The 68,812-nt window shown below is 43.4% G+C and overlaps 8 protein-coding genes and 2 long non-coding RNA genes across 22 annotated transcripts; 5 read left to right on the forward strand and 5 right to left on the reverse strand.

The window, feature by feature from the left end:
• The first annotated feature begins 6,322 nt into the window (after nt 1-6,322).
• LOC127764089 (uncharacterized) lies at nt 6,323-11,070 on the forward strand. 4 transcript variants are annotated; one of them, XM_052288917.1, is made up of 9 exons: nt 6,323-6,613; nt 7,092-8,298; nt 8,422-8,540; nt 8,652-8,776; nt 8,918-9,017; nt 9,107-9,184; nt 10,238-10,321; nt 10,497-10,582; nt 10,674-11,070. In XM_052288917.1, the coding sequence occupies exons 2-9, from the start codon at nt 7,152-7,154 to the stop codon at nt 10,789-10,791; spliced, it is 1,857 nt and encodes a 618-aa protein (XP_052144877.1). In that variant the 5' UTR covers nt 6,323-6,613; nt 7,092-7,151; the 3' UTR covers nt 10,792-11,070. The 4 variants fall into 4 exon arrangements, with proteins under 4 accessions (XP_052144877.1, XP_052144874.1, XP_052144876.1 ...); XM_052288914.1 differs by having other exon boundaries at nt 7,095-8,298; XM_052288916.1 differs by having other exon boundaries at nt 6,323-6,607.
• A 61-nt stretch (nt 11,071-11,131) lies between these two features.
• On the reverse strand, nt 11,132-11,935 carry LOC127764090 (uncharacterized). Its single transcript, XM_052288918.1, has one exon. The coding sequence runs from the start codon at nt 11,617-11,619 to the stop codon at nt 11,311-11,313; it is 309 nt and encodes a 102-aa protein (XP_052144878.1). The 5' UTR covers nt 11,620-11,935; the 3' UTR covers nt 11,132-11,310.
• Nucleotides 11,936-14,080: 2,145 nt separating this feature from the next.
• Nucleotides 14,081-17,497, forward strand: LOC127761910 (subtilisin-like protease 1). The gene has a single exon (XM_052286243.1). It carries the CDS (start codon nt 14,462-14,464, stop codon nt 16,835-16,837), a length of 2,376 nt encoding a protein of 791 aa, XP_052142203.1. The 5' UTR covers nt 14,081-14,461; the 3' UTR covers nt 16,838-17,497.
• Nucleotides 17,498-18,810: 1,313 nt separating this feature from the next.
• On the forward strand, nt 18,811-24,046 carry LOC127764575 (U-box domain-containing protein 33-like). Of its 2 annotated transcripts, none has more exons than XM_052289467.1 (9): nt 18,811-19,430; nt 20,165-20,286; nt 20,441-20,562; nt 20,962-21,066; nt 21,189-21,618; nt 21,717-21,857; nt 21,938-22,633; nt 22,722-23,501; nt 23,822-24,046. In XM_052289467.1, the coding sequence occupies exons 1-9, from the start codon at nt 19,157-19,159 to the stop codon at nt 24,044-24,046; spliced, it is 2,895 nt and encodes a 964-aa protein (XP_052145427.1). In that variant the 5' UTR covers nt 18,811-19,156. The 2 variants fall into 2 exon arrangements, with proteins under 2 accessions (XP_052145427.1, XP_052145428.1); XM_052289468.1 differs by having other exon boundaries at nt 18,813-19,430; nt 23,825-24,046.
• Nucleotides 19,327-21,392, reverse strand: LOC127764580 (uncharacterized). 2 transcript variants are annotated; one of them, XR_008015923.1, is made up of 3 exons: nt 21,174-21,392; nt 20,005-21,052; nt 19,327-19,465 (listed from the first exon to the last, which is right to left on the reverse strand). It is a non-coding gene; the product is annotated as an uncharacterized LOC127764580 (long non-coding RNA). The 2 variants fall into 2 exon arrangements; XR_008015922.1 differs by lacking the exon at nt 19,327-19,465 and having other exon boundaries at nt 19,472-20,152; nt 20,939-21,052.
• Nucleotides 23,418-31,686, reverse strand: LOC127764579 (uncharacterized). Of its 8 annotated transcripts, none has more exons than XR_008015914.1 (6): nt 31,599-31,686; nt 31,108-31,424; nt 30,679-30,947; nt 24,203-26,933; nt 23,930-24,124; nt 23,418-23,530 (listed from the first exon to the last, which is right to left on the reverse strand). It is a non-coding gene; the product is annotated as an uncharacterized LOC127764579 (long non-coding RNA). The 8 variants fall into 8 exon arrangements; XR_008015918.1 differs by having other exon boundaries at nt 24,203-26,650; nt 26,894-26,933; nt 31,108-31,662; XR_008015921.1 differs by having other exon boundaries at nt 24,203-25,491; nt 25,725-26,933; nt 31,108-31,662.
• LOC127764578 (U-box domain-containing protein 33-like) lies at nt 25,061-31,989 on the forward strand. Its single transcript, XM_052289470.1, has 15 exons — nt 25,061-25,257; nt 25,377-25,524; nt 25,660-25,803; nt 26,560-26,664; nt 27,525-27,570; nt 27,862-28,028; nt 28,112-28,264; nt 28,428-28,724; nt 28,828-28,995; nt 29,073-29,138; nt 29,226-29,702; nt 29,806-30,543; nt 30,710-30,798; nt 31,006-31,109; nt 31,679-31,989. Exons 1-15 carry the CDS (start codon nt 25,061-25,063, stop codon nt 31,987-31,989), a joined length of 3,210 nt encoding a protein of 1,069 aa, XP_052145430.1.
• A 9,002-nt stretch (nt 31,990-40,991) lies between these two features.
• On the forward strand, nt 40,992-43,902 carry LOC127762476 (aquaporin PIP1-1). Its single transcript, XM_052287002.1, has 4 exons — nt 40,992-41,400; nt 42,392-42,687; nt 43,047-43,187; nt 43,604-43,902. Exons 1-4 carry the CDS (start codon nt 41,064-41,066, stop codon nt 43,697-43,699), a joined length of 870 nt encoding a protein of 289 aa, XP_052142962.1. The 5' UTR covers nt 40,992-41,063; the 3' UTR covers nt 43,700-43,902.
• A 1,500-nt stretch (nt 43,903-45,402) lies between these two features.
• On the reverse strand, nt 45,403-58,534 carry LOC127762475 (mitogen-activated protein kinase kinase kinase YODA-like). Its single transcript, XM_052287001.1, has 13 exons — nt 58,199-58,534; nt 56,430-57,169; nt 55,592-56,332; nt 55,085-55,172; nt 54,943-55,005; nt 50,570-50,730; nt 50,388-50,463; nt 49,815-49,874; nt 49,588-49,695; nt 48,070-48,303; nt 47,711-47,802; nt 46,377-47,046; nt 45,403-45,844 (listed from the first exon to the last, which is right to left on the reverse strand). The coding sequence occupies exons 2-12, from the start codon at nt 56,972-56,974 to the stop codon at nt 46,530-46,532; spliced, it is 2,685 nt and encodes an 894-aa protein (XP_052142961.1). The 5' UTR covers nt 56,975-57,169; nt 58,199-58,534; the 3' UTR covers nt 45,403-45,844; nt 46,377-46,529.
• Nucleotides 58,535-59,827: 1,293 nt separating this feature from the next.
• LOC127761128 (cytochrome P450 86A2-like) lies at nt 59,828-61,759 on the reverse strand. Its single transcript, XM_052285356.1, has one exon. It carries the CDS (start codon nt 61,616-61,618, stop codon nt 60,020-60,022), a length of 1,599 nt encoding a protein of 532 aa, XP_052141316.1. The 5' UTR covers nt 61,619-61,759; the 3' UTR covers nt 59,828-60,019.
• Between the last annotated feature and the right edge of the window lie 7,053 nt (nt 61,760-68,812).

Consider the following 68,812-nt stretch of genomic DNA (forward strand, 5'->3'; position numbering starts at 1 on the left):
TGTGAAGGGGGAGATTGTTGAATAGTCCCACATTGGTTGTGGAAGGACAAAGGATCTAAGATATAAGTGGGGGAGCCCCTCACCTCAATGGCTAGCTTTTGGGGTGGGAAAGACCCTTTACGATCCTACACTAGCTAGGAGCCTTGGGGACGGATACGCGATTTCTAGAGGCGAGCTTCTTCCCCCGTCCGAACTCACGAAAGGAGGGTCTCACGATCTCCCGCTAGAGAGGATCATTCCTCAACAATATCCATATTGAATATATCCAAACATTTTATTAATTTAAAAGTAATTTATTACATGTTAGAAAGTATCAGGAAGTATCCATTACATCTTGTACCTATGATTAATTCTCATTAGTTATTCCATCAATGTTATTTACAACCCATCAAAGGTTTTATCTTCTTTTCTCATTCTACATTAAAATAAAAATGAAAGGAAAAAAACAATCGGTGATTAAACAGAATTATATATAGTTACTTCTGAACCATGCAAATGTTACTTTCAATTAACATTGAAGTTACTTTTAAAAATTGTTAAACTTACATGTGCTGATCTGTGCTGATTAAATTTAATTTCTAGATGGAGTCATATTTTTATCCCTACAACGAATTTACTTCTAATGTCGTGATAAAGTTACTTCCGTTTTATTTTAAGTTACTTTTCTAATATATGTAAATTACTTTTAGACTTTATTGAATTTACTTTTATATGTCTAAGAAGTAATTTAGTCAAATCTAAAAGTAATTTATGCATATGATAAAAGTAAATTTCATATGTAATAAAAGTAATTTACAAATATAAATATTTTTTCATCGTAATATAATCATGTAAGATCTTATTCTGAAGATTTAATTGCAACGAGCACAATGGTGTAATCGGATTATAGATCGGATAAGTAATTTGAGAGAAAACTTTATAAGAAAGGGAAAAAAATGCATGTGTAATGAAAAAAGGCATGCATGTGTCACACGGTTGTGTAGGTGTCGCGCGTTAAGACTGTCACGAGAGGCCTCGCTAGATAGATTATATGTTTAAAATAGAAGTATTCCTAGTTATACATCTAAACGTTTACAATCAGAAATGCTTAGCAGATAGTAAAATTGCTTCCGTTCTCTTATAGTAATGAAAACGGTCATAAAACTTCTCAACCATTTTCATAACCATATTTTTCTCAAAACCCAAAAATAAAAACAGTATTGAGAATATGAAAAACCAGAAACTGAACTATATCACGTAGGTATCAATCAGAAACTGGTAATAATATCGGAAACATTGAATTGTAAAACCACATATTTAGCTTTGCATATAACTATCTCTACTACTTTAAAAAATAAAAATAAGAGGTGCTTCTATCGTTCGTCAAAAAGACCGGGCAAAAAAAATAGAGTGAAAAAAAAACCAAATTTAACCGATCCAAAAAAAAACGGGTGAAAAAAACGTGCGAAAAAAAGAAAAGAATCCGATAAAAAAGGGGGCGAAAAAAACCAGACGGAAAAAACCAAATTTGTTTGAAAAAAATAAAATCTGTCAGATCAAAAAAGGGGTGAAAAAAAAGAAAAGAAAAACGAATCCAACTCCGTCAACGCGGTAAAAAAACCGAGCAAAAAAAATGATAAAAAAACCACGCGAAAAACAAACCGTGCGAAAAAAAACCAAATCTGTCCGATCCAGAAAAAAAAGGAGCGAAAAAAATGAAAAGAAAAACAAATCCAACTCCGTCAACGCGGTAAAAAAAGGACAAAAAAAAATCTCTATCTCTACTTATCTCTACTATTATAAAAATTGAAGATGTTTTTGCCAGTATTTTGATACGTCATTCGTGTTTGAATTGGTTTTAATTTTATTTTCAGTTTTAATCTCTATATCTTTATCTCTACTTAAAAGGAATAAGAAATTTCCAAAGTCGGTAAAAAAGAAAAAGAAGTCCGACTAAAAAGGTAAAAGAAAAGTCCAACTAAAAAAATGATAAAAAAGCTTCTATCGTTGTAAGAAAGAAAATCGTCCGACTCAAGGAAAAAAAAGTCTCGCCAGTAAGAAAAAAAAGTCCGTTTGTGTTTTTTTACCGGCGACTTTTTTTTTCACGCGAAAGAGTTTTTTTCCTGCGCACGCGTTATTGTTTTTTTTGTCCGGTTTTTTAAATCACACCGCGCCTCGCGCTTTTGGTTTTTTCTACAATTTTTTTCACCGGTTTTTTGTCCCATACGATTTTGGTTTTTCTCATCTGGTTTTTTTAATCCGATCTATTCGCGGCATGTCTACCGAGTTGAACACTGGCGATGCGCTAGCGCCATATCGATCGTGCGTTTTCACTTCAATTTGATTGCAAAAAAAAAATCGATTCCTACTCGTCCCTCATCATTTTCTCTATAATTTTCCTTGCTTTATTTTGTCGGATTTAATCTAACGGTTGCCGATGATGACAGCGATCTTCCCTGATTATTTTTATCCCGAGTTTTATGCTCTAATTTTGGGTAAAACGGAAAGAGGTGAGTGGCCGGATAAAAAACCCTCAACCAATTTTGGGTGATCGAGAAAGATTCGTCTGGATTTTATGGGTCGAAGGAAGCAGGCCAAACGAAGGAGGTAGCGGACCGACCTAGGGCTAAAAAGTAAAAGCGGCTTCACTCGTGGCTGGGTCGAAACAAGCAGCCTAAATAGAGGGAGGTAGCGGACTGGCCTAGTGCTGAAAAGTAAGGAATGCTTTCGGCCCAAAACCCAAGAAATATTTTCATTAACTTTTTTTCATTATAATATATAGCGATCCCAATGTTAGGATTTTCATTAACTTTTTTAATTATAATGTATAGCGATCCCAATATTTCAATTTATTGCTCAGCTCTTAATATAACATTGAAAAATCGTATTTACCCGTTGCAATGCACGGGCATTTTTTCTAATATATATACTTAAAAAGTAAAGAAATTTCCGTCGTCCGTGCAGAGAAAAGAAAATTACGCGCGAGTAAAAAAATGCGTGCAAAAATATTTTCTGTCCGATTCCAAAATAAAAAAAATTCCGAGCGAAAAAAGAGTTTCCATCTTCCTACAAAAGGAAAAAATAGTGCGAAAAAAAAGTTTCTATCTGAAGGGAAACACGCGCGAATAAATACCTAATTAAAAAATAAATATCTATATCTAAAAAACCTTCTATTGTAAAAAAAAAAAAAGACCGACTCCCGTATAGAAAAAAAAGTCCGACTCCTGAAAAAGAAGATTTCTCGTCCGTAATAGAAAAAAGGAAAAAAACATCCGACTCAAAATCCGTAAAAAGAAAAGGAGGATAAAACGTCCCGGCCAAACCTAAAGTCGCCTCTTGTTGTCCGTATATATCTCTTTAACTCTAATCTAATCTATCGATCTAATCTAACTTTTTTAAAAAGAGAAGTTTCCATCATCCGTTAAAAAGGAAAAAAATGCGCAAGAAAAAAATAGTTTCCAAAAAAATGCGCAGGAAAAAAAACAAGAAAAAATGCTATTAAAAACTATCAGAAAGAAATACACCATTTCTAAAAAATGTTTCAAAAAACCACACAAGACAAAAAACACCATTTATAGAAAAAAAAAGCCGCTATGAAAAAACTAACCGATGAAACACTGTTTATAAAAAAAACAGATCAAAAAACAAACGGACTCAACGCGTGAAAAAACCGCTGTTTCAAAAAAAGTTCAAGAAAACCGTCCAACTTAACGCGAGAAAAAAAACCATCATTTCCAAAAAAATAAGTTAGAGGAAACCATCCAACTCAACGCGAGAAAAAAACCGCCGTTTATAAAAAGTATCGCTCTGAGAAACCGTCCGACTCAAAGCGAGATAAAATTGATAGACGCTTGGGTCGGATAAGATCCATCGATTTTTTTTCCATCTCCTACACATCATTTGTTTCCTCAACTAATCTCCTGTATTGGAGACCCTGCACTTTTGTATGCAATTATCATTATCAGACTTTTTTTAAGTACAACTAATATTCTTAATAACATATTATATAGAAATAGTATTAAAAATAAACATATTTTTAATTGTTATTTAGAGAAGAGTGCACGGTGACTATTTTGTGTAGACTTTATCGTTAGTGTAGGATTTGATTAACCTATTATTGGTTGCAAGAATAAGATTGAAAGAATATTTTAGATTATATGTATATTGTTATATGAATAATCTAATTATTTTAGTTAAAGCAAGCATTGGTAAAAAGATTGCCATCATCGAGTTTGGGTCATTACATAAAGATGCTCTAATTTTCTAATTGTGTTAGCTACAACGATCCATAGAAACATTATCATTGATATGGGTATGCTTGAAAAATGTCTATTGTCATTGAATTATTTTTTTTACCCGTTGCAACGTACGGGCATTTTTGCTAGTACTATTTTAAAATAGATGAAGTAGGTACCTGTTCCCGGTAATACACGAGTGACGGAACACCATGACTCACTTCTACATAGATCTAGAAGAGGTCTTTTTTTTCAATATGGAACTAGAGCAGTGGGCAGCTCCTAATTTGGGTGGAGATTAACTCCAGGATGTAACACCAAATGCGCTGCATTTTCTGAAGAAACCGAAAAACAGGCATTGACTAAGAGTCTATTGCTTAACGTTTTGGAGTTTCTTGAAATGCAGAGCTGAAACTCCTCTTCAAGTTAATTGCTTTGATTAGAGTGGGTGATTAATAGCTCAATGTGCCACATGTAGTGGTAACTCTCGTGCGTGTGCAGCTTATATATGCTGCCTTCTTGCATTCTGTTACGTTCTGTTCTCTGACCCCTTCGATATGGAGACGAAATATAGTATCTTGGAGCTTCTGTTGGTCAGTGCCGAGGGCCTGAAACATGCTCATCACTTAGGTCTATATTCTTCACCCTATCTTGTTTCAGAAACTCTAATGCTCATGACCTCCGATTTTGCTCATTGGCATGGAATGTTTGCAGGAACGCAAAGACACTACGTGAACATTCAGTTCGGGGACCAAATTTTCACGAGCAAGATCACACAAGGTATACATTCCTGTATATACAACAATAGTCAATTGTCATTGCTATCGATAGGGAAAACCTTGCTTTGACATCTGCAAGAAATGCCACTTGCAAGCTTTGTTCAGGTAAAGGTAAAAAGGTTTGGTGGAACGAGAAGTTCAGATTCCCGTTGTCATCGGATGAATGCAAAGAGCTTGCAAAGGTCACACTGAAGATCATGGAGAGGGATAAGTTCTCTGAAGACAGTCTAGTTGGGGAGACAAAGTAGGAGATTGTCTGAGATAAAGCCGAAATATTTTAACTGAAATTAATCGTGGTTACTGAGACTCTCAACATTTGCATCTTGATGCTGTGCGTGCAGGGTTCATGTCGGCGACATCATCAGCGAGGGCATCGAGAGGGAGTTCTTGCAGATGAAGCCTGCTCCCTACAACGTCGTGCTGGAGGACGGTAGGTACAAGGGAGAGCTCAAGCTTGGCCTCAAGTTCCTCCCCAATGTAAGCACGCACAGAGGTCGCTCACATCGCATCAATGACAATGCGTCTGAAGCTCTCGATCGTGCCAGTATACGTAGTATCTTCGTAGGCATTTGTCTTGACCTGGATGCGAATCGCAACTGTGTATGTAGGTAAGCTTGGAGAGCCTGGAGCAGTGCACCGTGCCGCCGCGGAGGCAGACGAGCGTCCCGTACAGGCCTTTTCTGAACATCACGCTGCCGGACATCCCATGGAGGAGGTTATTCTTCTTCTGCACACGCTCCAATGCCAAAGGAAGCAGGAAGACGAAGAACAGTTGATCCGTTGCCATGGTCGTCGCAAAGCCCTTCCATTTTTTCTTGAAATTTCTCCGTATACCCTTTGGAGCTAGCTAGTGGTGTGAACTGTGAAGTGTCTATGACTTGCGAGCTTTGAGGTGCCGATATGTTTAGAATTTAGATCAAGTGGGGGTTTTAAATTTTGTAAATGGAAATTTCTTAAAATATTCCGTTAAGATCAGATTTGTGATTTTTTAAGTAATTTCTCCGTATACCCTTTGGAGCTAGCTAGTGGTGTGAACTGTGAACTGCCTATGACTTGCGAGCTTTGAGGTGTCGATATGTTTAGAATTTAGATCAAGTGGGGGTTTTAAATTTTGTAAATGGAAAATTCTTAAAATATTCCGTTAAGATCAGATTTGTGATTTTTTAGTAAAAAGAAAAAGAAAAGAAAAAACATTAATAAAAAAAGAAAGAAAATAAAGATGCCCTGCTCCGTCGGCCCGTCCTTGCTTTGGACTTGTTTGGACCGTTCGCTTTGAATCGAACGGTGCATACGCGCTGGGAATAAAAAAAAACAGAGCAGCCCACGCCCACGACCCCGCTTCCTCTCCCCTTTTCTCCTTTCGGTGCCCGAGTGCCGCCGGGCTCGCCGCGGGGCGGCACGCTCGAAACAGGTGGCGGCGGAGATGGAGATGGGCCTCGAACTCCAACCAGCTGCAGCGCCGTAGTCTCCTCCACTCGCGAGAAGGCAGAGGGGGAGGGGAATCGGCGGAGACCATCGCAGAGTTATTCTCCTCCCTCCTCTTGGAAGGCTGTGAAATCCTCCCTGGCGCTGCTAAGCCTCCGAGCTCCCTCCGAGCTTCCGAGCCATCTCAAGGTGAGGGTAAGTTTTTTACCCAAAACTCGCAAGCTACACTCCCGTAGTTGTATCCAATCGGTGAGGCGCTGTTAGGAAGTTTACTATAGCACGTGTAGCTTACGAGTTAGTCGAGTCTGACTTGCGCATGTAGGTTGTTCGACGAAATGTCTCTTAGAATGGAGTTGTTTAGATTTGGGGCTAGTCAGATTCAATGCCAATTGTAGAAATGGTTTGATAGTTTCTACTAGTTTTGGTGGTAGATTGCAGCTTTTGGCTGAGAAAATAACTAGTACTTTCTTCAAGTGAGTGCTGCAATACAATAGATTTTTTTTTGGTGCTGTTCTTATCAATCCACCCTAAGTGTTTTTGCTGCTGTTCTTATCAACCCACCCCAAGGTCTTTGCTAGTGAGATGATTCTATTTTTATTGAGAAAAAAATAAATTCTGGTACTATACAAGAACTTCAGTGTGCTAAATTTGCTCTATCATTTCTTGCCTCTAGCAGATCTCAGTCAGTTGATTACTAGCTTTCCTTTATGACCTTGCTGCTAGCTTGTAAAAAATGAGCTCAAAATGTGGAGCTCCAAAAGTTAGAAAACCAACAATCAATTACCACCGGCTTCCATTAGATGGTCATCAGTTTGATCTGGATGCATTTCTTACTAAGGATCGTAATGCCAATAACCAATCGAAGCCAAGTACTCAGTCAGGAAGCAAATCTATAGATAGAAGATTAACCACTCCACAGTTAGTATCAGCATTGACTGGGATCTGGAATCTTGTCGGCCAGCCAGAATCTTCCGGCACAGCTCAAATATCCGAGAGCCATGAAATTCTGCATAAAGATGAACCTGTGTGCTTCAGCAAAGAGCAAAAGGAACAGGCATTGATGTCTTGCTGTGCTGAAAACTCAACTGGTCTGAGCTCTCAAAACTTTTTATCAACGCCAAAATCAATCTTTGAAGATCTTAGTTTGGTGAAGAAAATGTTAATGCTCACATCATGTAGCAGCATGGCTGGTGGCTCTTCTACATGGAGACATGTGCATGTTGGGAGTGCCTATTATTTAAAGTATCAGAATATATATCCCATGCAAACCAGAATGATGCACACCTATGCTGTTTCTGGCAGTACGGAATTTAAGAAGGATCAAAGCTTTAGAAGGGACGATAACCATTCCAGCCAAACAAGAAACATGCCAACTGAGCTATGTACTAGCTCCAGTGAGGAGGCTCGCATTTACGGAAGTTCTCTGCATGGTACTAAATCCAATCTAGAGATTATTCCAGAATATTGTAGTTCTTCATCTTGTTCGTCTCAGCAAATGGTGACTTGTGAAGAGACAAGGATAATGCCAGCAGACCAAATTTCGAGTAACACATGCACACTTACTGAGAACTCAGTGTGCATATCTTGTCCGGTGGGTGATGCTGTGGTTATTAATTCAGAACACACAGATCAAAATGTTGATGGTCTTATGTCTCAGGAGCACTCTGTAGACAAGTATTCACCACAGTTGGAATCATCTGTTCAACATCGATTTTATGGTGCTGTTAATCTGAACAGGCATGCTGTGGCAGGAGCATTAGCTGGCACAGTAGTCAGTGTTTCTCTGCATCCAATTGATACAGTGAAGACCATTATTCAGGTTAACAGTTCTCGACGAAGTTCATTCTACCACACGTTAAGGCGCGCCCTTGTTGAGAGAGGTAGTGTATTTGGATGAATTTTACGCACATCAACAGAGATACTGGCAACTTTGATAGATTTGATTTATTTCCACTTTCTCTTGAATTGCTAGACCTTTTAAATGCTTGACAAATCCTATACAGGAGTTTTAGGACTTTATGGAGGGCTTGCTAGCAAAATTGCTTGTTCTGCACCAATTTCAGCAATCTATACCTTAACTTATGAAATAGTCAAGGGGTCTCTTCTGCCTATTTTGCCAAAGGTGACAATATGTTCATTCATTCATTTGAATTTTTTGGCTCATGTCTATCCAGTTTTTTGTTTACCACAGATTGTAATTTTGTACTATGTTGTTACAATGCCATTTCTTCAGGAGTATCATTCAATTGCTCATTGCACTGCTGGTGGTTGTTCTAGCATTGCAACTTCCTTTGTTTTTACACCCAGTGAATGCATAAAACAGCAGATGCAAGTGGGTTCACAGTATCAGAATTGCTGGTACACAATCTCTTGCCTCATTCTTATAATTCATTGCCACTGCTACGTGCCTTGTTTCTCTATTAAAAAAACACCTCGATTTCAATAGAAACATGACACTACATTTTTCTTCATCCCCTTATACAAGTTTCATGACTTCAGGGATGCTTTATTAGGATGTCTTCGAAAGGGTGGCATTACTTCACTATATGCTGGATGGGGTGCTGTTCTTTGCAGAAATATCCCGCATTCCGTAATTAAGGTATTTCAAAAGTTTAGTACCTAATTTACTTTCAGATTTGTTAATTGTGTTTACAGAATACTGGAAGGCCTTGTTTTTCTATTTTACAGTTTTACACCTACGAGAGCCTGAAGCAGTTCATGTTGAAATCAGCTCCTGCTAATGCCAATCTTGATTCTGGGCAGACAGTTAGTACCCTGAGCTATAACTCGTTAAACCGTCTTTGTGTCTTTGTTATCATTAGTCAGGACTGAAGTTAAACTCATTGGCATTCTCACTACTAAATTCAGTTTTTTTCTCTAATGTTTTCGTGCGTAACACAGAATTTAAATTATTTTACATTATGTTTAGATCATAGTGTAGTATCAGATTTTGTTTCATCAGTAAGGATGTAACTAAACTACACCTATTGTTAGTATATTTAGCATGTTTGATGATGCCATGTTACCAGTTCTTGTATTTGAACAAACATTTGCCCAGAATTCTAGTCGGTAGCATATGTATACTTCAATATATGTTTGTATGCTAGTGCTGAAAGTGGGTAGATGAAAGCCTGATTGGTATGACTGTAGATTGTACTGTAAGGTATGCACTGTAATAGAAGCAAAGTCTCGTGACTTATTAAACAAAGTCTATTTGCAGTTATATTATGCACATAGGCTGTGTTCTTTTGTTGGGAACTCCTTTCCTATGCACAGAAAACAAAGCACGGATTAATGTATGATTAATTAAGTACTCCCTCCTTCCCAAATTGATCATCATATATGTTTATGCACCAAGACCAAGGATAATTTAAATCACATCATCAAGACACCATGTACACATTCTCTCATAATGCATGCATCGATTAAAACACAATACCAATTACACCTTAGCATGCACACATTCTCCCGTGCTGCATCAATCGTATTCTGATGAAATTCGTGTCCATGCCATATGATGGTCAATTTGAAAAATTTTGAATTTCATTATATGGTGATCAATTTGGGAAGGAGGGAGTATTAGCTAGTGTTTTTTTTTTTTGAAAAATGGATTAATATGATTTTTTTAGGTAACTTTCCTATATATTTTTTTTTCAAAAAACGCACTGTTTAGGGAAAGCGTGCTTACGGAAAACAAGGGAGGTGGAGTTGGGAACTCACGCTAAAGAACACAGCCGTATTCTGTTTGTTCTTTGTTCTCTGCTTGGATCAGCACCGCACAAAAATCACTGCCAAAATCATTGATATTTTGCATTGCAGCTTTTCTGTGGAGGTTTTGCTGGGTCTACTGCTGCTCTGTGTACAACTCCATTTGATGTTGTTAAGACGCGAGTACAGTTACAGGTAACATAAAGCATGCTTTATATCTGTAAATCATTATCATCAATTAAATTGCTTATCTGGTTTTACTGGCTGAAGTCACACGTTGGCCTTTTCAAAAGTATAGTTGCTGGTATATTATTGGAAGTAAACTATTGGTTACAGCAGAACTAAACTGAGTATTACCCATGTTTGTTAGGCACTCAGCCCTATTAGCAAGTATGATGGGGTTCTTCATGCGCTCAAAGAAATTTTTCAGCACGAAGGCTTGCAGGGTCTTTACAGGTACGGTCATTTCCGCACCATATTGGCCATGCTATTGAATTTAGGTTCTTATACAAGTACTCAAATTATTAAGCAACATATGTATTTCCAGGGGTTTGGCTCCAAGGTTGGCTATGTATATATCTCAAGGGGCTATATTTTTCACATCCTATGAGTTCCTCAAAACATTTATGTTTTCTGAACAAGAGCTTCCTGCAAGGAACTTTTGATCACAGAATGATGCAGCGTGGTGCAGGAACACTTAAAGCATCTGAGTTTCAAGAACAATCTCATGAACTAAGTGGGATGGTTCTATTAGGCTAGAGGATTGTAGACTTGTGGTTACTGAACCAAACATTTCTTAGGTCTTGATAGTAAACATTTGTACAAGTGTACATTACATTTTTGGATACATAGGCAACCAAACTGGTGAGCAGCCATTTTTTAGTAGAAATCACATCTAGGAAAGCAAAATTTTGTATCATCAACACAGTTTGTAAATTCCCTTACAAGCAACCTGTGACTGGATGTGCATCCTAATTCCTGATATTGAATTCTGACAGAAAAAAAGAAGGCAAATCTTTTTTTACTTGAATATATCTGCTGCACAGCTGCACTTACATACATACTTACATCCACTCAAAGGAAAGAGAAGTAGTACTTGAAGGTAGCCCTCCTAGCAGCTCTCTCTGTGTTGCTGCCTTGTGCATATGCATGAAACACAAAGGAAATACGAAGCGCAAAAAGGTTCAAGAAGCGACCGACGGCGCGTGCGGCCTCGTCGCGCCAGCGTGCCGCGCGAACCTGACCGAGAAGTTGGCCTCGCACTCGCCGTCGCCGAGGCCCCCGTTGTCGAAGTTCTGGGAGTAACCGAGCGGGTCGTAGTTGAGCCCGCTGGCGCTGAGGACGTACGTCCGCAAGCGCCGGCGAGGAAGGCCGATCCACCTAAGCCTCCGCCACAGCGCCGCCAGGCCGAGGCCGAACCGTCCCCAGCAGGACGCGGCCGCGCGGCGGCTGCACGACGCGCGCGTCGGCGCCGCCGCCCCCTCCTCTCCCATCGCCCGGAAGCGTATGCGAAGCCGAGGAGAGGCGGCCGCAGAGGACAGCACAGCGTTCGCGCGCGCGCGGCGTTCCAGTCAGTGTGACAGGAGGTGTGGACTGTGGAGTGGAGAGCGTTGCGCCGTATGGCCCGTAGCGGCGTCACGGCCGCGGCATGGGGTCCCTGCAATTGATGCTTAGTTCCTGGAATCTTGGACGTGGGGAATCACCTGCACTGGATGCGCTAGTATATGTGTTGCAAGTTGGCAACAATTGAACGTGAGACAATTAGACAAAAAACGAGCCTGGAGTCGGTAATTCTCTCTGGCAAAATTGGCATCCGCGCGGGCGCAATAAGACAGTTACATTTATCTTGTGATGTGAACATTTGTGGCTTCTCGTTGGTGCTTGCAGATGGAGACAAACTTGAAAATGACCCTTTTCCCCCCTCTTCTGATGAAATGAAGTGCATTTTTCCTACACGGGACAAGAAACTGTTTATCGGATACGGGAGGCACAAATTGACTCCAAGTCCAAGCTGACGAACTGAACCAACGTACTGACATACATCTCCAATTCTCTCCATCTCCCTCCTTTACCGTCACCGTGAGAAGAGCTCCGGGCAGCGCGGATCTTGTAGGGGCACCTTGCGTGGGTGCCAGACAAGCACGTCGTGCGGAGAGCGGTATCCATCTCGACGCAGCACAGGGACAATTAAAACTAAGTGAAACCCGTGCATTATTGTGGGAATTTAGTATAATAACAATAAAAAAAATAACGTGTAATATAGCTAGATAACATCAGATTAAGTAAATTAATGTGGTTTATGCTAATTTAAATTTAAATAGTATGTAGAATGGTGATTTAAACGTAAAAAGTAAGGTGGTATGACTTTATGGAAGAAGAAAAGTAGGAGATAGTTTGGACTGTAGATTAATCATCTAAAGGCTAAAAATAATTAATGTGATATGACTTAATTAGAGGGAAAAAAGAAAGATAATTTGGACCGTAGATTAATCATTTAAGCACTAACTAAGTGAGGATGAACTATATAAGTATATAGAATATCATAAAAAATAATAAAGATATACATTGAAACATTATATGAATTATGTTGGTTGATAATTTAACATGTATGTATTTGAAAAGCTCTTAAATTATAAAAACCATAAAGATATAACATATTTGTATGATGTTTAAATGTGATGATTGTTAGTGGATGATGATATGGCATCTTGTTAATTAGTGGATTAGTGGATGATGATGTGGCATCTTTGCATGTTAAGCTTAAGAGTTAGTGGGGGATAACTTTATAGAAGATAGGATTAGGAACAGGTAGAACTCAGGATGTAAATTAGGCCTGGTTTAGATCCAAACTTTTTCTTCAAACTTTCAACTTTTCCATCCCATCAAAACTTTCCTATGCACACAAGCTTCTAACTTTTCCGTCACATCGTTCCAATTTCAACCAAACTTCTAATTTTAGCGTGAACTAAACACACTCTAAGTGTACTGAAGTCAGAACTCAGAACATTTTCAGAGGTTACCTGACAGTAGATGAGATAATGAGATATGCTGAACAAAACGTTCATGTAAAAAACGAACTCAGATATCGAGAGCTGGCATGTACTGCAGACTAACACCACCAAGAAGAAAAACGAGAAAAAAACTGAGATTAGCTCTGCATTAGGCTTTCTTCGGTTTAGCATGTTCTTTTCTTTTTTGTAATGGTTACATTTCTGTTAATGAAAATGGGGGTTACACCCTTGATTAAAAAAAAAGGTTCATGCCAAGTTGTTGTTGTGCCAACCTTCCTAACAAAAAACATTTTTGTTAGCCATTCTGCAAGCTGAGAGATGCATGGAGCTGAAGTCTAAACCACACGATGTTAATTACAGCCCATACAACTATAGGATATGGATTTTCATCCCTCGAGAGGATGTCCTCTCATTGTTTGCATGTCATTTAAGTAGTTATAATATTTTTTAAAAAAAATTGACAACATAGATTAATATGAAATATATCATTCCACAAAAATGCAAGCTCAAATTTAACTTCTATAAGTTGCAATAAAAAGAACAAAATAAACTAAAAATAGTCATCGCACATTCAGTTCGCAGCTATATTTGTTATTTTTGTTACAACTTGTAGAAGTTAAATTTTAACTGCATGTTTGTGGAGTGATATATTTCATATTAATCTATCTTACCATTTTTTTTAAAAAAATTTATGACTAGATGGCATGCACGACTGTACATGTACTGTATGTTGGTAGCTTATTAGCGTGCATGACTGCATGGGTATGTAGGGTAGATCACCCATTAATTCATCGTGGATCGAACTTACATTCGAAAAGGTAAACACGAAGTGTGACCACTCCATATGAAATAAATGTTGTGAATACAAGAACGATGCTTGTTCGCACTTAAGAGCTCTCAAGTAGGAGCAGATACAAATGCTCTCAAGTAGGAGCAGATACAAATCAAGAATTGAGCTTGGGTATTAAAAGCGAGGAGATAACTGCATTTATTCTGTCATTACTCATTTCCATAGTGTGCAGAATTATCTACCATTTCCTTCCTTCACAATTTCGCATGTGGATGAAGGCATGAAGCTCAAGCGAAGCGTGACGGAACTTGTGGCCGCAAGCTAGGAACCTTAATGGTTGCTATATTAAGGCTGTTCATCGTGCAGGCACAAGTTCATCTCCATGCATTCCAGTAAAGACCATTTTTAGGACAAACACATCGGTTTCAAAAAAAAAAAAAAAAAAATAGGACGAACAGAGCAATCTCTTCGCATGCAACAGCGGCCGCCATTTTCCCTAGATTCACCTTCCATTGGTAGCTTGGTTGTTCACCAATGGCGCACTTAGGGGCGGTCCTCTGCATCCGTGTTGCTCTCGTCGTCGTCCTCCTCCCGTCGCTTCTGGCGACCGTCGCCGTCGCGCACAACGACACCGGCGAGCACAAGAACTACCTCATCATCGTGCGCAAGCCGTACGAGTACGACCACAATGTGTACAAGACCGTGTCGAGCTGGCACGCGTCGCTGCTGGCGTCCGTGTGCGACACGGCCAAGGAGGAGCTCGCCACCGACCCCGGCGCCGAGACGCGGCTCATCTACTCCTACCGCAACGTCGTCAATGGCTTCTGCGCCCGCGTCACCAGGGAGGAGGTGTACGAGATGGCCAAGAAGGACTGGTTCGTGAAGGCCATCCCGGAGAAGACGTACAAGCTGATGACCACGTACACGCCGAAAATGGTCGGGCTCACCGGCGCCCCGGCGGCCTACCATGGCGGCTTGTGGAACAGGAGCAACATGGGCGAAGGGATGATCATCGGGGTGCTTGACGACGGCATCGCCGCCGGGCACCCGTCGTTCGACGCGGCCGGGATGGGGCCGCCGCCGGCCAGGTGGAAGGGCCGGTGCGACTTCAACAGCTCAGTGTGCAACAACAAGCTCATCGGCGCGCGGTCCTTCTTCGAGTCGGCGAAGTGGAAGTGGAGAGGGGTCGACGACCCGGTGCTCCCCGTCTATGAGCTGGCGCACGGCACGCACACCTCGAGCACGGCGGGCGGCAACTTCGTGCCCGGGGCGAACGTGATGGGCAACGGGTTCGGCACGGCGGCCGGCATGGCGCCACGCGCGCACCTCGCGCTCTACCAGGTGTGCTCCGAGGACAGAGGCTGTGATCGGGATGACATATTGGCGGCGATGGATGACGCCGTGGACGAGGGCGTCGACGTGCTCTCCATCTCGCTCGGCGATGACGAGGCCGGAGATTTCGCCGGGGATCCCGTCGCGCTCGGGGCGTACACAGCCATCATGAGGGGCGTCTTTGTCAGCTCGTCGGCCGGGAACAACGGCCCGAACCCATTGACGGTCTCCAACGAGGCGCCGTGGCTGCTCACCGTGGCGGCGTCCACGACCGGCCGGAAGTTCGTGGCCACCGTGAAGCTTGGCACCGGGGTCGAGTTCGACGGTGAGGCGCTCTACCAGCCACCCAACTTCCCGAGCACGCAGTGGCCGCTGATAGCGGACACCCGCGGTGACGGCACGTGTTCCGACGAGCACCTAATGAAGGAGCACGTTGCCGGGAAGCTAGTCGTGTGCAACCAGGGTGGCAACTTGACCGGACTCCGGAAAGGGAGCTATCTACACGATGCCGGCGCCGCCGGGATGGTTCTCATCGGCCCTGAGTTCATGGGCTCAATGGTCCAACCCAAGTCGCACATCCTCCCCGTGGCGCAAATCGTCTACTTGTCGGGGGAGGAGCTCAAGGCCTACATGAAGTCCACGAAGAGTCCGACGGCGGCGCTGATCTACAAAGGAACAGTGTTCGGCGACCGCAAGACGCCGGAGGTGGCGCCCTTCTCGTCCCGGGGGCCGAGCAGACAGAACCAGGGGATCCTCAAGCCCGACATCACCGGCCCCGGGGTGAACATCATCGCCGGCGTGCCCGTGACCTCGGGCCTCGCCACGCCGCCCAATCCACTGGCGGCGAAGTTCGACATCATGTCAGGCACGTCCATGGCGGCGCCGCACCTCAGCGGGATCGCCGCGCTGATCAAGAAAGCGCACCCGAAGTGGTCACCGGCGGCGATCAAGTCGGCCATGATGACAACGGCCGACACGTTGGACCGCCGGCGGAGGCCGATAACCGACCAGAAAGGCAACAATGCCAATATGTTCGGCCTCGGCGCCGGCTTCATCAACCCGACGAAGGCCATGAACCCGGGCCTCGTGTACGACCTGACAGCGCAGGACTACGTCCCTTTCCTTTGCGGGCTCGGGTACAGCGACCACGAGGTGAGCTCCATCATCCACCCGGCGCCATCGGTGTCCTGCAAGCAGCTGCCGGCCGTCGAGCAGAAGGACCTCAACTACCCGTCCATCACCGTCTTCCTCGACCGGGAGCCCTACGTGGTGAGCGTCAGCCGCGCCGTGACGAACGTCGGGCCCCGCGGCAAGGCGGTGTACGCGGCGAAGGTGGATATGCCGGCGACGGTGTCGGTGACGGTGACGCCGGACACGCTCAGGTTCAAGAAGGTGAACCAGGTGAGTAAGTTCACGGTCACCTTCAGGGGCGCGAATGGCGGCCCGATGAAGGGCGGCGTCGCCGAGGGGCAGCTCAGGTGGGTCTCGCCGGACCACGTGGTGCGCAGCCCGATCGTCGTCTCCGCCCAAAAGTTCTTGAACGGTAACACGAGCTCCTCCGATCACGCGGGCCATTGATTGTTGATTACGTAGCTTTGCCAGTAAATGGGGTACTTGATTAGACTCCAAGGATTATAAACTGCCCCCTGATGATTGTCCTCGAAAAAAGATGAAGAGAAAGACAAAATAACTCTATTAGAAGATGGATCAAGATGCGAAGGGATTGCGTGGCCGGAAAAAAAAAAGCAACATGGGATTCTTTTTCCATGATGGCCATGGCCTGGATATGTGCCCCTGAACCAAACTGCTTCGATATTGGGCTTGATGGGTTTGTTACGGATTTAGACCTTTATACAATTAGCATAGCTAAAATTTCGATCTTATTGTTGTGGGTTGGATATTGGATGATAGCACTACGGCACTACCTTTGTGGATAAGGGATATATCTCACACACAATTCATTCAAATTTAGACATTTAGTAGTAGATAAAATGGTGAAAAAAATTACATTAACGGCACACAAATTTTGATAAGATTTTCTTTTGTTCTTTTGAAAGGTCTCCGCGGGGGTAGATCTCCAATGAACACGCACATTCACAAAATTTGATAATAATTTTTTAGAAGTCAACCAATACAATATACTCGCACAGAGTCATTGATGCAAATAGAAAAAAAAAACAAAAACACCAAGAAACTGCTCGCCAAGGACGCCGTGCTGATAGAGAAAATTTCCACGCGTATGTACTTAGGAAAGTTCCTTTTTATTAAGAAAATAGGATAAAAACTTTGTCTCGTATATATTAATAAACCATAAGTATTCAAAAACATGTTGTTTAGCCATGAAGTCAACTTCTGGATTGGTCGATTGGTCACTTCGGCTCTACCGTTGTGGCTCCACCGTTGTGTGCTTCGCTATAGGCTCTGTTCGGCTGCACTTAATTTCATTGTTGTGCAGCCAACACAAACAATGTGTTGTGTCTGTAGCAGCAGCTGTATCGGCCAGCCAAACAGTCCCATAGAGCGTCAAAAAACCATACCGAAACATTCTCACCACGCTAAAATTTTTTTCATGAAAAACAGTCTAAATAATCATTGTCGATGATAAATAATAATCTCTTCACCGTTTGGACTGAACAATATAGTTAGTTTCGCTATTGGTGATAATATGTTATACACTTCTAGCGTATTTTTAGAGCAATCATACAAATACACTTTCTAAAAGGAAAATTGCGGATCTCGGATAGTATCCATTTCGATTTTGGAATGCGTTGAAGCTCCAACGGGTCACAGGGTTTTGACAAGGAGAGAGTCGACCTTTATTTATTTCTTTCATTTGCCAATATAACACGCGCTTTGCAGCTTGCTCGGCAGTCCTGGTCAAAGTCGCCTCATATTTAATTTATCTTTCACAACGCTTTTGCAGTTTTAATGTATTTTTACTGGCACAAACGTACAAGCAAATATCAGGTTGCAAAATTATTTTCTGTTAACCAAATGGGCCAGCTGCAAACCAACAAGTTGCAATAGAGTGTGTTCGTTTGAATCGTCAAGTCCTCGTTTTCTTGCAAGGTTAGGACGCGCAAGACTGTACTACGCAGGATGTTGGCCTGCTGCCTTGCCCTGTCGTGTCGTACAGTACATAGCATGTTGCGAAACTTTCTCTTGAATTGCCCCTACGCGTTGTTAGTACATTATTATTATTTTTTCGGTTTGAAACATCGGATGTATCGTTATTTTGCTTAGGTCATAAGGTCATTACAACTGCCAGGTTCCAGCAGTCGAAAAATCGGGTGGCAGACGACTTTTGTTTGCTAAAATACAACATATTGAGGATCAGCCGATCATGATGTTTTGCTGCGATTGCAAGATAATGATCGCCGGATGTTTAGCTGCGATTCCAAGATAATGATGGCCGCTTGCTTGCACGTTGGCTTCTAATCTAATGTAAAGTACAGGATTAATCTTCCTGACGACGATAATGTGCACGTCGCAGCGTTCATTAACGGAAAAATAGCATGATATCCAATGGGTAAATTAATCCGTATATAAATACGACGGCATTTGCAAAACCAGAAAAACAGTTATACAAGAAATACAATTATACTCAATTCTAAAATACCTTTTAATCCCTTTAGTGTAGTAGCAAATTCGGCATGAGACAAATTCGGTTCCTAGTCATCTATCATCCAATGCAAATTGCCGCGGTCCCAGCGAAACAAGACCTTTTTTTAATTTTAAAAAAACAGCGACCCAGAGTTGACTTAGCTTTAGGCACCGTTTATTCTTCGAATTATCTCATCGAACTCATCCCTGGTTCTTAACCGCCGCTAATGCCAACATATCTCCTCCCTCCCCGCTCGACTCGACTGTCTCCGTCTCACCGGCAATCCGGCGGCAATGGACGGCGTCGGCCTCGGCGTGCACAGGCGGTGGGACACGTCGGGGAGCGCGTCGCAGTACAGCTTCAGGACGTCGGTAAGCAGCGTCGCGGAGATATCCACCGAGGTGGGGGTGGAAGCGGCGGCGGCGGCGGACAAGGTGTTTGTCGCAGTCGCCGCGGACGTGAAGTACGGCAAGAGCGCCTTGCAGTGGGCGCTGCAGAACCTGGCCAAGGATGGCGCCAAGGTCGTGATTGCTCATGTCCATTGCCCCGCGCAGATGATCCCCATGAGTAAGCCTCCAGTCCTCAATCATTTGTTTGATGATCTGCGTCACAGGAGAGAGATTTAAGATTGGATACCTTTTAATTTCGGTAATTTAGCGACGAGTTTGGTTATTTGGATCCCGCTTCCGTTTTGAATCTATGGTTAGCAGTTTAATAATGGATATGATTCGTTGACATTGGCGACTTGAAAGCCGAATGCCAGTGCAAACTATGCATACTCCCTTTCTGGCTTTCTTACAGTACAATAGACATTTGCACGCCCAAACGTTGCTTGACGAAGTTTCTCATGAGTTGTATGATTGTATCTGCCGGCAATGCTGACTTCGTGCAGATATTCTAGAAAATACATACAATTATTTGTTCATGTAGCATTATTGGTCCTGTAACTACTTCCAAAATCCTATTTTGCCGTCGCTTCGTGGAAAAAAGTAACCTAAGGTGTATTGTTAAAATGCAAGAATTTCTATACTAATTTCAATATACCTCTACGTGGGACTATTACCAAATCCCAACAACACTACTACACATGCATCAAAGGTCATCCTCTTATTGCCCAGGGTAACAAGTTCAGAAGCAATACGTTAATATTTGCAAACGATGCAACTGGTTCACTTCTGATTTCTGACTTCTAGTGCGATCAGAAATCCTCCATGATTTGTTTGTCACCAGTGCGATCAGAAATCCTCCATGATTTGTTTGTCACCTTTTAAATAGCTTGTCCTTGATTCCTATTGTTTCAGTGGGGGCAAAAGTTCATTATACCAAGATGAATACAAAACAGGTGAACGACTATAGGAACAAGGAGAGAGAAAAGGCAGAGGAGAAACTAGATGAATATCTTCTGATATGCAGAAAACTGAAGGTGTTCTTCTCAACCACTCTTATGTCTTTCCTAATGAGCAATCAACAAAGTAATAAATTACCTAATACCCAATTATGCATTCTACTAATATTACTCGAGAAGATATATCAATATATATCTCAGGAATAATTTGATCAATATTTCGTTTTCTCAGGTCAGCTGTGAGAAACTAATAATTGAGGAGGACGACATTGCTAAAGGCCTTACAGATCTTGTTGCCCTTCATGGCGTCACCAAGCTTGTCATGGGAGCAGCAGCAGACAAACACTACTCAAGGTGACCACAACCTCATAAGTTTTTTTTTTTTTCTGATGACTAGCACACACATTGCACATTTAAAACTGTTTCACAAAATATTGTTTCTTCCCTGATAAGTACTACCTCCGTTTCAGGTTATAAGACTTTCTAGTATTGTCTACATTTATATAGATGTTAATGAATCTAGGCACACATATATATCTAGATTCATTAACATATATATATGAATGTATACAATGCTAGAAAGTCTTATAATATGAAACGGAGGAAGTAGCATTCAGTGTTTGCCGCTAGCTAGAAATGAGAAACAGAAAGTCCCCTCAAAAAAAGAAATGAGAAACAGAATGGTCTGTAAAGTCCAGAATGGTCTGTAAAGTCTTTAACAGTTTCGAACCTGGATGTTTTCCCAATATGCAGGAAAATGAACACACCTAAGTCCAAGACAGCACTCAAGATATTGGAAGCAGCAGATCCTTCATGTAAGATATGGTTTACCTGTAAAGGACATCTGATATGTACAAGGTAAGGTTAAGCCAAGCGGGTCAAAGCAGTCTTACGATAGATGGTTTTCAGTGATACTAACATCAGAAAAGCACATTGAACAACACGTGAAAAATAGCTAAGCTTACCCGTCAACATTGCAGGGAAGCAAATACAACCGTTCCTGCAATACTACCATCACCTGCACACACAGTTGCATCAACATTGTCATCAAGCAGCATTTCCAGCCGTATGAGATCAATGTCATTGCACCCGTCAGAGAGTGAAGCATCAAGCTCAAGCGGAAGTCCAAGGCACAATCTGAACAGATCAAGAACAGAAGTGGCAAAGTATCCCTCACAAGGATCTGGCACTGCACCATCTCAGTTATTTGGACATTCAGATCAAGATGTCAGTGACCAGCCAACAAGAACAGCAATGGTTTCTATAGATTCCTGGGATGAATTTGAGAGATCGCAAAACTCCTGCTACGATTCATCAAGAAATAGTGATACAGTTAGGGTCTCTGGATCAGCAATGCAGCAGCCCATGTATGAACCTGATGATGACCATTTTGTATCTCCTCGTAAACTGGTACATATCGCCTGATGTACTCTGCAAGTTGAAAAACATAAGAGTAGGACTCTTCTCAATGAAATGTAACACATAACTGAACTTTTTGTGCAACACAGGAGAATTCAGGCGATGATGCAGACATATATGGTAGACTCCAAGAGGCTCTTAGTGAAACTCAAGACCTGAAGAGAGAGACATACGAAGAATCAACGAAACGTCGGAACGCCGAAAGAAATCTGATTTCAGCTCTTCAAAAGGCAAGTCATTTTGCTTCAAAAGTCCATAATTCATACTGTAATCGATGTGAACAAATAAAAAGATAGAACTTATCTTACAGGTCAAAGAGTTGGAGAACCTGTATCAGAAGGAAGTCATGCATCGGAAAATAACCGAAGAGGCACTGGAGAAACAGATACAGGAGACAGAAGAAACGGAAAGGCACTGCAATGCATTATATGACAAGCTGCATGATGTGGAAGAGCAGAAGCTCATGGTGGAGCAGCACATAACTGAAATGGAGGCAGTTTTAAAAGAACGCGAAGATAGGCTGCATGATGTAGAAGAGCAGAAATTCACGGTGGAGCAGCGCATAACTGAAATGCAGGCAGTTTTAAAAGAACACAAAGATAAGCTGCATGATGTAGAAGAGCAGAAACTCATGGTGGAGCACCGTATAACTGAAATTCGGTCAGTTTTAAAAGAACGCGAAGAGAAGCTCGCAGAGAGCAAGTATCTACTCCAAGTGCTCCAAGCAGATAAAGAGAAGCTACAACAAGAGCGAGATGCCGCAGTAAGTGAATCTCAAGACTTGCGCCTGAAGAACAAACAGAGAATTTCCATGCCGGGTGAAGATCTAAACACCGAGTTCTCCTCTTATGAGCTTGAACAAGCGACCAGAGGCTTCGATCAAGAACTCAAGATCGGCGAGGGCGGTTTTGGGAGCGTCTACAAAGGCACACTCCGCAACACAACTGTGGCTATCAAGCTGCTGCACCCACATAGCATGCAAGGTCAATCAGAATTCGACCAGGAGGTAATCCAGTTCATCAGATCACTCACATAACTCCATCAAATCAAGTTGGCAACCATGGCTAACCAAGCAATTGACACCATTATTGCAGATTGCTGTTCTCAGTAGAGTACGACATCCAAACCTCGTCACTTTGATCGGCTCTTGCAGGGAGGCATTTGGCTTGGTGTACGAATTCCTCCCCAAAGGCAGCCTCGAGGACCGCCTGGCCTGCCTGAACAACACGCCGCCATTGACATGGCAGGTGCGCACCAGGATCATCTACGAGATGTGCTCGGCGCTGAGCTTCCTCCACTCGAACAAGCCGCACCCGATTGTCCACGGCGACCTGAAGCCGGCGAACATCCTCCTCGACGCCAACTTCGTCAGCAAGCTGGGCGACTTCGGCATCTGCCGGCTCCTGATACAGACGAACACCGGCGCCGCCGCCGCCGCCACCACCCGGTTGTACCGGACGACCACACCGAAGGGGACCTTCGCGTACATGGACCCGGAGTTCCTCACCACCGGCGAGCTGACGCCGCGCTCCGACGTGTACTCCCTCGGAATCATCATCCTGCGGCTGCTGACCGGGAAGCCTCCCCAGAAGATCGCCGAGGTTGTGGAGGACGCCATCGAGAGCGGCGGGCTGCACTCCATCCTCGATCCCTCCGCGGGGAGCTGGCCGTTCGTGCAGGCCAACCAGCTCGCGCACCTCGGCCTGCGGTGCGCCGAGATGAGCCGGAGGCGCCGGCCGGATCTCGCGACCGACGTGTGGAAGGTCGTCGAGCCCCTCATGAAGGCCGCGTCGCTGACCGCCGGGAGGCCGTCGTTCGTGGCCCGGCCGGACGACTCCCCGCCGCCGTCCTACTTCGTCTGCCCGATCTTCCAGGTAGCAAAAAATCCGTGATTAAATTATTCCTGAAAAAAATCGAGGCAAAATTTCCTCGTGATTGGATGATGGCTTTCATCGGATGCTCTAGTCAGCCAAAGAAAGAGTCAAAATTTTCAAACTTAATTTTAAAATTAATTTTAAGATATTTTAAACGTAATTTTTTATTGACTTTTAAATCATCAAGAATATATATATATATATATATATATATATAAAAGTTTACTCAACAATTTATTTTTATTTTCTAATAAAAAGCCAAAGGAATATGAGTAAACTATGGGGGATGATTCAAACTCGTGTTGGGATGGATGTGAAAGCAGGAGGAGATGAACGATCCCCACATCGCGGCGGACGGGTTCACGTACGAAGCCGAGGCCATCAAGGGGTGGCTCGACAGCGGGCACGACACGTCGCCGATGACGAACCTGACGCTCGAGCACCGCGAGCTCATCCCGAACAGGGCGCTCCGCTCGGCCATCCTCGAGTGGCAGCAACAGCGTCAACGGCATCAGCAGCAAGAGGAGGACGACGACTGTACATGAGCAATCTCTCATCAATCATCACTCACCGCAGTTGATATCCTCCATACCTGGCGCTTCGCTTCGTCCTGACTGTAGATCCTGCACATACATTAGCATTAGCTTTGCTTGGGTTGAAATTTGAAGATCCAAGATTGCTCGAGAAAAGGGGAAATTTACCCTGTTCGTCTTTTGTGCTCGTTAATTTGATTTGCGATTTCCGCTGTGGAGTACAGACATTTGCAGTTGGTAATCCTACCCAATTTTACCCATGTTGAATCTGGTTCTGATCCGTCTTCCCCTGTATATAAGTGACGAACAGCGAAAAGAGATGTGCACGGAGGCGGCGGCGGGCGGCCTCCCGTGATCGTGAGGACGTGAGGCCTGATCCATCCCGGTGCACAGTGGCTGGCCCGTGAACAGTGGCCTTAGTCACTGAGAAAAGTTTAATCCCACAAAATTCGTGGCCCATGAATGCTAACGCATCGGCCCATCCATGCCTCTGCTTCGGGAAGTGGCCCAAGCAAAACTTTTTTATATAGGCCCAAGCAGAACTGTTCGTTGTACTTGTGTTGCGTGCTCGCTTCATTGCTTGACGCTGGTCTTAAACTATAAACTGCATCAACTTGTCACGTCCACGTCGAATGCTCGGTAATTTCCAAGTTACTCAGCTTGGGTCCACGCGGCAAACATCGTCCCTGCATACAGTAGTATACAATACATCTCCCTTTAGCGACATACGCGCGTATGAGCTACGTTTGCTTGCTTGATCACGCCAACGCGAGCGCAAATGGCATCTCGTCCCACCGTTGTGTAAAGTCATAGCGTCGACTTTGGCTTCTGGTCTTCAAAGAAAAAAACAACTTTGCGTTATTAACTTTGTGAGTCAATGCATGAAATGAAAAATATATTCGGTGCTGACTACTTCTGCTTTCTTCTGTAACTTGATCTCGAAATTTCCATTCATGAAACGGCTGGGCAGTTACTCTGCAGCTGCATGGTCTTGTGCTTCTCATTTCTCAACGTCAGGAAGCAGCAATGGATAGCGACGGCGAAGAGTACGACGCGATGTGGAGCGCTCGGTGCAGCGTCAGCTCGTCGGCCGGCTCTCTGCAGGACGCCGGCGACCAGTGGGACGAGCAGAGCCTGGCCGCCGGCGAGGACAAGGTGTTCGTGGCCGTCGACGAGGACGTCGAGCACGGCAAGAGCACATTCCTTTGGGCGCTGCAGAACCTGGCCACGGACGGGGCCAATATTGTAGTTGCTCATGTCCACAGCCCTGCACAAACTCTCAGTAAAGGTAAGCATCTTGCTTCTCCTGCTTTGACAGCTACAATCACCTGGTGCAATTCAGTTTACATTTCTCGATGGGGACAAAAGTTCACTGTACCAGAATGAAGCCTGAAGAGATCAGCGAGTACCTGATGTTGGCGAAGGAAGAGGCCGAGAAGAACCTAGATGAATATGCTCTGATAGCGAAAAGCACAGGAAAAGATATGAAGGTAAAATTGTCTCATTACTTTTTTTGTTAGTGCTTGTGAAAAAAATTACTTGCATCAAGTAACGTGGGGACGAAATGATGTTTATCAGTCAAAATATAATCAATATGAGCATGAACATTAATCCTACTATTTCAGACTGATTGTCAGAAAGTACTAATTGACATGGACGATATCGCAAAAGGACTCGAGGAACTTATTACCCTTCATGGCATCACCAGGCTTGTCATGGGAGCAGCCGCAGACCAACACTACTCAGAGTATGGACCACATCTGCCTAATGTAGCGTTTTTCCTGTAATGTTTTCAAGAAAATTTTACTATTTCTCATCGCAAATAAAAAAAAAAGGGGAGAGAGATAGAGAGAGAAATTTATTCCTGGAACTGGAGGCTCTGGTACTTAAGATGGTGTATCGGACTATGTGGATAACTTAGTACTTGAAGCTCTGAAGATTTATCAGGACTAGGCTATCAGCGTCAGCAAATTAATGAACTAAAACTTCAGTCGTAAATTTATTTCATTCTACACCAGCATCAGGAGTCCAGGACTAATCAAACTACATAGGTAGCAGGAATAGATAGAACATTTTATGAGATGAATCCATACTAAATATAGGCAACATATCCTATGCACACATGCCCTCACGTGTACACACGTGCACACCAACTAAAAAATGTCACCAAAAAATCTAGAAAAAATCATACACATACTTTCAATTGTATTACACCTAGGGTTAAAATCTTAACGTCAAATTCATTATATTTTAGCCGTAACAAAAAAAACAAAAAATCTGACAGTTTTAAGGTTGCAATTTTGTCAGAATTTTATCTTTTTTGTTATTCTCTATGTAGAATGAATTTGAAGATGCGACTTTGCACGTAGATGTAATACTATTGAAAGTACATGTATGAATTTTCCTAGAATTTTTTGTGATAATTTTTAGTTGGTGTACATGGTGTGTACATGCGAGGGCCTGTGTACATAGGATACGCTACCCTAAATATATGTGCACAAACCTTATGATATTATAACCTGTAGGGAAATGAAAGAACCAAATTCCAAGATAGCCCTCAAGCTGATGGAGACTGCATCCCCATCATGCAAGATATGGTTTACCTGCAATGGCCATCTGATATGCACAAGGTAAAGTCAAGTGAATGGTCATTTGCTACCTGACTTTTTGAACTTCATAGAGCTTAGTGCATCTCATGCATAATAGTACTTCGTACAGCATGCGGAGAATTGTAGGACACATAATGCTACATTTGAGTATCTTTACTTCTGTCAACGAATTGAACTAGGATACCAGTGTATTGCACTCTTACCAAGAAACCAGGAAAATGACTAAAATCCATTAGTTGTGTGCACTTACAGGGAACCCAATGAAAACCTTCTTGCAATATATGTGCCGCCTGCACAAAGCAACACGGTACCATTGTCAATGTGCAGCATTTCAAGCCAAATGAGTTCGATAGAGCTGAAGAATGAAGCACCAAGCTCAGAAGAATATACTTTAAGATCATTGGCTCAATCGGCAATGAGTGATTGGGACTACATTTTCGGGGGTGACTAAACTGACTATCCTAACATATTTAGAATTTCTAATTTACACCCTTGCAAAAAAAAAGGTTATATTGGATTTTCTTGCTTAAATGATTTATGCATACAGCATCAAATTGTTGTTTTACATGAATTCAAGGGGCCAAAAAATGATATGTAGTTTCAATAGTTCTCCCAAAATATAGTTTCAAGAATCCAGAGGATTCAATAATCTATAGCTTAAATTTAATACTCTCTGCAGTCATAAATATTTGATGTTGAAGACAATATTCAGTCAAACTTATAAAATTCCGACCATCGATAGTTTCTCAAATGGCTAGTTTGAATTCTGAAACAAAAGAAATGGTATGCTAGAATTCGCCTTGAGAAGAACTATCATAATATCATAAACTTATTAGATTTTATAAACTTGTTATAATATAAATTAATGGTCATAATTTTAGAAGTTTAACCGATCTTGCCCTAAACGTCAAATATTCATGACCAGAGGTATTAGTATGTTTCTTCTTTGCAAGCTATATTCCTGATCTGTGATGAAATTACTGAAGCTTACTACTAGGATTTATACCTCAGAAGTCGTAACTTAAACAGTAGGACATGTAGAAGCAGTGGGTCAAAATAATCGTTTTTAGTTATTTAGAACAACCGTGTTAATCATATATCTGCAGAAAGAAAAATGAACTCCTACATGAGAACAGATGATTTGAGCCATGCTGTTGGCATTTCTCTTCTAAACGTAGTCATGCTAATCTCTATTTTATTCATAATAATGAACTCCAGATTGGGGAAGGACAGGGTATGGTTCATTAAGGACTGATGATGCAATAAGTATTCCTGAAGCCACAACTCTAGCTGCGATTGTTGACGATACAAACAAACAAAGATCAGTGATGCACTCTCCTCAGGAATCTGACAGTGTCAATTTCTCATCACCAGCTTGTGATCCCGTAAGACTACTAATGCTAAATCATTAAGTTACCAAAGTAACTAGCTGTAAGTTAAATCTCTCTTAATGATTGGTGGCATGCAGCAACAAGAAGAAGAAGAACCAAATTTAGATGAAGACATGCATGATATACTTAATGAGGCATGCACTCGAGCTGAACTACTCAAGAAAGAAGTTGATGGTGAATCTAGCAAGCGTCGCAAAGCTGAAATGGATCTACTTATAGCTCTTCAGAGAGTAAGCTTTGTTTTATTGGCTGACTCTGTAGCTTGTATATTTGTAGAGAAAAATAAATAAAGTAACCCTCCTTTGGCCAGCGTACCAAATGTGACATGCCTCCAAAATACTGCTTAAATTAATTTCTCTTTTTAGGACAAGTATAACTAAATTAGTCTTACAGGTTCAAGAGTCAGAAAAATCATATCTACAGGAGGTGAACCAGCGGAAAGAAACTGAGAGGATACTTGCAAGACAGAGGCTGGAGATCGATGAAATGAAAAGGCGACACAATACATTATATGATGAACTACAGGATACAAAGAAACAGAAGCTTCTGCTGGAGCAACATATATCTGAGATTAAATCTGCTGCAAAAGATTATGTACAAGAGATTACTGAATATTTTATACAAGAATCATGTGAGGAAGCCAAGAAATTCCAAAAGATCAAGATGGATCTGCTTGCGATGCTTCAAAGAGTAAGCACTTTGGTTCAGGACTCAGGAGCTTTTAGTTTTTCTAAAAAAAAAATTGACCAATTATCTAAAAAATACGTGACGAAAATCCAAACTATTATTACAGGTTAAAGATGTGGAGAATTTAAACCGAAATGAAAAGATGCAGAGGAAAGATATGGAGGAAAAGATTGCAAGACAGAGGATGGAGATTGAAGAAACAAAAAGGCAGCGAGATGAATTATACCATGAGTTAAAAGATGTAAAGGAACAGAAGCTCTGTCTGGAACGACTTGTAAGTATGGCAGTATGACTCAGATTCAGCATATTGGTTTAATTCTTGCAGACGATCTTACTGAAAACTTTATATAGGATTCATCTAAAGAAACTAAGAGGAGAAGAAAAGCTGAGAGCAAGATGCTCTCCGCTCTTAAGAAGGTAAGATACTAAGACGTTTGTTTCAGTGGTCTGTACTCAGTACTATGAATTGCAGGTTTGTCATGAAAATGTGGAGTACTCTTACAGGTTCATGACCTGGAGCATCAGTATCTGAATGAGTTGAAAAGGCGGGAAGCGGTGGAGGAGACATTTGCACGGCAAAAAGAGGAAATTCAAGAAACGAAAAGAGAGCTAAACAAGATACGTAGCAGACATATGACAGAGATCAAAGCTCATGAAGAAAAGCTTGCAGAAAGCATCCGCTTTATCCAAAAGATTCAAGCAAAGTATGACAAAACACTACATGAGAGAGACACTGCCATAGCAGAATCTGAAAAATTGCGCCAAATGAACAGGGATGGAGCTTCAATGATAGCAACCACCCAGATCGCCGACTTCTCTTTTTTTGAGCTGCGGCAAGCAACCCAAGACTTTGATACGGCACTCAAGATTGGCACAGGCAGATTTATGAATGTGTACAAAGGGTTCATACGGAACACGGCTATAACTGTAATGTTGCTTCATCCTCAGGGCCTGCAAGGGCAGTTAGAATTCCATCAAGAGGTAATTGAGATAACTAAAGTTGAAGCTATATAGCCATACATTTCCCTTTCAGCAGAAGAGCACTGAATCATCATTTTCTGTATATGTGGCGTCATAACTGCAGGTTGTTGTTCTCAGTAGACTGAGGCATCCTAACGTCATGATGCTAATAGGTGCATGTCCGGAAGCTTTTGGCATGGTGTATGAATTCCTCCCAAATGGGAGCCTCGAGGACCAGCTCTCGTGCAAGAAAAACACACCACCACTGACATGGAAGATGCGTACCAGGATCATTGGGGAGATATGTTCAGCCTTGACCTTCATCCACTCACAGAAGCCTCACCCGGTTGTTCATGGTAATCTGAACCCCATGAACATTCTTCTTGATGCCAACTTTGTAAGCAAGTTGCACGTCTGCCAGCTTCTCAGAAAATACAACACCGGAAATAACACTTCAGGAACATCCTCCTACATTGACCCTGAATTCTTGTCCACCGGAGAACTCGCCCCACGCTGCGACGTGTACTCCTTTGGCATTATCATCCTACATCTACTGACAGGAAAATCACCACAGAACATCACAACAATAGTAGAAGATGCTATGGAGAAAAGGCAGCTGCATTCAATCATGGACACCTCCGCAGGGAGCTGGCCCTTCGTGCAGGCCAACCAGCTTGCGCATCTCGGACTGAGATGCGCCAATTTGAGTGGAAGGCACCGGCCAGATCTCACGGGGGAGGTGTGGGGGGTGATCAAGCCTCTGCTGAAGGATGCTTCCCAGAATTTTGGATGCAAACAAGCATTTGAAGCTCTATCAGATGACGCACAAGCACCATCCTACTTTATCTGCCCGATCTTGCAGGTTGGTAATTTGCGACCGCATGATAAATTGATGTGATATAATTGATGATTTCACACAAAATTGACGGGGTTCTAGGTCGATGTATTAGTAGTGCTATACTGGTTTATCCAATTGGGAGTATGTATTCGAACTTACCAGAACTTTTGCTCCGATGGATGGTGAACAGGAGGTGATGACTGATCCTCACATCGCAGCAGACGGGTACACGTACGAAGCCAATGCCATCAGAAACTGGCTCGACGGCGGCAACGCCAGGTCGCCGATGACGAACCTGAGTCTCGAAAACCGCGAGCTCACGCCGAACAGAGTGCTCCGCTCGGCTATCCTCGAGTGGCGACAGCACAGGAGATGACATCAACCTATTCCTCGATGCGGACTCAGCTCATCTAGATGCTTCATCTCACCTGTAAAATGTAGTGGGGGATTTCTGGTGTTACCTGAACATGGCGTGTGCCTGTGCAGAAGTGTGCCTCTAAAATCTCAATCACCATCTATCGGCGTGCACCTACTCTACTATCTTAGGTCACAAAAGGTGGATGCTCATGAGCGGAATCGGATCCTTACCTGTGCGCGCGGACGGCGGAGGGGCGGCGAGTGCTGGCGCCGCGCCGGGCCGGTGGGGTCGATGTGATGGCAACCGACGCGCGCTCCGGCTCGGATTCAGCGCGGGCGGGGGCGAAGGCAAGCGGCGGATTGCGGCAGCAACGTAGGTCCCCTCACCGGTTGCGCCCCCGCCGCCTCGCCGCGAAGGGCGATGCTGCCGCACGCTGCGCTCGCCTACGGCCGCCACGCGCTACCGCTCTCACCGGCAGAGTCGAGCCGGAAAGGCAGCTCGGTTGGTGAGTCCGGTGGGCTCGCCAATTCTCATGGGCCTATCGCCGCTACGAGAAAGAAGGAATAAGTTCACCGGAGGTCTTAACAGCGAGATTTTTTATGTCCCTTAAGTACAAAATGTTTACCCCTAAACTCAATGTTTATAGCAGTATATATGAGTGGTTTCACTGACGTGGCATCCTAGTCAACAAAAATAAATTAAAAAGATACATGGAACCCACTTATAAGTTGCACATCTCTTTTCTTCTCGTTTTCCTTCCCCTTCTCTTCTCTATTCTCTCTTCTCTCTTCTCTTCTTCAGGCCGACAGCAGGCGGAGAGCCGGCGGGCAAGCGTGGACGCAGGCGGCGGGCGGAGAGCCGGCGGGCTGCTGTCGCCGGAGCTGCATAGCCGGCTCCTCTCCGACCACCGCGCACCCTTGCTCTCCCTCCTCCGCCGCCGGGACGACGAGCTCCGGACCAAGATCAAGTACCACCTCCTCGCGCTCGGATGGACCATCGCCTCCAAGCCCAACCTCCCTGGCCTCACGCCCAGGCTCCGCTACGTCTCCCTCGCCGGAAGCATGCATGCATGCATAGCAATACACAAACATATATATATGGCGCTCAACTAATGGCTAGGTCCTCGCATGTGCAGCGGCTGCAACAACAAGAGCACGGTGACGGCGATGGTGCCTCCGCCTCCGGCCACCTCCGCCGCGGCCCAGTGCTCCTGCCGCCGACTACGCCCTCCCCTTCTCTTGCTTCACCGGCCGGCGCCGCCGGCAGCCGAACCTCTTGTGACCCGTGGGCCGTGGCTCCGCGCACGCCCGCCGCTCCGCTGCCGTGCTCGCCCGCCGTCGCGCTCGCCCGCAGCCCGGCGGCGCTTCGACGGTGAAGAGAAAAGTGGAGGAGAAGAAGAAAAGTGAACAGGAGAAAAGAGAAGAAAATATGTGAAGCTGATATGTGGGCCCCACGTACTTTTTAAAAAAAAATTTCTGACTAGGATGCCACATCAGTGAAACCACCCACGTATACTGCTATAGGATCTTTAGTGCACGGTTTGTGTAAGTTTAGAGGTATACGTTTCTGTTTTGTGGTTAAGGGACTTTAAAAAATCTTGCTGTTAAGTTGAGGGACCTCCGGTGAACTTATTCCGATAAAGAAAGCCCATAGACACCCCCGGCGGTGTGGGCCCCATTAAAGGCTCAAGCTCAAGATACACGGCCCAGTATACAACGGTGGGCCTCGGCCATGTTCCGCACGTTGGCCCGTGAAATGCAGATATACTCGGCCCTGATCAGGTTCAGGGCATCTTCTCAAAATAAGAAAATCCATGAAATAATAAGTATCATTTTTGTTTTAGAACACGCCAAAGATCTGCGTATCATTTCATTAAGATAAAAAACAAAAGATGTACGGTGTTAGAAAAAAACTCCGACACTCGCCCACCAAGAATACAACAGAATACTATCGACGTTTGATGTCTCGACTACGGTATTTGCATGGCATAGGGATCGTTGGTAGTAGGATATATGCGAGACTAAGGTAAAAGAGACGGAGACATGGATTTTTATACAGGTTCAGGCCCCTGAATTGTTGTGTAATAACCCTACATCTTGTTGGCCGAAGCTGGTCGTTGCTCTTATTCACCATAATCACACCAGTACAATATTTAGGGTAGCCTATTTAACTGTTGTCGACATGGCAGTCTGAAGGTCTGACTCGCAGTCGACAACAGGGTAGTCTTCCTCCTCGAATCCGTGCCGGCGAGATCAAAGATAGCGCTTTCGTCTCTCCTGACAGTGTCCGGAGACACCGTAGGGGACTAGCCGTGCCTATCTCTGAAGTCGATATCTGGCGTTTTGTCTTGGCGTATGTTGGCTTGTATGTTGATCTTCTGTCTTGATCTATTGTTCCGTAGATTGTGGTGGGTGTTGATTGTCTGTGTTCGTGTCCCCTCTCCTCCTACGGAGCCTTGTATTTATACCCATAGGTGTCCCCTTGTCCAAGTAGAACTAGAGAAACAAATATGGATACAATCCGAGTAGTCATTGTCGTTTCCATGTAGAACTCTGGTTGTCTTTCCTTATCCGGAACTCCTCCTATATCCGCAGGTTGTTTCCGTATAGGACATGGTACGTGGTGGGTCCTGCCGAGATTTAGTCAACTACTATTATGTATGTGGTATCCATAACCCTGACAAATACCACACACCCAAAGGAAAAAAAACACAAACTAGTGCATTAGCAGCCCAGTCCTAGCAAAGAGATCATGAAGCCTAGCAGCTCCTGCTAGGCACCAAAGAGCGCCCTCATTAGCGATAGCTCGGAGGACATCGGCCAAGCATAGGATAGCACCATTAAATACACAATTGTTCATGTGCTTCCGATCGAATTTCCCAAGCGACCAAGATGATTAAAGAGTTTAGCCCTTTCTTCTCATTAGTAGGTAAACCCCTTACTGTTCTTGACCCTCAATTGGCAAACCTAGCAATAACCTGGGTTTGAAAAGCTAGAGTAGCCAAGCCGTTGCACGACCAAACACCATACTTATCAAGAAAACACACAAGTGACTAGGATGTGACTAATAGTTTTCTGAGCCAGATCACATAATGGACATGTAGGCGGGTGTTGAAGTCCTCGCTTGTCCAACCGGTCTGTTGTCCAACAACGATTATTAATTGCCAACCATATAAACAATCTGTATTTCAAAGGCATCCAACTCTTTCAAATTCTTCTTCTAGGTGCAAACCTTACCGTCCCAACAAAGATGGCCTCATATGCGGATTTAGAAGTATAAATTCCTGAGTTTGAGAGCTTCCAAACATGCTGATCTGGAACAAGTATCATATTTTAAGACATACTATCGGTGAATATAACTTTCAAAAAAACGTCATCTTACGAGTCAACGCGTTGTAGAAATGACATATATTGTTGTTAGAGTATATCCATTTTACTCCGTTAACCTCGTCACATTTTAACAGTGAGAAACGGATGGAACCTAACGGTAATGGTATTTTTAGGTAAGTTAGCTTGTACAATATTTTTTGGAAGTTGTGTTGTTGGATTTTCTCCTAAAATTCAGCGGGTTACTGTATCCCTTCGTCCTGCAGTCCGCATGGTCAAGCGGTTGTACTGCATGGACGAGCTCTAGAGGTGAACGGACATGCACGAGTACACAACTCGAGTCTTCTTTACATCGTTTTTGCACATCTCGCACTCGGTAGCACTGTTCTCGCCGTACGCAGAAGCGGCTTCATACCGCTATTTCTACTGTGGTAGCAGGATTCAGAATTCGCAAAATTACATAAGGCCACGAAGGGAGACAGGACAAGACAGCAGGGAGACAACAATGGCGTTGTCGTCGTCCCCATGCACGAAGGCGGCAACCTACACGCTGGCAAATCATGCAAGATCACAGGATACAGAATTGCCGAAGGTAATAGCTTTGGGCTGTTCCGGCCATACAACTGAATGGATGACAGCATTTTGGCTGGCAGTGGGCCGTGCGCGATGGCGCTGTCCAAGTTCTTTAATCATGTGGTGTTATTAGCATCTACTCCCGGACAGGGTATATCGAGTTGTCTTTGCTTGGATGGCTTCTTGTCTTGGATAAGCGCAAGAAACCTATCAAATTTATTCTGCCAGGTTGCTTTCATGAATTATTAGTATTTCGGATGGACCTGATTGATCTTCTCTTTCTGTATGCATGCCCTGATTAAGCTCCAATTTAAACTCTAGCTCGTTTAAGAAATCCAAAGTACTCTATGGTTTGTGTTATGTGGTAGGCCCATGCTAATCCAAATTTATTTCCAAATTCCAAACCAATGATCTTGCATCTCCCATTATTTGCCTGTTACATGTGGTTTGGTTTTGCTAAGCTGGTACGTAACAGAATGTCATTTGCGTGCAAAAGCTGATGCTTAGTTTATCTATTTCTGTTCATGTCAAGAAAAGCCAATAATAATACTCCCTCCGTTTAAAAATATTTGACACCGTTGACTTTTTAGCACATGTTTGACCGTTCGTCTTATTTAAAAAATTATAAAATATGTAAAACTATATGTGTACATAAAAGTATATTTAACAATGATTCAAATGATATGAAAAGAATAAATAATTACTTAAATTTTTTGAATAAGACAAATGGCCAAACACGTACTAAAAAATCAACGGTGTCAAATATTTCGAAACGGAGGGAGTATGACCGAACGACCACCGGCCCTGAACTATGAGCCAGGCAGTAGTTAGGCCCTCACTATATTAAACTAATATTTGCGGAAGAGAACTATATTAAACTGATCCTCGTCGATAGCTTTTTATACTTTGCTGGAATTGAATTTCTTATTGATTAGTTCATCCTCGAAGCCAATCATTTGGCTTCAATCATCTGGAGCATATCCACAGACACCATCCTACCAGATACTTTAAATTGAAAATAAATTCGCACGGAAAACCCTAAATCATCCCCATAAATTCTGCACCACGCAAATTAAAAAACTGATCTGGAAAAAAAAATCAAAAAACTGTTAAGTCAGTAAACCATCATTCGCGTGGCTGACGCTGGAGCAGTTGGCTGTGGCGCTGGCGCCGCCCAGGGGGTTAGGCAGCTGCCCGGGGCGGCGCATGTGCGCGCCACGGACGTGTGGCGCGCGCGCCGTGGCCGGCAGGGCGTGACGCGACGTGCACCCGTTCGAGTGGCGCACTTGCGCTCGCCGCGGTGGTGACGCTCTCCCGGCACTGCCTGCCTGCCTGCCTCTCATCATGCGGCTGGCACGGTGGCAATGGACAAGGTGGTAACAAGGTGAGGGGGAAAAAATGAATTTTGAAACTTGATTTTAAATTGTTATGGGGTTTTTCATCGCTTTCTTTTTAAGCTTGCTTTTAACTGCTTAGAGTGAAATATAAAAATTCTATCCTTACAAATAGCAATTAAAGATTTACCACTGGATTCACATGTTATAAACTGTTAGCGATAAATTATTGAACGCCACATCTTAAAATTACTAAAAAGTTAAATGCTCCCATGCACTAGTTGCGGCTGATGAAAGAAACAATGCAAAGCCAGCGAGATACTGATGATACAGTGGTACGGCTCTGCAGCTTTGTTCCAACGGCTTCTCGATTTTTTCAGCAGCAGAAACAGTTGTGGCAACGGTCATCACTCATCGGAGCTCAGAGTCTGCTCCCCCCGCCAATAATACAGTGATATGTGTACGTGTTCGTCAGTTAGTGCGAGTACAATTGCAGTGAGAAGAACAGGAGGGAATAGTTCTCCTTTTCGGTAGGATTATTGAAGGAGATGGGATGTATTTTATGCTTGTTTTTTCCCATAGCCATCTGAATTCCTTGATTCTGTGGGCTGAACAGCTAGACTGTTTCAGCAGTGAAATATTGGAGAATGATCTGTTCTTCGGTGGAAAGATTGAGGTTGTTCAAAGCTCGGGACCGAAACTGACATGCATGATAGTGGTATTTTTGTTTCTCAGGATATTCAGTGCATGCGAAGTGGCTCATGGAAAAACGTTAGTTGCAAAATTTCAAGCACAAGTGAATTGATGGTCTTGTCCCTGCTCTTTATTTTAGGAACCTTGTTCTTTAATTCTGAAGTTGTACAGTTCTGAATTTCTGATGGCTCATCCGGGACTAATTACTGAAAATTCAGGTCATAGAAATTCAGCAACGAAACATCTGCAAAATAATTTTGGCCACAATCATGCCCTGCTTAGGTGTAAAGGACGAAAGTTTCCATGCTTAGCTGTAGCATGGGGTCTCTGAATTGCTGGAAACTCTGTGCAATAGCAGGCCTCTGAATATCAATCGAGAACGTCACCCAGGCTTTTTCCGCAAACAAATTCAGTGCAACAACTACTGAAAAAACAAGTACTCCTGTGCAGCTCGCTTTGCCTCAGAAACTTTACTTTCTCTCTTCAGATTTTTCAGTACATGTAGCTGCACTATACCTGGGCCCTTTATCACCAGGAACACCAAAACAATGGCATCTTTTGACTCTCCATGGAAGCGACAACATACTACAGTGTAGCATCAAATGATATGGGTCATCGAGCTAAGTGTAACACATTCAATTAAGTGGTCTGAAGAAACTTGAACTCCCCAACAAGTTGCCTATCCTTTTTTCATTTTGGGTGAATTGCACTGCAGTTTTTCTATCATTATGCTTTCTGGAAAAGTTTACTGAATGATGAAGCCAAAGTGGTTAGGTTCATGTTTGCATCATCATCCATCCAAAGCAGTGGCACAGATCTGTGCTCCATTAAGCTGTGATAAAGCATCGACAGTAACATAACTACTGCAATGTAAACTACTCCGATAGTAGTACTCGTAGTAGTTGTTCTCTTTCTTTAACACGCAACTGTTTAAAGCAAAGCTGATCATATGCAGCCTGATGCAGGAACTGTATCTGATCACGCTAATTCGACAGTACTAGTTAAAAAAGGAGGATTTTTACGGTACATTCTACTACTAGTATATACTACCAGTATATTTAATCTAACGGTTTAAAATTCATCCGATCTCCCTTCCAATTATCCTGCAGTATAAATTGAAAAGGGTATATTTGTCTTTTTATCTAATTATGTGGAGGTAATTTCGTGATTTCACGTTTCATCACTGGTCAGATCCGATCCACGGTCGCCCCTTCGTGGAAGTAGCGCCCAGTCGTCTTCCTCTTGCGAGTAGCGAGCGCCACCTCGCCGCCGCCGCCATTGGGAATCGAATCGATTTCCCTCCTCCTTTCCTCCTCTTGTGTCTTTTCTGGCGACCCAAAACCCTAGTTCTTGAGGGAGGCAACGGGCAGGCGGAGCAGCAGAAGGGCGCATGCCGCTGTGGCATAGGCGCGCAGCTTCTGCAGCTCGCAGCGGCAAGGGCAGCCATGCGGCGGCAGGTCGGATGCGGGGGAGAATAGGCTAGGGCTTGAGGGAGGGCGCCAGGGACGCGGGAGACGCCGGGCGCGTGGAGGTTCGGCTTCTCCCGGCGCCGGAGGAATCGGGATGGAGGCGTCGGCACGGGAGCAGCGACGCCGGAGCAGCGACGCGAGATGTATCGTGAAGAAGCGGATGACGATATCCACAGAAAAAAAATCCGGGTGAAAATAATTCTCTAATTTAAATGACCAAAAAGCCCTTTTCAGATTTTCACCTAATACCAAAATTACCCTTTCATATACTGGTACGGCTTGTTTGGCAACTTGAGGGAAGGGGATTAGGAGTTTACACGAGGGAATTGATGGTGAGATTAAGATGAGAATTTGATTTTTCATCCCAGTCTCTTGTTTGGTAGAGGTGGTGGAAATTGATAGGGAGTTTAGTTGGAGATTAGATCATTAATGAAAACGGATGGCTGAGATTTGTTTAGGCGAAGTAAAGGAAGAATTCCCTCCCAATTACCTGCCCCTACCCAGGTATTGAAAAGGAGGGAGTTCATTCCTCAATTCCCCATCCCCATTCCACCAAAATTCCCATGTCCCCCAACCAAACAAAACAGTTAATAGCCTCATCCCTTTAAACTCCCAATCCCTCCTAAAACTTCCTCCAACCAAACAGACTGGTAGTATATACTGAATGTACCATAAAAGTCCTTAAAAAAAGTTCTAAACTCGAATCGAAGAGGGTTCTAAACTCTAAAAGAATTAGCCGCTAACATGGATGGACTGTACATCACAAATTCTCACACACATGACACATATATTATAATCATATATGTGCCCCCATCACTGTCCTTTCGACGTTGGCTTTGGATCCCGGACAAAACAGAAAGAATCCTTCGAAGTGAGGGAAAGGATTAGGCATCCTGGCTAGTAGGAGGAGTACAACAGAAGAAGCCATACTTCTAGAATTCAGTATTGCATAATGCAATTAGGCTGTGTTCTTGGTGGAAGTTAAGAACCTCACCTCTCGACACGAAAATGGAGCGATGGACTAACATACAATTAATTAAGTATTAATAAAAAAATATAAAAAAAAGGTTAATATGATTTTTTTAAAAAAGTAATTTTCAATAGAAAATTTTTGCAAAACACACATTGTTTAACCGTCTGGAAAGAGTGTGCGAAAAAAGAGGAGTTAGGCTGCGTTTGGATCTCGGAGATGGGAACTCATTCCCTCCTCACGAAAAACGGAGTGGTCCATTAGCGCGTGATTAATTAAGTATTAGCTATTTTTTTAAAAAAATAGATCAATATGAATTTTTTAAGCAACTTTCATATAGAAAATTTTTTAAAAAACACATCGTTTAGCAGTTTGAAAAACATGCGCATGGAATACTAGTAAGAGCGGTTGGGAGTCCTTTGCAACGAAAACAGCCTTAGTAGCAAGCACAAACTAACTCAGCTTTAGAGGCCCCTCATATTGATGTTTAACTTGTTATGGGGCATTTATTTCTACACAGTCTCATTTATCAACTGAAACTTAAAAGGTTGTCCAATTCCGTCCTCCTTTTGTAACGGCTCGCAAATACGATGGGTTGTTTAGATTCATGTCATTTTAAATCATATTATTTTTTATAAAGTTATCAAAATATGCATACATTTATTTATTTTTACCAAACTTTACTAAATGAGATAATCCAACAAATGGCATTGACAAGCGTTCAAATCCAAGAAATGTCATCGCCGTTATGGTTCCGTTCGTTCCACGCCGTTAAATACACTGTTCATCCTATAACACTTAATGGTGTGGAATGGACGGAACCCTAACAACGATGGCATTTTTGGATAAAGTCATTTGTGCGATGACATTTCTTAGAACTCACATTTGTCGATGGCATTTTTTGGATTTGGATTATTGTCAATAGTATTTCTTGGATTATCTCTTAGTAAATACATAAAGAATCATGCCAAAACTTGATAATATTGTCAACTTATCAAAATTTAATTGGGATTATTTTGGCGATAATATGAACAGCCCTTACATTTCTGAAGAATTATAGCTCAAATATGGCTATGGCCCTGTTTGGATCCGGAGGGCTATTTAATAGCCCTCTGGAATCTTGCTATTTAGGAATATTAAATGTAGATTACTGATAAAACACATTCCATAACCCTTACACTATTTTACGAGACGAAAATCCATGATTTGCTACAGTGATGCTACAGTAATCAGCCGCTAATCGTGGATTAATATACATAATTAGATTCGTCTCGCAAAATAGACTAGGGGTTATGGAATCGGTTTTATCGGTAATCTATGTTTAATACTTCTAAATAGCAAGATTCCGAAGGGCTATTTAATAGCTCGGAGCATCCAAACAAGGCCTATGTTTAGATCCAAACTTCCAACTTTTTCTATCGCATCAAACTGTCATACACACATAACTTTTCAGTCACATCGTACCAATTTCAACTCAAAACTTTCAACTTTGGAAGAACTAAACACAGCCTATGACAGTGCAGTTCAGCTCAATTTTGTTCGGAGCCTAAAAAAAAAAGAAAAGAAAAAAAAAGCTCAATTTGGATAAGGCTATGAATAAACTCAAAAAAGCATCCAACCTAACCACCACACTGGCCCACCAGGGCCCACGCTCCACTCCCGTGATCATCACCTCCTTCCCTTTCCAGAACCACCTTCTCCTTCCTCCTCTTCTTCTTCAGTGTACTCTGCCTTTATAATACCCTACTCCTCTCTCTCATCTCCACCATCTAGCTCACTCACACAGTCTCCACTCACACGCATTGCAGAGGAGAGGCGACAATGGAGGGGAAGGAGGAGGACGTGCGGCTGGGGGCGAACAGGTACTCGGAGAGGCAGCCGATAGGAACGGCGGCGCAGGGCGCCGGGGACGACAAGGACTACAAGGAGCCGCCGCCGGCGCCGCTGTTCGAGCCAGGGGAGCTCAAGTCGTGGTCTTTCTACCGGGCCGGGATCGCCGAGTTCGTCGCCACCTTCCTCTTCCTCTACATCACCATCCTCACCGTCATGGGGGTCTCCAAGTCCTCCTCCAAGTGCGCCACCGTCGGCATCCAGGGCATCGCCTGGTCCTTCGGAGGCATGATCTTCGCGCTCGTCTACTGCACCGCCGGCATCTCCGGTCAGTTCACTCTCCTTTGGCTTCCTCCCCCACCTTCAAGATCTCAAGTCTTCAACTTTGTCATGATTTTGCCTTGGTTTGTCTTGCTAGTTGATACTTACTTGTTACCTGCACTTTGCTTGGCTCAGTAGTTTCTTCATACTAGCATGCTCACTTTAGTAAAGCATGAGGTATAGAATCATGTGTACTACTACTGCTCCTTCCATAAGTAGCAAGACTTTGAGGCATATGGCATTAACACTGAATAATTGATGAAAGACTTTTAGTTACCTGCTTTTGGGGTGTTAGATCAGTATTAGTAACTGGAAATTCACTAAATTTGTTGTCCATGCTCTTGTAGTTTTAAAGAATTATTATAGCTTTCTACAGGTGTTGAATGCACCAAAAATTTATGACACTACCTTTTGCTCTTGTACCATCATGTACCTTGTCTGCGCAAAGATTTGTCGCTGGCATATTGTACTGCTGTGGTATGTGAATTTTGTTCTTATGCAAAGGCTTGATTTACGACTAGAAGATTAAGGATTTAAGGTCATCCGATTGATTTAACTCTTAACCCAGCATTTTCTTCGGTAGTGTTCTAACTGTTGATGCTGAAACCACACAAATTATCACACAAAAATATATTATTTTTAGTTCATCAAAATTGAATGTGCACTTGGAGCCTTGGAGGCAAAGAAATATGTGATGCCAAAATTTTCTCCTTGGTTAATCTTCCTACCAGAATATTAACAAAACTATATGAACAAGTAAATATCTTGTGTTGTCAACTTATACAGTCTATCACAACTCGCAATCTTAGAAGTTAATTTCTGTACCAGTTTTATATAATGCTTCAAAATCTCAAATACTACCTTGTTAATCTCAAAATATGAATACATGAGGGTACACTATACAGTCTTACTTCAATTCTCATGACAACTGACCACAAAACAACTACGGCAATTAAGGGCACTACTAATATCCATTATATTGTCTGTTACTGCAACAGGAGGACACATCAACCCAGCAGTTACTTTTGGGCTGTTCTTGGCCAGGAAGCTGTCCCTGACCCGGGCCATCTTCTACATAGTGATGCAATGCCTAGGGGCCATCTGCGGAGCTGGAGTTGTGAAGGGCTTCCAGCAGGGTCTGTACATGGGCAATGGCGGTGGTGCCAATGTAGTTGCCAGTGGCTACACCAAGGGTGACGGTCTTGGTGCTGAGATTGTTGGCACCTTCATCCTGGTCTACACCGTCTTCTCAGCCACTGATGCCAAGAGGAATGCCAGGGACTCGCATGTTCCTGTAAGTATCCTTCTCCTTTTTGCAGTGTGATATGTGAAAGTTCAGTAGTAGTTAGTGTGGTCTAATGAGTTATGCACTGTGATAACCAATTCATCACCAAACCCTAAAGTGATAATGTGCAAATCACTAAGCAGTATTTTGGTTAGCACCTTTACATACCTCACTCATACAGTATGTCTTTAACAATGAACTGGTGTGCTCATAACTTGTAGGTGTGCGCCATTTATGGTTAGACTTTTAACTAGTTTAATTTATCATGTTTGCTCAAGAAATTGACTGTATGCATATAGTTACTGGAAGTATATATGGGTTTTTTGTGTGTTGCATAACGTATTTCTGTCCTTTGTTGGTGAAAACAGATCCTTGCCCCACTGCCAATTGGTTTTGCGGTGTTCCTGGTCCACCTGGCCACCATCCCCATCACCGGTACTGGCATCAACCCAGCCAGGAGCCTTGGCGCTGCCATCATCTACAACAAGGACCATGCCTGGAATGACCATGTGAGCAACCTTTCTTCTCTTTTTACCTACTCGCCGTTCTCAGCAATTAGTTCCTCTTACATTATCAGATATTAGTCAACACATTACTGATAATCGATACATTTTTTGTTGGCAAATTGAGGTCTAAGATGATAAACATGTCAGTATATATAATCAAATGTTCTCAGCAATTGGATCCTCTTACATTATCAGATATTAGTAAGCACATCATTGATAATCGACTTTTTTTGGTTATATTTTTCTCTTTGTATGGGTAGGTCTAAGATGATAAACATGTCACTATAACCAAATGTAGCAGCATGCTCTTGCTAAAGTTTACTTAGTAGCTTACCAGCTTACTAGCCTTTGCTCAAGAAAAGAGTAGAAGACACGACAAAGAGTTTTTCCTTACAAATTTTGGTATCTAAATTTTGCAGTGGATCTTCTGGGTTGGTCCCTTCGTTGGCGCTGCCCTGGCTGCCATCTACCACCAGGTGATCATCAGGGCGATCCCATTCAAGAGCAGGTCTTAAGCCCCGCGCCGCCGCTGCGCAGCCGACGACATGCAACGCAATCGTGATGTCCTGTTTCCCGCGCGCTACTGCTGCGCATCTGTCGATTCCCTCTATCTCTAGTCCCCAAGATGTTTTTCCTATCTGAACCCTGAACAACTCAATCGTGTAATCCAGTACTCAGTCACTGTATGTTTTTATGTGATGGAGATCTTAATTCTTAAGTTATCATCTCTATTGCTGGAAATCCGGTTTCCTCTTCGTGCATGAACCGCGCCTTTAATACACGTACTAGAATAATCTTGGCAGGCAACAATGCTGGTATGATCCTACGAAGCCTGAACTATGAATGTGAAGGGAAGAACGAAGCAAAAGAGAAAAGAGAACAAAAAGGTAGCTCTGTCTAGTTCCCGACCGAGTAATGCCATGAAAGAACAAATGAACCCTAGTGAGTGTACTATACCAGGATGAGTGATGAGTCCAGCCTTGCATCCATCAAGGGCTAGGGCTTAGCGATCGATCTGATGAGGAGCGGCGGTTTGAATCTGTATGAATGAGTTAGTGGTGGGCCTGGCTTATGTGCGTCAGGACAACGATAACGATGAAGATGAGGACGATTGATGGTGGCCGGGCGCGGTGTAAAGAAGGCCGGCTGGCCGGGTAGTGCGATGGGGACCCGCTAGCCACCGGGCGCACGCTACTACTACTACTTGCTACGTACCCTACGGCAGCGCGGCACATGGGAGGTTTGGTGGGGTGTTTGGTCTCGCCACTAGGGACTTGGAGGCGCCGAGGCAAAAGGAAGTTGAAACTTGGAAGCAAAGCGTGTAAAAATATAATGGAGCAGTGTAGACTGTAGAGATAGATAGATGAAGTACTATACTAGATACCTGGGTCGCACTTAGCCATTTACTACCCTTTTGCATTTCGCCTTCGTCATCCTGCTTCAGGGAAATTTGGCACCAGGGAATATTGAGGTTTATTTATCATCTCATCCCTCAAAAATATATGCTAAATGGAAAATTAAAATGGAACCGTTCCAAATGATCCTATGAGGATGCACCACCCATCCCATGGTTCAGACGATTTCTCACTTAGAGCTCCTTTGAATCAAAGAATTTTATATAGGAGTCTCATACGATTTAAATCCTATAGGAATATTTCCTTTGTCACTATTTGATTCAAAGGATTAAGGGTTTCTAAATCCAATAAAATTCCTATAGAATGGCTCATTACATATAGATTTTAGAGGAAATCTAGCAAGAGCTCCAGCCTCTTCAAAAATTTCATTTAAGTCTATCTCTCTCATCCAGTTCTTACATTTTCCTGCAATCTAATCAAACGGCCATTCCTATGTTACACGTGTGTTTTGCATTTATATTTCTATAATAATCCTATGTTTTTCCTATTCCTCCGTTTTTTCATTTTCCTATTCCTCCGTTTTTTCACTCCTACGATTCAAAAAGGGCCCTAAGTTCAAGATGAGCGCAAAAAGGCAAAAGCCAGTGTTTGGTTTTTAAAACATGTTTAACTCGAAGCAATAGTTCTTTAGAAAGACAGAAGTCGTACAGGTGTGCAGTTATTCAACTCGTAGAAAAATGAAAAAGAAATAGAAAAATTAAATCACATTGGAGCTAGGTGCACCATATGATTGTTTCATGTTCCACAAACTAATCAAGATTCAAGAAGCAACAAACGCAAAAGCAAAAAGGGAAGAAGCAACATAATCATATAGTCACGTTGATTTGATTAACGATCAGAATCTCTGTATAATTTCCAGAGTAATAGATACAGTGAATGGATTACCTGAGTACAGCAACAACGCTTTCACTATGCAGGCTGCAGCTGACTAGTTGCAAAAGCTCGCAGCAAGGGGAAGTACTGAGAAAAAGAATGGGTATTGAATGGTTCAATTGCCTCTACCTTTGCAAAATGTGGACTTCTAGTTGAGTTTCCTCCTGTACAATGGCCTCGAAACCCATAGATTGTCCAAAGGAAAACGAATGTAGATACCAGAGTATACAGGTGAAGAACTACTGTTTTGGGTCCTTGGCTATCTAGACCCTCTGTAATATACAATCGCATCAACGACGTGTAACTGGTTAACACATAACAGGCATGGTAATATGGAAGTCAACGCCTGTTCCTGGTGGGGGCATAGCTCACCTGTCCATTCAGAATGCACTGTCAGCAATAGACTATGACTAAGATAGATATCTTCACTGTCCCAAAAACGAAGGAAAAAAAGAGGAAGAGTTGAAGATTGAATGGCGATATAGAGCTCTCCAAAGCCAAGGATATGTAGTTGGCGGTCCCCAAATGACCCCAGTAAATAAGCGGATTCGATTCACATATCTAAGTCCATGTTTCGGAATTTTACTACAACAAAGGAATCAATGTTTGGCAAGTAAATATAGTACCACACAATAATGGTAGCAAGTCAAATTTGGCACCTCAAAGATTCTGTTATTTAAAGATACCAGGCAAAAAACTACTGCACTTGATGATAGTACGACACTAATCACTCATTAAGCCCATGTACTATATATATCCAGTGAAGGTGTAAAAGCTGTTAATGATGTAGATAACATAGAGCAATTCTTTCAAGTCTTAGAGTTAGAATAAAAGGCTATTCTTTTTCTAAAAATGTATAAATAGAAATGCGAGAATTTGCAGAAAACTATGAGAAGGGATGTACCTTTGTTGAGACGGTCAGCTTCTGAAATAATTAATGAAATTATTTGTGTACTATGATACAGTGCCAGGCTTGCAGTAAATAGATGGGCAAACTGGCTCAGCAGCTCTCATCAAGCTCCAACTCAATGCCTATCCAGCACACCTTTGGGTGAAATCAATGACCATGGTTGCACCCAAGGTGTGGTGGACCAGATCTCAAATCCAGTGGAGGCTTAAGTTTTACCCGATCCTCAAAGCCCTTCTGTGAAGCATGCTCAGAAGGCAGTGGCTTATCATGCAAATTCCACACGCTCACATGTCCCATCCTTCCAAATTGAGGGCTCAGAATGTCAGCTTCAGGGACTGCCCTCTCCTGAAAACCTAGCGAGGGTTGTTTCACTCTAACAAAACGACCAAGGACCGGATCTGGAGGCTGGTTTGGCAAGGGCTCATCAAGACATCTCGATGTAATTGTGAAACCTTCATTATTGTAAGCTAGGTGTCTTGCATGGTTAAAAGGAATAGCTCCATTACCACCAGTCAGAGGAGTGGAAGCACCTGAAGTAGTTCTTGGGCTCGAAATCGGAGAGGGTGACATTATACCATTTTGATGTTGTGGAGATCTTGACCTCAGATGAGGGCTCCCACATGGAGAAACAGGGCAAGATATATAGCTTCGTACATGAATATCACTGCAAGCACCGATGATTAGAGTACATACATTTCCATGCAGATATACATTCACTGAACTGTTTTTTTTTAAAAAAAAACGAGGAACTGTATTTCTTATAGGAGTACAGGACTGAGTTATCGAAAATAAATGACAGCAGGGTACAGAACAAGGGTAAAATGTGAAAAATATTACAATAGCATTAAACACTGCTTGAATTTTACAGTGGGAGCATGTTGCAGCTCAGATGAATTAAGCAGGGACATCAACAAAACATAAAAGCACATTTGGGCAATTATTCATACTTGCATGTTGAAAAAAGGACATTAGTAAGATTTCTAGTAGGGTTCACTTAGTGTCCTCATATATAAAAAATTCATACAAAGGTCATTTATTTTGTATTCATTTGAATGTCATTATTTAGGGGTAATTGCCAAAATAAAAGGTGGAGGAGATAGTTCAGTAATGTGCAGCTAAAATTTCCTACTTTGAAATGTTAGCTAATTTACTCTTCGTCATACCAAAGCATAAGGATTATGATATGAGAGGTTTGGTTGCGGTTCTAATTTAATTTTTTCAGCAGAGATTTATAAGTTAGCTACTGCTCCTCTAGAATATTTAGTACACACACTCCAAAGCAATATTCTTATGAATTAGCAGGTAGATTCAAATATTGAATGATTCACCTGTGCACAGAAGAAAATTTAGCAGCTCTTCTCTGGTAAATGGATTGCCCTTCCAAACCCAAAGAAGACATATTTCTGGCATGCCCGACCACCTGAAATGTCACAAGAGACAAAGCGTAAGAAAAATGGAACAATCAATTGTCCATCTGATAACCAAGACCTTAATACTCTAAGTAGGCCCCAGTAACATTTATCTGTCCTAGTTAGCTACAACAGCCAGAAAGAAGCAAATGAAAGGAAACAAGGTAAAAAATAAAGTAAATGATTTGTAGAATTAATGCATACAGCTGCTAACTGGGCAAACATGCATGACAGATGTTTAGCTAAAAGACAACATGTTCCAGGAAAGCAGTTGATACCTTCAGATCTGGTTTGCAGGATGTAGTAGACAACTGTAGCAATGGATCCGACAGTGATTTTTCAAGTGGAGATGCATTTCGTATAAATGAATGCTGCAAAAGATCCACTGCTGTTGGACGGCTGGATGGATCGCGCTGCAGGCACTGTCTTATAAAGTCTCTGCCCTCTTCTGAGAGGTGATCTGGTATTGGTGGAAGCTCCTTACTGTTTCCTATCTTAAACACTGCAGCAATCTAAAAAACAAAGCATTGTGTCAACATCTGGCTCATAACAGATCAATGATTTATTCCTACTGCCAATCCATACAAAATATTTAAAAGGAACAAAAAAGAGAAGGGGGGGGGGGGGCACTTTTAGAACGAATGTTACTGCGGAACAAGAGACATGTCAAGAATATAGGAAAGAGGTGTCGCAGATTGTTAAGTAGTATTTCTCATAAGGGCACCTTCAACGTGAAGCTTAGATGGATGCTTTGGGGAAAAAAATAGGATAGCAAAATAACATGATGTAAAATCCAAAAATAGAATGGAATTAACACTAAAAACTGCTAGATCTAGGTCAATATAGTGATAATCAGTATGCATTATAATAAATAAAAGATTCCAGTTTTGACGCCAAAGGGATCCATTGCCCCCTTAGCGAATACATCATGATGCAATGTCTCAAAAAGTCCAAGATAAATAGAAGGTGAAGAACATATAAAGAAGTCTAACATGCAAAACCTCAACCAAATTTTCAATATACAAAAAATATATAAGCATTCACATGGTACCGGTCATCATGTGGTTCCTGTACCACTTGTCTGTTTTATATTCAACATAAAAAAATGAATACAAAATTAAATCATTGCATCTTTAAACAACCTTTTTGTTTTGGAATTTTTCAAACATAGTGTCATGTTGGATTCGTCAGATTTCATCAAAGGGGATGCCGGGCCTCCTGGCCACCACAAACTTTTGCTAACTAAAAAGAGCATTGCGAAAATAAGACAAAACAATGAGCCATGCTGAACTTGTTTTTTTAATTAAAATAAGTACTGAAGCAAAACCACAACAATGATACAGTATCCACCATTCATCTTCTATAGTACTCCCTTCAGCCAAAACTATATGACATTTGACTTTTTTATGGTCTTCGAAATTCACTGTTGAATCAAATATTGTAGCAATGTGCAGTTATTCAAAACTCGTAGCAAAGTGCCATTATTCAAAATTCAACGTTGAATCAAATATGGTTTTACATTAGAATAAGTATAAAATCTTGTAAGTTTATGATATTATGATAATACTTTTCAAGTCGAATCAACACATACCATTTTTAAGTTGAACTAAGCACATTAGAAGTTATGATGGTCAAGGTTTCAAAAGTATGACCGTATATTGTCCTAAACGTTCCCCTAAAAAGATAGTCCGAAACATCAAATATTTATGACCAAAGGGAGTACCTTCTCATGAAAAGAAAATGTGTGTTGCACAAAAACATAAAATACAGCTTAAGAGCCTAGTATAAGTACTAACCCCTTCATATTGGCTCCATGGTGGTTTTGAGGTAGCCATCTCTAAAACCGTGCATCCTAAGCTCCATATGTCAACAGCAAGATTACATCCATTAGAATTTTTTATAACCTGCATAGTTATTACATGTGTGAGAGAAGCAAGGTTGATTTTTATAACAGCGGAGAGAAGATAGGCATAAATTCATCAAATAACTAGAGAAGTATAGAAGAATGTAGGATTTTCATTACCTCAGGAGCCATCCAGTACGGGCTACCCTTAAATGAAAAGGCACACTGCTGCCCATTGATCTGAAAAATGGATTGGCAGAAAAGAAGTTCATATGCGCGGATAAATATCCAAAGAAGAAACATCTATAGACAAAAGGACCTTCCCATAAACATATAACTTGCTAGAAACAACTAATCACTTATCCAAATGGCCCATAAGAGTCGGCCCATGAAGGTATACAAGCTTATATTACTAATAAAATAGCACTACATCTATGGTAAACAAACTACTGCCTAGTAACTAGCATAGAAACATGCATAACCATTTGGTCCAAGTAAGCCAGCAAATGTGCTGACAGATACGGTAAGGACCAAAACAAAATGGTTATCTCTTATCGAATGGATTGATCTAGCACAAGTGGTAGTCCTCAAGTGCAAGAGAACACGAGGGAAAGGGTAAGGCACAATACACCATTTCTTCCTATGAAGATGATACAAGGAATTATATCTAATAATGCTTTTGCTTTAAATTTTAGTTATTCCTGACAAATGAGAAAGATTTTTTTTTTTTACAATTTGAAACAGAGAATTTACATGTTTTGCCATTCCGAAGTCAGCAAGCTTTACACGACCATTAGGGTCTACCAGTATGTTTGCACCTTTAATGTCCCTGCAAATTATGGAACATGACAAATAATAAAATAATCTACAACTTGGTAGCTTACATCTAAGGAACTGAAGTGCTGAACTAACGACAAAAGGAAATGGAATGTTACCTGTGAACCGTATTTTTTGCATGCAGATAAGCCAAGCCTAAAAGTATTTGCTTGGTATAACTGCGGATAGCAGGTTCACCAAATTGCCCATACTCCTGGAGTAGTTTATGGATGGATCCACCAGAAACATACTCCAGGTATATATAAAGTTTATCATCAACCTGTTTTGAATAAATGGATAGTGTATAGTTATTTTTAAAGTAAACAGAGGAGTCAGGAGTGCAAGCAAAAGTGAAGTTTGTAAAATTCTGCAGAATGTGGCATGAACTTTTTTGCTACGTTTCCTTACAGAGAAGTGTTCAGAGAAATATTATAGTTCAGTGGCATATGTCATCATCAGAGAGTACAGTGCAGTGCAAGAAATAATAATGCGGGTACGCACATTGGTCATGCAGTCAAACCTTGAAACAAACCCACAAATCTGTACTCCTTCTGAAGGAAGACAGTGTAGTGGTGGTGACAGTGAATCTGCCACCCACCAACTATGAACTACATTTTGTACCAATAAGACATGCATTTATTTTTATCTGTTGCAAAGCCACCTGCATTTAGCTAGTACCCCCCCCCCCAACTGTTTCAAAATATAAGGCTTATTTTGAGGGCACAAAGATTAAGAATTGTTAGAATAGGTGTCGAATATACTAGTCCTATTTGGTTACGGTTGGACTTGGAGTTGTAATAGGTGTTAGGGGTAGAGTTAGAGTCGGACTCTGTAACCTGTCATCTCTCTTAAATAGAGAGAGGGGCACCACAATGTAATCATGGCGACTACAATGTAGCGTAGACACGCAGGGAGATGATGGCGGCATGGCCATGGACTCGTAGCGGCTAGGAGCTATATTGGTTGGGGAGGAGCGCCCATAATCAGAGCCCCGGGGATGTAGGCTTCGGCTGAACCTCGTTAACAAATATCGTGTGTTCCTGAGTCGTCATCTGGCATGTCTTGGGTGATCAATGATTGAAGCGATCGAGAAGGTTAGTCGTCGTTCCGCTATATCGGCTAACTTTTATAACAAGTGGTATCAAAGCAGAAGGTTTCAACATTGGATCAAGAAGACATGTGGAGGAGGAAACACGAGGTGGGGGTCGCGCATCGACAGGAGATCGTCAGCCGTGGCGATGAGATCGATGGCGACAACGAGGACGTTGCGGAGGTGACGACCTCGCTCGCGATCAGACCGGCGATGGCGGAACTTGACCGGAAGACGGGGCCGAGCGTGGCCGAAGGCGACCGGAGAGATCGGAGGGGTAGCGCCATGGACGGCGCGCCCGACACACGCGGCGAACGCGGCAGGGAGGCTAGTGACGGAAGGGCGAAGCCGGCGAGCGTGGCACGGCGCGGCGGACGTGCAGGGCCGATGACGACGGGATCGTGGACAGAAAACACGAGGGCTGCGACTGCGGTGCGTGCAGAGGCACGAACGACACGTATGTGTACGTGTCACATGCATACAGTACGCGTACAGATGGTGGCCAAGAGCAAGAGATATGCACGAGTTGTTGCAAGCATGCAGGATATTAATTCCATGCATGGATTAATTAGTTGCATCTTAATGCATGAGTGCATACGATTTCAATTGGATTTGTGTGGGACACGTACAAGCTGCGTGCATGCATGGGCATGCAGAACAGACGACGTGGATTGCTGCCGTGAGAGAAGATGTGAGGAGAAGTCAAACATCAAAGGCCTGATTCCGTGTGGGAGCTGGTCAGGAGACCGTTTCTGATAAGGCACGAAATTATGTCATAGACGCGGACTCGGCTTGACGTGTCCATTCGGACTCGAAGTCGATCTGGACTCGGTATCCCGGTGGCTGATGCTATTTAAGGAGCGGTCAGGACGTGAACCTATGGCAGAAAAGGCGACGGGCAATTGATCGAGACACTCGTAAGCTTACCACGGAAGGCACAAATCTGGGCTCAAGGCAAGATCGTACAGCAGGCGTACAGGTGTGTGCAAACCGGACAGAACCAAAAGCAGGACGGAGAAAAACCGTGAAGCAGATTGGTTGGATCGGTGCGGCGGCGGACAGGTGGTTTGCTGTTGAATGTCTGAGATCAGATCACAAGACGGGATTGTGAAGACGAATACGGACGGTGAGAAGGGCGAGTATTCTGGTGGCGACAGACCAGTCAGGTCGCGGGTTGGCAAGATGGCGCCGACAGGTATGAAATTTGATTTGGTGAAGTTTGACGGCTCTGGAAATTTTGGCTTGTGGCAAACTAGGGTCAAAAATTTGTTAGCTCAACTAGGTGCTTCAAAGGCTTTGAAGGGTGTCAAACCGGCCAAGATGGAGGATGACGATTGGGAGGAGATGCAGTTGTAGGTGGCTGCGACAATAAGGCTATGTCTTTTAGATCAGGTCATGTACCATGTGATGGAGGAGACCTCACCAAAGATAATTTGGGAAAAGTTGGAAGCTCAGTTTATGTCCAAGACTCTGACCAATAAACTGTATCTGAAGCAGAAGTTGTATGGGCTAAAGATGCAGGAAGGGGCGGATCTGACAGCACATGTGAACGTTTTCAATCAACTAGTCACAAATCTTGTGAAGATGGATGTGGAAGTTGACGATGAAGACAAGGCCATAGTTCTTTTGTGTTCGTTACCTAAATCGTATGAGCATGTGGTGACTACTTTGACGTACGGCAAGGAGACCATCAAAACTAAAGATATCACTTCTGCGTTGTTGGCTCGTGATCAGATGAGAAAGAACAAAGAGGGTGAAACATCTCAAGCGGAGGGTTTGCTAGTCAAAGAAGATCATGCTGGGCATAAGGTAAAGAAGAACAAAAAGAAGAAGGTGGTGCAGTGCTTCAGATGTGATGAGTGGGGGCATATAAGCAAGAAGTGTCCAATACTGAAGGGAAAAGCTAAGGCTAATGCAGCGACTTCTTCAAATGACTTAGATAGCGATGGTTGTGATCTTCTCACAATGTCAAGTGCACAGTCTAAGGATGCAGAAGCGTGGATATTAGATTCAGCTAGCTCGTTTCACGTGACGCCAAGGAAGGAGCTGTTATTTTCTCACAAGTCTGGTGAGTTTGGTTTTGTCTACTTAGGCGATGACACAAGTTATCCAGCCGTGGGAGTAGGTGAAGTCAAAATCAAGCTAGAAGATGGAGGTGAACATGTTCTTCAGGGAGTCAGGCATGTACCAGGGCTAAAGAGGAATCTGATTTCGCTTGGAACCTTGCATGAAGAAGGGTTAATATTTCGCGGTAATCGGAATAAGAAGACCATGGAGATCATGAAGGGCAAAACGACTGTGATGACTGGAGAGAAGGTGGAGTCGCAACTTTACAAGCTGCGAGGGTGCACTATTGCAGGTGGAGTCCAGGAGGAAACGGTTGCTGGGATAGCAATTGCTTTTGGTGGCGGCGGGTATGGCGCAGACTCGTCGGGCGGCTTGCGGTGAAGCTGCGAAGAAGACAACCCAAGTCTGGAGGATAGGTGGATCGGCATGGTAATTCTACTACTTCTAGGTGGCGTATATTCGCCAAGGTGGAGTTTGTTAGAATAGGTGTCGAATATACTAGTCCTATTTGGTTACGGTTGGACTTGGAGTTGTAATAGGTGTTAGGGGTAGAGTTAGAGTCGGACTCTGTAACCTATCATCTCTCTTAAATAGAGAGGGGGGGCACCACAATGTAATCATGGCGACTACAATGTAGCGTAGACACGCAGGGAGATGATGGCGGCATGGCCATGGACTCGTAGCGGCTAGGAGCTATATTGGTTGGGGAGGAGCGCCCATAATCAGAGCCCCGGGGATGTAGGCTTCGGCTGAACCTCGTTAACAAATATCGTGTGTTCCTGAGTCGTCATCTGGCATGTCTTGGGTGATCAATGATTGAAGCGATCGAGAAGGTTAGTCGTCGTTACGCTATATCAGCTAACTTTTATAACAAGAATTGTACAGAACCAAGAGAAAGAGTAGTTAAATTGACCATCCTACCATACTTAAATACCTTAGAAATAGCTAAATAGATGGTTAGTGAGATGCTTCTTATAAATGCAGGAGAGACACTAGTAATAATTATGGACATATAAGGAATATAGTTAATAAATTTGCATGGAGCCCATATATCTTGCAAAAGTTTGAAAAACTATAGGCCTAACAGAAACAAACGATGGAGTGTATGCAAAAAAAAAAAAGATCTGATATGTGAAAATGGTACTAGTAGATTTGTTATGGAAAATACCTTCACGTAGTTAGATTTTAATTTTTTTTTTTATAAATGTATTGTTAGAAAAGGATTATTTTTTTTATGAATGTGTTAGAAAAGGAATGATCACACATGTACAACAAGTAAAAAAAGAACAGGAGTGGTATTAGCAGAAGATAACAACTGGTGGCATAAATTTATACCATTTCAGATCCATAGTATCGTACAATATTCGGATGTTGCAGACGATTCAGAAGTAATATTTCCTGGTAAATAAAGAACAATATAAGAGCAGAGAAGATAGCGTAAAGAAAAGGACAGTAAACGTGGAGAAAAATGTCATACCTGACACAACTGCTTTGCACTTTCTTTTGATTTAGGATCGTCTGAGAAAAGGGTGACCTCCTTCATTGCACACATTTCACCTTTATCACTGATACAAATGACAGAGAATTATATTATATCAAATTTGAAGAGAAACAAAGGATGATCAGTCCTAATAAAATAGTCAGTGGCACACTACTCAAAGGATATATAGAGTGCTTGTTACAAACAACACTGTGACAAGACCACTTCAATAATTACACTCTCAAAGAATAATGATGTCTTAGGCTTTGAAGGTGAAATATTTCTGAATGAGACTCTGTTTAAAACATGCCAGTTTACTAATCACTAAACCATGATATTTATTACGATTCAGGATGTAGTATGAGAAATAAGTATATGGGAGAGATTACAAGAGCTGAATGAGTTAGTACCATTGTAGGATTTATTAATGATGAAAACCATATTGTGCTTTGCATCGAAATTAAAAATGAACATCAACCAATTCCGAGCATCGAAAGGGCATACCTGTTAAAGCCAATGTATACATGGCCAAATGTCCCACGGCCGACAAGCTTTCCCTTCTTCCACCGTGATCCAGGACTAGTTGGATTTTCTACTCTACCAGGACTATGTGAGATAGGACTAGTTGGGGTGGAATTGTTTGGCAAAAAGGTGGAATTGTTACATATGCTTAGTGGTGGAAGGGGCAATCTGTGGGTTTGCTTCCTCTTCCCTTCATCAAGTCGCCTTGTTGGAGATTCAGGTGCCATCCCACCAGCCCTTGGATGCAATGGAGAGACACTTCCACTATGTACCCTTGAACTTGGACCAGGGCTTGTCATTCTTGGGCTGGGAATTGGTGAACACTCTGGACTACCTCGGCTAGGTTGCCAAAAGAGCTGGGCTAGCATATCACCTCCCACTGAATTATGCCCAGATGTTTGCCCTGAACCGGGACTGGAGCACTGAGCAGACCCAACAAAAGTTACATCTGTATGAGGCTTAACTGCCCAAAATGCTGAACTTGGAATCTGATCAGGGCATAATATTCTTGGGCTTCGAGAAGGGCTTGACATCACACTATTGGGAGCACTGTCCAGAACAACCTTTCGTGAATTTTGTAAATTTGACTGGTAACTGTCAGCAACAACAGTACCTCTGGGACTTGTAGATAGAATTTGATTACTCAAGAAAGCATTGGTTGGCATCGTCACTTCCTTAGTGCCCTTTCTGGTGATGGCACTAGAACACTCCTTATGCACAACACTTCACAAACAGAGCAATCAATATCCATAAGAATATTTTTTAAAAAAAGTACACAAACAAAAATGTGTTTGGATAAATCATGGATTAAGAAGGATACCTTGAATTACCGGTTGTAGCAACTTTAGCCACATTGTCGGTGTCATTTGCCACAGGTCCCTGAAGTCGCAAATCTCCAGGATCATCGCTATCTATAGAACCATGGCTGGAGACAGAAGCAGTTGATAATTCTGCAACAGGTTCGGTAGTTTCAGGTCTTTCTTTAACCCAATTTGTGGTAGGGAGCGGTAGTTGTTGTCCTTTGCCACGCTTTTCCAAAACGACCTTTGATTCGGTAATATCAGAAGCAGTACGTGCCACCATAGCACGGGATCTAGGAAGGGGAAGTGGTTGTGCATGTGCTCTGGCTGCAGCAAAGCTTTGACAACGAGAAACCTCTTTTGAAGGGGATGCAGAGCGTGATTGGGCAGTAGACCAGCAACCTTTCTCGGCAGTTGGATCTTTACTATGTCTACGATTCCCCCGTGATTTTGTTCTCCCCTTTTGCTCATTTGGACTTAATAACCGATGAAATGTGTCAATGAGGTTTTCTTTGGCAGTCTTCTTTACTTCTTTTGATGAAGACTTCCCCCACCATGGTGGCATATTGAATATGAAACAAGTTGGACAGGATTTCACTGAGCTAATCACACATTGAAATTTTGAAATCACGCAGGTATCCTTAGTTTCTGTAGTGACAAAAAAAAGTCCTCAACTCACTGGAATGCTGTATTATGGAGATTCCCAGTTAGTGCTTGCTCATGCTACTTTGATTTCTGTTTAATGCCTTCACCACAAAGGCTGAAAGTTAACAAATAACAATAATGAGGACCAAGTCACTAACAGCGTGCATCATTACAGTTCCACACAACTGCAAAAGAGTTGAGTTTAATGGAGAAGTACATGACCATTGAGAGTATAAAGGCAAACTGTGTGCTGTTTGTTAAATTTAATTAAATTTAATAATACCTGGAAGTTGGAGGTAGAAGTAGCAATTACTAGAACGCTTACCTTTGGGGTTCATCTTAAAACCACAATGAACAAAATCACATGTCAAGCTTTCAAGCTTGCTACATCATTATCACCTACTGTGAGCAAATAACTACAGTGCCACCCATTGCTCTAAAATGAAATGCCAAGGAGATAAAGTACTTATTCTGTCACTAATTGCCCCGTGCATCATTTAAGTCAGAGATAACTCCTATACCACTGAAAGTTTCACCTATCTCTGTTTTGCCGATTGCCACTAAATAGGCTGTCTCTGCCATCACAAAACATTTGTCAACCTTTCATGCCATTTCTGTCCAAGTGTTATCAGCCTCCTGTCGAGCTAGCAGCAATATGGCATAATTGCGCTCCTTCTACCTCCTCCTTAATCCCACCAGTGCCTCCAACCTCCGGCAAATTCCCTTCTTAACAAGCAGAGTGGCATGTACCGATGTGATGGCTACACTCTCCAAGTCGGTGATCCTACTATACTCGGAGCCGAACCAGTTCTAGCTAACTGATCCCGGTACCAAACTGTCACAGCCCCTTGGCTCCATACCTACATTTCTCCGCGAAACCAACAACCAAAGCACAGTTCTACACTCCAGGGGGCGGATCTAACGTGGGATATCGGGGTTGAGCTGAACCCCCACAAATTTGTTAGGACACAAAACTGTTATTAGTACCGCACCACGAACGCAACAAACAAATCAAATCGGGACGAGGTGGGACGGCTAGGTGACAGGGAAACAAATCAATCAAGTCCGAATCGACTCCCAATCTTACCCACACCAGCACATGGAAGAGGAAGAGAGAGGAGGGCTACGAAACTAGAAGGAATACCTTCAATTCGATACTTCGATTCGAACCGAGATGCTCGCCGGCCGGCCGCACAGGGGAGAATGCTAGTGCGGTAGGGGGTCGGGGAAGGGGAGCAGCAGCCCGTCCGCACTGCGCCTCCGGCCCTGCTCGCCGGCCGCGCGCGCGAGGGAGGCGAGTCGGTGTCGCGGAGGAGGAGAACGCTGGCCGAGCCTCCGCCCGTGCGTCCGCCGGAAACGGTTTTTTTTTTTCAGACGAACAGATAAGATGAGCAGAGGAGAGGAACGGAGAGAGACGGTGGAGAGGAAAATCGTCAGGCGAAATGCGACTAAATTGTGCACAGGCGCACCATTGCCTCCTCCAGCACTCTTTCCAGAAAAAAAAAAACAAAAACAAAAACGTTCGGGGAAACGAGTTCGTCCGTGAGACCCCGACGAACCGACACTCTGCGTGGAGACGGTGTGGCCCGCTGCTCTGTCCATATACATGCACCAGCGGAGTAACTGCGATGTGCTAGCACCAGCGCGATAGATGAGACGTGTATGGTTGCTGCCCCGAAATGCTCAAGTTGCATCAGCAAAACTGATTGTTGAACGGAATTGGCCATGCCCTCGTGTTTCCTGCGCCCGTTTCGCACAAGAAAACAGCCACTGGTATTGGTGTGTGTCGAGAATTTCGTTTACAAGTATCCCGTATTCACGACTGATTAGTTGTTTGCTTGACTCGGTTAGTTTGGTTAGGTAAGGTGCTTGCAGGATGTACTACATGGAAGAGGACTCTGACTGTGAACTGGAGGCTGGACCGCTGGATCTGACCTCATTGCTGCAACGCAAGACTGTTATTGTCTCAGGACATCTAGGTGAAACTGACACGCCTGCAGTGTGGTATACTTCTTTTTTTTTTAATGAGATGTCAAAGTCCACGAAAAAGCCATATATCCTTGCCGAAAAGAAGGTAGGCGTGGTTAGATTATGTAGTTGCATCAACCAAAACCAAACGTGACAGCCAACATGTACTCTAAACCAGTTGCCCCAACATCATCATCAATCGTTTTCTCAGATCCTCTCTTCAGAAGGCAACACGAGCAACTGAACACAAACACATATCGCTGTCGCCTATTGCACATTAACCCCTGTGACAAGTGCATGCTCTCTGCACATCGTCGTTACGCGCCTGAAATTCTCCGCAGTCCGATCCCTCACTGGATCTAATTGCGCAACAGAACGCTATCAAGGCGACGATGCGCATGGACGAAAACGGCATCATGCCAACCTCAGATTTTCTGCTTTTCGCAATGGAAATCTAGCAAAACGATTGTGCCTTGCATGCGGAAAACTGAGGAACTTCTCGTGAAGTAGGCAACCTTAAGTACACGTTTACTACTACTTATAGATCTATTTGACAAATTAATTAGCAAGTCGCTAATAGAATCACATAGTGATAGATCGAGGCTTGGAAAAGAAGAAAATGTCTCTTAAGAATAGAATAAAATAAATAGAATAGTTGGCTGGTCACCAACACAAACTAACTCGAACAAATACTATCAAAGTACTCTGCATCTTAGCTACATCACAAATTATTGCTCTTTCTTTACTTCTCTTTTTTGCTTCTCCGCTTCTGCTCTCTCAGATCCAAATCCAAGTAGATATCGTCTTTGCAAAAAAAAAATAATAATAATCCAAGTTTCTCTGATCCGGATGGTAAATTCAGAGAAGAAGCGGCTTAAATGTTCCCACCAAACCCATTTAATTTACTTACTGTCTCGTACTCTCTCTTTATCTACACATTGAATGTTCCATGCCTCCATCAGCCCGAATCTTGGCGCGAGCGGGGCCCTCGGATCTTCTACGCGCATGGCGCGGTGGCCCTCACGTCCGCGCCGCGGAGCTCGTCGGCGACGGGCGCGAGGTCGCGTGGACGTACCTCCATTCGGAGCCCGTTCTTCATGAAGAGCGTGAGGGACATCTTCTGCTCGACTCGGTGTCCCTGCGCGACGGCGAGGCGGTGGCGGAGGAGCACGCTCCCGGCGATGTTCTTCATCTGCAGGTAGGCGAGGTCCTTGCCGAGGCAAATCCTCGGCCCGGCGTTGAACGCGACGAACTTGTACGAGTCGTGCGGCTCGAACTTGGAGCCGTCGGCCGACAGCCACCGCTCCGGCCTGAACTCGAGGCAGTCCTCCCCCCACACCGTCTTCATGCGCCCCGCCGAGTATATGGAGTACGTGACCGACGAGCCGGCCGGCACGAACGTGCCGTCCGGGAGGTAGTCGTCGGCGACGACGTGCTTGGAGTCCTCTGGGACGGAGGGGTACAAGCGGAGTGTCTCCGAGAGCGCCGCCTTGAGGTAGACCAGACTGTCGAGCTCCTCGAAGGTGAAGGGCGCCGCCAGCCACAATGCCGGGTCATGGGCGCCCCGGGACGCCGCGAGCACGGCGCAGAGCTCGTGCACGACCTTGCGCTCCACGGCGGGGTGGGTGGACACGAGCCAGAAGAACCAGGAGAGCGCCACGGAGGATGTGTCGCGGCCCGCGAGGATGAAGTTGAGCGCCACGTGCTGCAGCGACTCGTCCGAGTAGGAGCCCTTCCGCATGAACCGGGACAGCAGGTCGTCATGCATCGCCACGGTGTCGCACTTGCCGTTGCCCGCGAGCTCGAGCTTGCGCGCCTTGATGACGGCGGCGAGGTACTGGTCGACGTGCGCGACGCTGCTGGCCAGCGTGGTCTCCATGCCGAGGCCCAGCCACTTCTTGCAGCGCCACAGGTACTCCGGGAAGATGAACCGGTTGAGCGTGGCCTCGGTCGCGCGGTCGAACGCGGAGGCGAAGGCGTTCTCCGGCAAGCCCTTGGCGAGCGTCTCGGGGTCCTTGCCGAACGCCAGGCCGCAGATGTTGTCGAAGGTGAGGCGGAGGAGGAGGTCCTGCAGGTCGACGTGCGCCTGGCCGGCGGCCGCGTCCTCCAGGATGGGCAGCAGCCGGTGGTGGATGGACCGCGAGACCCACCTGGACATTGCCGTCCGCAGCGTGCGCGTGGTGAACTCGAGCGCCGCCGTCTTCCGCTGCGCGACCCACGTCTCGCCGTCGGAGTTGAAGATGCCGTCGCCGAGCAGGTCGCGGAAGACGGCGTGCCAGAAGGGGCCCTTGGGGTAGTTGTCGAACCGCGACTTGAGGACGTGCTCCAGGTTGCGCGGGTCGCAGGTGACGGTGACCAGCCCGCCGCGGCGCGCCACCCCGGGCACCGCGAAGATGCACGTCTGGTACGTGCCGCCGGCGCGGCGCAGGTTGGCGGCGATCCACTCGTGCATGTTCTCGGCGTGCTGCACCAGCCCAGGCAGGCTGCCGACCACCGGCCACACACGCGGCCCGCTCAGCCCCCGGGACATCCGCCAGAACCACGCCATGTACGCCGCCGCCACCGCCACCACCACCGCCCACGTCCCCACCTCCATTTTCCTCTGGCAACAAACTCTGTAATGTACGTACAGCTGCTAGCTAGGGCTGTATGGATCCGATGAGAATGCCCGATGATGGCTAGCTACACTGCGCTAAGTGACTCCACATGGAGCAAGCAATGAGGATGGCAGAGTGCAGCAGGGAGAGACCGAGGTTTTTATAGAACTGGTCGGAGCACAGTCGAGATGGATGCCAATTTATTGCAGGTCGCGCACCGGTCCTGCTACGCTGCTACTCCTAGCTGCTACCACCAAGCGCGAGCTCTCTCTCTCTCTCTCTCTGTGTGTGCATGTACCAGTGTACATGAACGATGCAGCAGCAGGACGCAAGTCACGCAACAACTCCGATCCTACGTACACACATGCATGTACGCTACACTCGCATATACTACGGCCGTGCTTAGTTGTCTTGGCGAAAAAAAAAAATTCGACGCATACCGATACACATTAAAAATATTAAACGTAAACCAATAACAAAACAAATTACAGATTCCGCCTGTAAATTACGAGACAAATCTATTAAGTCTAATTAATCCGTCATTAGTAAATGTTTACTGTAGCACCACATTGTTAAATCATGGTGTAATTAGGCTCAAAAGATTCGTCTCGCAATTTACATGCAAACTGTGTAATTGGTTTTTTTCATCTATATTTAATGTTCTATGTATGTGTCTAGATATTTGATGTGATAGAAAAGTTAGAAGTTTGAAGGTAACACTACCTACGACGAGGACTTCTGCATCGATCCATTGATCAGGATCAGAGTTTGTGGTGCCTTGCGAGTGGTGAGTCGATCCATTGATCACCATAGTTTGTGGTGCCTTGTGATTGGTGACCGGTTCGGTCGCTCGGCCGCGAGGAGCACGGAGCCGGTCGACCATAAATTGGCGCCTGCGCGGGCCGTTGGGCGTCCGACCGATCGATGGATGGATCAGTGGCCAATGACGCAATGATCACTTGATCAGCCGCGGTGATCGACGGGCACCTAACCGCAGGGCGAGCCATTGAATGCACGGCCGCATTGAAGGGTGGCCATGGGGATGGTGGTGGCGGAGGCGCAGACGCTTAAATGGGGATCCATCTGCACGCAGTACACATATGCGTGGCTAGCTAGCTAGATAGACGGAGTGCAACTGCAATGCAATGCAATGCAGTGCAGTACAATGCAGATGCAAATGCAAGTGTAAAGTGACTCCAGCTTAGCTAGATCTACCGGCAGATCAACTCGAAGACTTCAATTGTGTGCCGCAGCGCGCATGTAATGTGATACGGCTACTACTACTCCGTAGGGCGTAGGCTAACGAAAACCTCTTGCTAGCATGTGATGTTGCTGACCGGCGTGTGTACGAGTGGTAGGACTCTGAATCTGAGAGCATAAATAGATGCTACGCGCCTACGCTAGCCATGGAGGACCGGAGATTGGAGACAGTCTCGGAGGGGATTGGTCGCCGGTCGCCGGTTGGGTTCGCGGCTTGGCGCGACGGTCACTTGGACCATTGGGTAGCCAACTCTGCCCACTGCCCACGCAGAACCGCAAACAAACAGAAACAGACATGAGTTCGGGGTAAAAAAGGAAATTAAGCTCCTGGCAAGATTCGTATACGTGCACACATCCGCCACAGATGCTAATCAGTCCGCACGGCAGCGTCCGTATGTACGTAGTATACGCGTCTGTATTTATATAAACTTTATACGTATGCACATAGATATTATACGTACACGTATAAAGTTTGTATGCATATGTATAGAGTTTGTATATATGTATAAATTTTTGTACGTGTCCGTATATACGTATATATTATTTGTGTGTATATATTACCTCTGTGTACATATACGTATACATGTATATTTTATATGTATAAGTATAAATTTTTATGTATGTGTACATATAACTTTTTTAGATGTATATAAAAAATTTTATATACATATGTATATGCTTTACATACATATGTATAAAATTTATATATGTATGTAAAGTATATACATACGTACTCCCCTTCTATTTCTAAATGTTTGACACCGTTGACTTTTTAGCATATGTTTGACCATTCATCTTATTAAAAAAAATTGTGAAATATGTAAAACTATATGTATACATGAAAATATATTTAACAATGAATCAAATGATAAAAAAATTAATAATTACTTAATTTTTTTAATAAGACGAATGATCAAACATGTTTAAAAAAAATCAACAACATCAAATATTTTTTTAGAAGGAAATATCAAATATTTAGAAATGGAGAAAGTACATACTAAGAAGACTAGAGGAGGGGATCACCGGTCACGAGGGCGTGCCCCAGTGCGACCAGTCGCCCATTAACAACGTCGAATATCTGCGGTCCGCAATGGTATTACTTAGTTGTCACGTATAAACTTACCAAGATTAATTGCATATGCAACAAGTACTTTCATGATTACACTGCCAACCGAGCCGCGCAAGTTTCTCATATAAATTACCTTCTAGGGAGCATATATGTGTTACATTATAATTATATTAAAGTTACAATATATATTATAAGTTATATTTCAAAGATTGTATTGAGGTTTTCATTGAAAGTTGTATAGGTAGTCACCACTGTATTACTATCTAGTACTCCCTCCCTCCGATTACATAATTTTTTGACATTTGAATAATGTTAGGATTAAACTTTTATAACTTCAACCAATCAATAAATTTAAAAATATTTAGTTAAAGGCACTAGAACAACATATATAATTTTGTCTTTTAAAATACTATAATAATATTATATAATAGAAAAATATAGTCTAGATATATTTTGAATATCACGTTATTATCGTTAAGAATTATGTATCCAGACGAAGTATATCTTTTAACGATAAGGTTGCCCTTTGTCAATCTATCTAGTCATTAGGCTGCTCAGGCAAGCAAAGGACTGCTTTATATTATTAAGATCGATCACTTTCGGCTAGTTTAGGGGTAGACTTTTTTAGCTTATTTGACGGCCGGAGTCGTGCTTATTAATAGCTACCGGGATGTTTGGTGAGGCTAACTCGAATGAAACGCTCGCATTGTGATTGTGTGGTGCTATGGATCACCTACCAGGCGAGCGCCGTCGAAGCCGTGTCAAGTGTGCATGCAACAAGTACCATCCAGTATGATCGAAGCATATCAGCAATTCAGCATCTCTGTCAAATCGCACGCGATCTCTCTCTCTCTGATTGTGAGGAGGGAAGGAAGTTTATTAGTACTACTAACAAACTTGGACTCTCCATTTCCTGTGGGCAATAATTAAAGAGACTATTATTATCTGGTCGAGGTGCTTCTATGCTCACAGTTGCTCACCCACCTAGCACGGTTTTAAAAGCACGGCACTACACTACCCTTTCAAGCGTCAACCCTCTATGACAGACCATCGGCATCACCCGGTGCTAACACGATATGCAGCATTTTATATCTTGTCACCTGCCGATCGACCATGGAAGGTGGCTGCTCAAGCCGCTGGTGGGTGTGCGCGCACCCGAAGATGTTTTTCCTGTGAACTTGCCAGCATTCCCGTCTCAAAATAATTAATAATGATAATCATTATGATGGTGAAGAAGAAGATGAATGAAAAAATTATCAACGGTTTGGAATCCAACTACGATCAATTTCTATATAGGGATCCGACCCATGTAACGGTACGCAATACTCTCAGGGTTTAAAATTCTTGACATTATCAGTCCCAAGGAGTATTACATGGAGTATGGTCATTTGCTCAAGTTAGTCTATAACTTGATGTATCCTAATGGTTTGTGTTCACCACCGAATTCCGTGTGTTGGGTTTGAATTCTGGCATTGCTCCCTTTTCTGGGTTTGAGTCTTCGCGTCAATCCATTTTTCTATCGCCGTCCACCGTGCGAGCGTGAAAAAAAAGGCAAGTGCACAAGCTAAGTTCGAGGTGCTAAGTTCGAACCCCTTGGAACCAAAGGATTACCTGGTCACCTTGAGGTGCGGGAGTGAGGTGATAAGGGCAAGGCCAATGTATATGGTAAAATGCATAACAAGAGTGGGCCCATCCATAGGTAGCAATAGTTAAGGTAATCTCTACAATGGTACTGCTTGTTTGATGGAAATAAGGTGGGTCTCGCTGGGCCCCACGGGAGAAAAAGAATACAGATCACTCCTAACCATCTGCTTGTTCGCGTGAGTGAAACAAATCCCCATCCACTGTTGCTCTGTCCGATCCCCATTTCCTCCGCCTCAGATCCCCAATTCCTCTCTTCGTCGCTCCGCTCGATCCCCAAATTCTCCCACAGCGCATGTACTGGATCCCCAATTTCTCCGACGATTGCTCCTCCCGTGGCTGCGCCAACGTCGCTGCTCCTCCCGGCCTCCCCTCCTTCGGCTGTGACCTCGCTGTGCCGCGGCTTCGGTGCCACGTTGCCGCGCGCGGCCTCACCCATCGATGACGCTGCGTGCGCGAACTACTCCGGCCACGACGCTGCTGACGCGTGCTTCTCTGTCTCGTCCGCGCCACAAACTTGAAGCTGCTCTCAACCATCAGCACCTACTAGACGGTCACCGCCCTCAACTTCGCCTACATCGTCCGTGAGTTCTGCGTTAGAGACAAGGTGATTGATTCCGTGGCCTCTCCTTTTCCGTGTTGTGGAATCTCTTCTTGCTTTTGGTTTGCCCGATGATTAAATTTATATCTGTTTGTGCAAGTGCTGCTACTACAGATTCTTTTTCTGTTTGTACATGTATGCATCATGTGAATCGTTGATTTCGATCCCGATGGAATTTTCATAGAGAGTTTAGTTGTGCTCCAACAGATCTGAAATTTAAAAAAATGACAAAAAAAACATGATATTTTCAATATGACTTGTGCTTGACTAATTAAGGCAATGGTACTGGTACATTACTCTTAGTGCATGAAAAAGTAAAGAGTCTCAGTTACTAATAAGAATAAATTGGACGACTGAAAGAAAAATGGAAAAAAGAACACAAGTTTCATAACACAAATAAACTCTAGTTTTGTTGTTGTTGACCACCATATTTCTGCCAAATGTGCTCCATCAAATCTGCCTTGAGACGTCGATGGGTTGTTCGATCGCGAATATTCATGTCTGTGTCTAGGACCTCTGAAAATCCATGGATTGGCCCATGGTCGAGTCCTGCTAGTTGTACAGAAGATTGTGATTGCTCATATGTGTTGTCATCAGGTATGTCATAATCGTCTCTCTCATCCTCAACTATCATGTTGTGCAAAATAATATATGCATACATGATATCAGCTAGTTCATCCCTTTCCCAAAGCCGTGCTGGGTGGCGAATTATAGCCCAACGTTTTTGCAAAACCCCAAATGCTCGTTCCACATCTTTCCTTGCTGATTCTTGGCGTTGTGCATACAATTTAGCCTTGTCACTTTGAGGTCTAGTAATTGATTTGGCAAATGCAGCCCACTCTGGATAAATATTATCAGCTAAATAGTATCTCATGTTATATTCTGTCCCATTGACAGTAAATTGAACACTAGGAGCTCTTCCTTGTAGCACTGCAGTAAACAATGGTGACTGATCCAACACATTGATATCATTGTTTGAACCAGCAGCACCGAAAAATGCATGCCAAAACCATAGGTCAGCAGATGCAACTGCTTCAAGCATGATAGTGGGTACACCATAATCACCACGTGTGAATTGTCCCTTCCATGCAACCGGGAAATTTTGCCACTCCCAATGCATGTAGTCAAGACTACCCAACATGCCAGGGAACCCATGAGCCTCTCCTTGTTGAAGTAAACACTGGATATCTTGTTCATTAGGCTTGCGAAGGTATTGCTGACCAAATATATGTCTAACACCTTGAACAAAATTTATCATGCATTCCATTGCTGTGCTTTCTGCAACCCCAAAAGTCTCATCCATAAGGTCAACTGGTGTACAATATGCCAACATGCGTATGGCAGCTGTGCATTTTTGCAACGGTGATAGACCAACCTTGCCAAATGCATCTCTTCACAAACGAAAATATGGAGACCAAATGCCAAGAGCTTCAACAATGTGCAAAAATAGATGCTTTCTCATGCGAAATCTTCTACGGAACTGATCATCAGTATATAAAGGATTGTCGGAATAGTATTTTGCAAACAATCTGTTGTGGTCGTCTTGGTGATCTCTATTGATGTACCTTCGTTTGTAGCCCCCACGACGATTAGAATGACCAGCTTGTTGTGCTTGCATTTGAGCTTGAAGTTGAGCTTCAATCTCATCTTCAATCTCAGCTTCCATAGGATCATTGATTTCTTCCAAAATCAGCTCTTCAAGGTAGTCACTAGAGCTAGAATCATCTGACTCATTAGATTGATGTGGTGACTCGCTGGACATTTTTTTTTTTGAAAGTGGGAAGGCTGTTGAGATGAAGTTGAACAAAATGAGAATGGGTGTTGTTCTGCTGAACTACATTACCTATTTGTAGATGATACATTTTACAACGACTAGATTTATGTCAGATTTTTACAATAGCTATATTTTGCTAGCTTTTGTCAATATTTATCCCAACAGCTAGCTCTTGCTTCTGTCAGTCTTTTACAACAGCTATATTTTCCTGGGTTTTGTCAATATCCTAACAGCTAGCTCTTGCTTTTGTCAGTCTTTTACAACAGCTATATTTTCCTAGGTTTTGTCAATATCCCAACAGCTAGCTCTTGCTTTTGTCAGTCTTTTACAACAGCTATATTTTGCTAGATTTTATCAACATCCCTTTTACTTTTGTTCTCTATTAATTATTGCTCATATGTATTCAAGTGGAGAAAAAAAAACAGATTGGTCATGGATGGAAGGAAAAACATCGACACCAACTAGATCCATGTGAACAGGTGATTTCTCAAGTACTAAGGATATTGTAGTTTCATTCCATAGCTGTAATACACAATATTTATAAAATTACCATAACATAGCACAATACAAATAGGTTCACAGTACAAGCATCAACACAGTACATAATTTTAATATATGACAAGAATACTGACATTATAAAATAAGCATAATTGCTAACATTGCTTGCTGGTCATTTATTCCTCAGCAAGTTCTCTAGCTAATTGGTCCAACACATTTTCATGTCTCTTCAGTTTTGCTTCACTGAAGGTTGATGTATCCTTCTCCATCAGTTTTAAATACATTTGGTATTTTTCTGCCCTTGCCTTCTCTTTTTTTGCAATTGCCTTCTCTTTTTTTGCTTCTGCTCC

The sequence above is a fragment of the Oryza glaberrima genome, chromosome 2 (assembly GCF_000147395.1).
Source record: "Oryza glaberrima chromosome 2, OglaRS2, whole genome shotgun sequence".
Classification (NCBI taxonomy): Eukaryota; Viridiplantae; Streptophyta; class Magnoliopsida; order Poales; family Poaceae; genus Oryza; species Oryza glaberrima.

What these genes read in the sequence shown, in the direction of transcription:
- LOC127762476 (XM_052287002.1), top strand. Translation starts at nt 41,064, where the DNA reads ATGGAGGGGAAGGAGGAGGACGTGCGGCTGGGGGCGAACAGGTACTCG. An exon ending in CCAGGGACTCGCATGTTCCT is followed by an intron (nt 42,688 to 43,046) that starts GTAAGTATCCTT and finishes TGGTGAAAACAG; the next exon opens with ATCCTTGCCCCACTGCCAAT. An exon ending in ACCATGCCTGGAATGACCAT is followed by an intron (nt 43,188 to 43,603) that starts GTGAGCAACCTT and finishes TAAATTTTGCAG; the next exon opens with TGGATCTTCTGGGTTGGTCC.
- LOC127761910 (XM_052286243.1), top strand. Translation starts at nt 14,462, where the DNA reads ATGGCGCACTTAGGGGCGGTCCTCTGCATCCGTGTTGCTCTCGTCGTC.
- LOC127764575 (XM_052289467.1), top strand. Translation starts at nt 19,157, where the DNA reads ATGGACGGCGTCGGCCTCGGCGTGCACAGGCGGTGGGACACGTCGGGG. An exon ending in TTGTATCTCCTCGTAAACTG is followed by an intron (nt 21,619 to 21,716) that starts GTACATATCGCC and finishes TGTGCAACACAG; the next exon opens with GAGAATTCAGGCGATGATGC. An exon ending in AATCAGAATTCGACCAGGAG is followed by an intron (nt 22,634 to 22,721) that starts GTAATCCAGTTC and finishes CCATTATTGCAG; the next exon opens with ATTGCTGTTCTCAGTAGAGT.
- LOC127761128 (XM_052285356.1), bottom strand. Translation starts at nt 61,618, where the DNA reads ATGGAGGTGGGGACGTGGGCGGTGGTGGTGGCGGTGGCGGCGGCGTAC.
- LOC127764090 (XM_052288918.1), bottom strand. Translation starts at nt 11,619, where the DNA reads ATGGGAGAGGAGGGGGCGGCGGCGCCGACGCGCGCGTCGTGCAGCCGC.
- LOC127764578 (XM_052289470.1), top strand. Translation starts at nt 25,061, where the DNA reads ATGGATAGCGACGGCGAAGAGTACGACGCGATGTGGAGCGCTCGGTGC. An exon ending in ATGGACCACATCTGCCTAAT is followed by an intron (nt 25,804 to 26,559) that starts GTAGCGTTTTTC and finishes TATAACCTGTAG; the next exon opens with GGAAATGAAAGAACCAAATT. An exon ending in AGTTAGAATTCCATCAAGAG is followed by an intron (nt 29,703 to 29,805) that starts GTAATTGAGATA and finishes TCATAACTGCAG; the next exon opens with GTTGTTGTTCTCAGTAGACT.
- LOC127762475 (XM_052287001.1), bottom strand. Translation starts at nt 56,974, where the DNA reads ATGCCACCATGGTGGGGGAAGTCTTCATCAAAAGAAGTAAAGAAGACT. An exon ending in GCTACAACCGGTAATTCAAG is followed by an intron (nt 56,333 to 56,429) that starts GTATCCTTCTTA and finishes CTGTTTGTGAAG; the next exon opens with TGTTGTGCATAAGGAGTGTT. An exon ending in GCAAAAAATACGGTTCACAG is followed by an intron (nt 50,464 to 50,569) that starts GTAACATTCCAT and finishes CATAATTTGCAG; the next exon opens with GGACATTAAAGGTGCAAACA.
- LOC127764089 (XM_052288917.1), top strand. Translation starts at nt 7,152, where the DNA reads ATGAGCTCAAAATGTGGAGCTCCAAAAGTTAGAAAACCAACAATCAAT. An exon ending in TCACAGTATCAGAATTGCTG is followed by an intron (nt 8,777 to 8,917) that starts GTACACAATCTC and finishes TCATGACTTCAG; the next exon opens with GGATGCTTTATTAGGATGTC. An exon ending in TCCCGCATTCCGTAATTAAG is followed by an intron (nt 9,018 to 9,106) that starts GTATTTCAAAAG and finishes TCTATTTTACAG; the next exon opens with TTTTACACCTACGAGAGCCT.